The 72,089-nt window shown below is 37.5% G+C and overlaps 1 protein-coding gene across 1 annotated transcript; it reads left to right on the top strand.

Annotated features, from left to right (window-relative positions):
• Positions 1–15,787: 15,787 nt before the first annotated feature.
• ICOS (inducible T cell costimulator) lies at positions 15,788–36,748 on the top strand. The gene is made up of 5 exons (XM_028510810.2): positions 15,788–15,912; positions 30,379–30,708; positions 31,392–31,498; positions 32,551–32,635; positions 34,591–36,748. Exons 1-5 carry the CDS (start codon positions 15,855–15,857, stop codon positions 34,629–34,631), a joined length of 621 nt encoding a protein of 206 aa, XP_028366611.1. The 5' UTR covers positions 15,788–15,854; the 3' UTR covers positions 34,632–36,748.
• The last annotated feature ends 35,341 nt before the right edge of the window (positions 36,749–72,089 follow it).

Genomic DNA, 72,089 nt, shown 5'->3' with positions numbered 1-72,089 from the left:
TCAAGGCCTTCGAACAAAGAGTGTTAATTTTAGGCTCTCATTTTGTCCTTCTCTATTTTGAATGATGAAATGACTAAGAGTTTCTATTAATCACTCTCAGTGATTTAATCTAAATGTCTGGTTCTACATCCTACCACAATGAGTTCTCATGCTGTGCCTTGAACATTTATTTTGTCCCCAGTGTCAAGGTGAAGGAGACATTTTCCCATCTTTGCAGACTTCTGCTGCTTTTGTCTGCCCAATGTTCCTTTTCCTGTTTGCTTATATCAGCACCTTGATTTTCCTGTAGGGGCCACATTTTCCCAACTCTTAGTTCATGGTTTTGGGCTGAGGCTGCCGTTACCTGTGGGCTCCAGTCTCCGAGACTGCAATCATTGTAATGCAATCAAGGGCTTTGCATCTTCTTTGCTATGGGGATTATTAAAAAAGAAAGGGCATGTGCCCCATCAGTGTAGGGCATCAGACATAGGACTTCTGCTGGTGCTATATCCTCTTTCTATAAACTGTCACAGTTGAAAAGGTGGGAGGATGTAAAGCAGGAGTTCCTTGGAACAACCTGCTTCAGCCTGAGGCCAAAACAGAAAACAGCAGAAAGGAGATACCAATAATGGTTGATTCCTGGATCTAGCTATAGCTGAAGTTCTCTTGAACTTTTAGTGTCATGATTCATGATTTCTTTTCTTAAGCCAGTCTGGGTTCCTGTGACTTAGAAATCCCTGAACAATATACTCTCTGTATTTTAAAGTCAATATTACTTTACATTGATGTCTGCCTATCTTATTTACTATCAGATAGCTTGGGTTCGGTTTGTGCTTTAGTGTTGCCCTGCAGGGAAAGGGGCATTAGCACTGCTGAAAATACATTTGTTAACAAAAATAAAATTATGTACAGGCCATTGGCTGGCATGTTTTCTTGGGAATAGAAGCCACCTATCAATTGCAAAGAATATCACTTATTTGATGAGATAATTTAAAACACAGATATGGGCCACCTCAAGAATACATGGTATTAATGTTAGGGTTTTTAAAAAAATATAATAGCAACAAGTCTATTGGAGCAATTAAAACTATAGCACATTTAGAAGACGTGTATTTCTTATCACGTCTTTAAGTCACGTTTCATTAACTATACTCCAAGACCTCCTTCAGTCAGTCTGGGAAGGAAACAGAATAGTTCCTATTACAATTTCTGTTTGTCCTGCTATTATTCTCTTTCAGGTCATAGATACCTTTCTAAGGCTATTTCCAATGCAAATTTTCAAAGGTAGACTAGGTATACACTCTGCCACATTACTGTTCAGACCTTGTCCATCCAACACTAAACCATTAAAAGAATAAAATTCCTTCGATCATTTGGATGATTCCAAATAGATATAAAGCAGATTAAAAAATCAACAAAACCAACAAGTGAACAAAATATAACCAGAGACCCTGAAACAAAGAACAAACTGACAGTAACCAGAGAAGAAGGCGGAGAGGGATAATGGGAAAAAAGGGAAGGTCTATCAGGGAATATGTAAGAAGGACCCACGGACAAAGCCAAAGAGTGTAGGTTGAAAGATGGGAGGCAGGGATGTGTGGGGCAGGGGTGCATGATGGGGTGAAAATGGAGACAACTGTACCTGAACAACAATAAAAAAAATCTGTATGTTTGGAGTTTGCTTAGACATAATTTATGATGTAGATGCATTGCTTTGTATAGGTATGGGGTCCGTTGGAGCTTCGGTGGGGCCCTAACCTGTCTGAAATGTCTAATAAAGCAGTAGAGCAGGCCTCCTGGGAGGGTGCTGCTCGATCAGGAGACTGCATGATGTGCTGTAAGGCTGGCAATAATAATCAAATTCCCCTTCAGAAGGTTGTATCAGTGCTCACTCCCACTAGCCGTGGGTAAAAATGCCATTGCTTACTTCCTTACCAAAGCCAAACATTAGAGTTTACTTAATATCTTTTAGATGTCATTTAATATTTTTCAAATATGATTTAATATCTTTCAAATGTTACTTACATATCTTTGCCAACTTAGTAGAACAAAAATGTATCTCATGGTTTTATGTATCTCATTTCTCCTTGCTTACTAGTGAGCTTGACCTTTTTTTCTTAATGCGGATTTGGACTTCTGCCTTTCTTGTTTTTGTGAATTACCTACTTAGGTCTTTTATCTAACTTTTAAAGTTAGAGTATCCATCTTATTAAAAACTTTATTTATTTATTTACTTATTTTAAATTTATTGGGGTGACACTGATTAATAAAATTATGTAGATTTCAGGTGTACAATTCTATAATACATCATCTCTATATTCTATTATGTGTGCACCACCCCAAGTCAAGTCTTCTCCCCCCACCATTTGTCCCTCCTTTACCCCCTCCTATGTCCTGTACTCCATTCCCTCTGGCAATCACCATGCTGTTGTCTATGAGTTTTTTTCCTCTTGTTTTGCTTAATCTTTTCACTTTTTCATCCAGTCCTCTTATCCCCTCTCATCTGACAACTGTCAGTCTCTGTATCTAGGAGCCTGTTTCTATTTTGTTTGTTAGTTTATTTTGTTCATTAGATTCCACATGTAAGTGAGATCATGTGGTATTTGTCTTTCTCTGACTGGCTTCTTTCACTTAGCACAATGATCTCCAGGTCTATCCATACTGTGGGAAAGATAAGATTTTCTTTGTTTTTATGGCCAAGTAGTATTCCATTGTGTAAATATACCACCACTTTTTTTGTCCATTCATCTCCTGATGGGCACTTGGGCTGCTTCCAAATCTTGGCTATTGTAAATAATGCTGGAATGAACATAGAGGGTACATATATTCTTTCAAATTAGTGTGTCGAGCTTCCTTGAGTATATATCCAGAAGTGGAATTGCTGGGTCTAGATTGTCCATCTTATGAAGGACTTCTAAGAAGTTTTACATATTGATCACATTGGTCTTTTGCTGTAAATAAGTTGCAAATATTTTAATGCCTTCACCATTTGAATTTAATTTTAATTTTTTTGATGCATGGAAATTTGTGAGTTTTTATAAATTTAAATTTATCAAGGCTTTACATTTTTTTAAATTTTTCTTTGTTTTTGGCTTAGGATACTTTCTTTACACTGAACAGAGGCAAATAGTTATCTATATATTTGTCAAAAAATGACTTCATTATTTTTTTCTAACATGTAATTTTTGATTAAAAAAAAGATGATACAGATTAGGAAAATACCTGAGAAATAACTGCAGTTTATCCTTCCAAGCAGTTGGGGTGTACTTTTCTAATCTAAATTTTCTTCAAATTATTTTGTGATTTTATTTTTTTACATTTAATATTGAATCATGAATTTGTTTTGCTATATTGTATTATATCATATAGTACTCTAACTTAATATTTTTCAAATAATTGGCTAATTATTCCTAATTCCTTATTTACTGAAAAGCACAGATTTCCCCCACTGACTTCAAATTCTATGTCTTGATCATTTTACTAAATTTTTGTTATGTGGATTTGCTCTTGGACTTTGTATTTGTTTTAACTAATTCATACACCCATTCTTAAGGTTCAACAACTTTGTCACTTCACATGCCCGTCCATTAATTGTCTAGGTTATTCTCTACTTTATTCTTTCAAAAGAGCTCTTGGATTATTCAGATGGAATCTCAAACTTGAAAAATCCAATTGGTATTTTGGTTTGAAAGACATTACATTTATAATCAATTTAGAGGGGATTGATACTTTCATGATGCAGAGGCATTGTGTGCATTTCCATTGACTTAAATCTTTTGTATGTCCCTTAGCAAGTTTCATAGCTCTCTTGGTAAGATTATGTAGAGCCCTTGTTATTGTCCCCTTACAGGTTTTAACTACTCATATAACTACTCTGACATATAAAAAAAGATTGGTTTTTCTTTTTTTAATAGTTTATTTTTATTGTATGTTTCACATTACCATTTATCCCCCTTATCCCCTCTTTCACCTCCACCCACTCTCTCTCCCCACAATCACCACATTGTTGTCCATGTCCATGAGTTCTTTTTCTTCTTTGCTCCATCACTCTACCCTCAAAACCACTCTCATGTCCTCTTTGCAGAAGTATCTGTTCAGGCCCTTTGCTATTTTTTTTTAAAAATTGGATTGTTTGTTGTTGTTGTTTTGGTGTTGAGTTTTATAAGATCTTTATAAATTTTGGATATTAACTCCTCTCAGATGCATTGGAGAATATGTTCTCTCATTCAGTGATTTTTAAAAAAAATTTGTTGGTGGTTTCCTTTGTTGTGCAAAACTTTTTTAGTTTGATGTAGTTGTATTTGTTCATTTCTCTTTTATTTCCCTTGCTTCAGGAGATATATCTGAAAAAATATTGCTATGAGCAATGTCTGAAATTTTATTGCCTATGTTTTCTAGGATTTTTATGGTTTAGGTCTAACATTTAAGTCTTTGATCCATTTTGAATTTATTCTTGTGTGTGGCATAAGAAGGTGGTCTAGTTTCATTTGTCTGCGTGTATGTGTACAATTTTCCCAATATCATTTATTGAATAAGCTGTCTTTGCCCACTGTATGTGCTTGGTTCCTTTGTCAAATATTAATTCACTGTAGAGGTGTGGGTTTATTTCTGGGCTCTTTATTCTGTTCCATTGATCTATGTGTTTGTTTTTATGCCAGTACCATGCTGTTTTGATTACTATGGCCTTATAGTATAGTTTGATATCAGGTAGCATAATTCCTCCAACTTTGCTCTTCTTTCTAAAGATTGCTGTTGCTATTTGGAGTCTTTTGTAGTTCCATATAAATTTTTGAAATATTTGTTCTAGTTTTGTGAAATACATCATTGGTATCATTATAGGAATTGCCTTGAATCTATAGATGACTTTGAGTAGTATGGACATTTTAATGATGTTAATTCTTTGTATCCATGAACATGCAAAGTGGTATATACTTCTACTTATTTGTATTTTCTTCAGTTTCTTATAATTTTCCTTGTATAGGTCTTTTACATTCTTGGTTAAATTTATTCCTAGGTATTTTATTCTTTTTGAAGCAATCATGAATGGGATTGTTTTCTTAATTTCCTTTTCTGGGGCTTCGTTATTGGTATATAAAAATGCAATTTATTTCTGGATATTAATTTTGTATCTTGCTCCTTTACTGAATTCACTTATCAGTTCTAGTAGTTTCTTGGTACAATCTTTAGAGTTCTTCATGTATGTATCATGTCATCTGTAAAGAAAGACAGTTTTCCTTCTTCCTTTCCAATTTGGATGCCTTTTATTTCTTCTTCTTGTCTGATTTCTGTGCCTAGGACTTCCAGTACTATGTTGACTAAGACAGGTGGAAACAGACATCTCTGTCTTGTTTGCAATCTTAAGGGGAAAGCTTGTAGTTTTTGCCCATTGAGTATCATGCTGGCAGTGGGTTTGTCATACATAGCCTTTATGATGTTAGCATGTTTCCTCTATTTCCACTTTGCTGAGAGTTTTTAATCACAAGTGGGTGCTGGATTTTTATCAAATGCTTTTTCTTCATCTATTGATATGATCATGTAATTTTTATCCTTCATTTTTAATGGCGTGAATCACATTTATTGATTTGAAAATATTATACAAACATTGCATCCCTGGAATAAATCCCACCTGATCATCGTGTGTGATCTTTTTGATGTACTGCTGTATTTGGCTTGCTAATATTTTGTTGAATATTTTAGCATCTATGTTCATCAGGGATGTTGGTCTATGATTTCCTTTTCTTGTATTGTGTTTTTCTGCTTTTGGAATTAGAATAATGCTGCCTTCACAAAATGAGTTTGGGACTCTTGCCTCCTCTTGAATTTTTTGGAATAATTCGAGAAGAATAGGTGTCAGTTCTCAGAATATTTGATAAAATTTACCTATGAAGTCATCTGGTTCGTGGCTTTTGCTTGCTGGGAGTTTTCTGATTACTGTTTTAATGTCAATAGGAGTAATGTCAAGCTGTTTATTCAGATTCTCTGATTCTTCCTGATAGTTTTGGAAGATTGTATGTTCCTAGGAATTTATGCATTTTGTTCAGGTTGTCTAATTTTCGGGCATATAATTGTTCATTTTCTTTTGTTTCAAGGTGTCTTTTGATTTCTTACTTGATCTAATTGTTAACCTATTCATTGTTTTTTAGCTTCCATGTCTCCGTATTTTTCATTTTTCTTCTTGTGATTTATTTCTAGTTTCATAGCACTATGGTCAAGAAAATGCTTGATATGATTTCAGTCTTCTTAAATTTACTGAGACTTCTTTTGTGTCCTAACATGTGGTTTAACCCAGAAAACATTTCATGTGCACTTGCAAAGAGTGTATATTCTGCTTTGGGATGAAATGCTCTTAAGATATCAATTAAATCCACTCTATCTAGTGTTTCATTTGAGGCTGCTGTCTCCTTGTTGATTTTCTGTCTGGAAGATCTATCCATTGAAGTCAGTGGAGTGTTAAAATCTCCTGCTTGACTGTGTTTCTGTCAACCTTGCCCTTTATGTCTATCAGGATTTGCTTTACCAAGATATTTAGGTGCTCCTACATTGGGTACATAAATGTTTACAATTGTTATATCCTTCCGTGGGATTGTTCCCTTTATCATTATGTAGTGCCCTTTTTTGTCTCTTACTAAAGCCTTGGTTTTAAAGTCTATTTTGTGGATATAAGTATTTTTATCCCAGCTGTTTTTTCCTTTCAATTTGCACGAAATGTCTTTTTTGTACCTTTACTATTAGTCTCTGTGTATCTTTTGTTCTGAAGTGAGAATTTTTTGTAGACAGCATATATGTGGGTCTTGTTTACTTATCCATTCAGCTACCCTATGTCTTTTGATTGGAGCTTTTAAGCCATTTACATTTAAAGTGATTATTGATAGATACATATTTATTGTTATTTTTTTAACTATTTTCCTCTTTGTTCCTTTTTTTGTCCTTTTTTCTCTTCTTAAAGCAAACTAACATTTGTTGCAATAATGGTATGGTGGTAATGAACTTCTTTAACCTTTTCTTGCCTGGGAAGCTCTTTATTTCATTCTCGATTTTAAATGATAACCCTGCTGGATAATGTGACCTTGGTTGTAGTTCCTTGCTTTTCATCACCGTGAATATTTTTTTGCCAGTCCCTTCTGCTCTGAAATGTTTCTTTGAGAAATCAGATGTCAGTCTTATGGGAGCTCCCTTATTGGTAACTAACTGATTTTCTCTTGTGGCTTTTCAGAATCTCTCCTTCTTTTAAGCTTTGCCATGTTAACATGATGTGGCCTGGTGTGGGCCTCTTTGGGTCCATCTTGTTTAGGACTCTGTGCTTCCTGGACTTGTGTGTCTTTTCCCTTCACCAGGTTATGGAATTTTTAGTCATTATTTTTTCAAATAGGTTCTTAATCCCTTGCTCCCTCTCTTCTCCTTCCAGTATCCCCATGATGTGGATGTTGTTATGCTTCATGTTGTCCCAAATGTCCCTAAAACTATCCTCATTTTTTTTGTATTCTGTTTTCTTCTTGCTGCTTTGCTTGGGTAATCTTTTTCTACCTTGTCTTCCAGATCACTGATTTGATCCTCTGCTTCATCTAATCTACTGTTTATTCCTTCCAGTGTATCATTTGTTCAGATATTGCAGTTTTTATTTCTGACTGGTCTTTTTTATGGTTCCTATGTCTTTTTTATGCTGTTTAGTATCCTTGTAATCATTACTTTAATCTCTATATCTGATAAATTGCTTGCCTCCATTTCATTTAGTTCTTCTGGAGAATTCTCTGTTCTTTCATCTGGGGCCTCTTTCTTTGACTTCCATTTTTCTGCCTCTTTATGTTTGTTTCTATATATTAGGTAAATATGCAAAGACTCTGGTTCAGACCTACATCACATGCTACCTGTAAGTGACCCTGGGCAACCTGTTTGGAACTATCAGTAATCCACGGAATTTGGTTTCCTCTGCTGGGTCTGGTGTGTGCAGAAAAAAAGAAGCTGCACACCAAGGCCAGCTTTTACTTGCACCAGGCCCAGGGGATGGACAGCTAAAGTCTCAAAGCTCTGAGAGATCTGCCTCCACCTGTAGGCTGTCTGTTAGGCTAGTCACTGGAAGAGCATCTGGCTGTACTCCTCAGCAGCAGGGATTAAGCTACACAGGGTGGGGCAAGAGGGATTCCTGCAGGTGGGGCTATTGCTTCTCTCCAGGCTGATGTCACCTGGAGGGGAATGCTCTGCCTGAGAAAAATGGCTTCTGCAGTATGGGGAATGATATAGTACAGGGATCTTGGAGGCTGACCCTTCAGCTCTCTCCCTACAGCCATTAACCCCAGACCTCCCTCACATGGCTCTAGTTCACTCTGCCATCCTTCTACTAGAGTCCAGGGTAAGTGGCTGCAAACAAGACTTTTTGTGTTGGTTCTTTAAGAGGCAGACTGTGTCTCTAGCTGTCTCTCTCTAGTAGACAGCTAGAAACCCTGCTGCTTTTCACAGCTGGATGTTATTTGGGTTTCTTTCTTGGCTCTGGTGCTCTAGGCTGGGGAGCCTAGCTTGGGGTTTAGACTCCACACTTCTCAAGGGGAATGCACAGCTCTCGAAATATCCCCTTGGAACTTCAGCTGCTGCCTGTGGAAGCCCAGCCAGCCCTCTTGTGCCTCTGAACTTCCTATCAGAGTTGATGCACTGATGTGGTTTCCTCATTAAGTCTTTGGCTACAAACCTTCTCTCCAGCTAGTCTTCAGCTGTTTATTCAGAATGATTTTCTATAATTTAGTGGTAATTCCAGTTTGGTCTTGGGAGGAGGTTAGTGAAGCTTCTACCTACTCCACTGCCAGCTTGGATCTCCTCCTGCTGCTACCTCAGATCTCCTTTGGTTTTTCTAATACTTATTTTGTTCTGGTTGCCTTACTTGATTTTCTTAATTATCATAATACTTTTCTAGTTCATTCTCTTGGATTTTCTTGGTAATCAATCACATCAGAATCAATATTTGATCAATGTTTATCCTCTTTTTAAAAATATATACCACATTTCTTTTAAATATGTTTCTATTGAAAAATAGCAGGGGTCCTCCTGACTTCCTTAAAGTTTTAGGTGAGTTTCTCAGTTTCCCATAATTAAGTATGCTCAAGTTAATGATTTAAAAAAAAACAGAGCTTTTAATTAATTATAATTTGTTTCTGTTTCCTAATTCAGTCTTTTTAATCACTTGTGTCCTTTGTGCTTTAGGTATTCTGCTTCATCATGTATAAGGTAATTTCATAAAACTTTTAGGAAAGAAAAAATACATATAACACACATAAACATGTGTACATACTGTGTTTGTTTATTTGTGTGTTTTTTCTTTATTTTTTTATTGTTGTTCAAGTACAGTTGTCTTCATTTTCCTGTCACTACTTTGCTCCACCCTACCCTCAATCCTACCCTGCATTGGCTTTGTCCATGGGCCCTTTATACATGTTCCTTGATGTCTCCCCCTCTTCCTTCCCCTTGTTAAGCCCCTCCCCCTTCCCCTCTGGTTACTGTCAGTTTGTTCTCTATTTTAATGTCTCTGGTTTATTTTACTTGATTGTTTGTATGAGAACAATACATGGTGATAGGAGAAAAATTCAAAAGTGCACAAAACAAAAACAGTAATTTGTAATACTACAAATTAATATTCTGGTGCCTATCCTTTGAATTGTTTCTATATATAGTTTTTATGTATGGCATTATATATTTTTGTCTGTAAATTTTTATATAATGATTTAAACACTAAGCTCCTATGTATGTAATACATATAATTTGCCTTTTCTGCTTACTGTATCATGAACATTTTCCCATGATTTCATGAAATCCTTGATTTGTACCTCTGGCAATTATACTTTTGACAGAGTTGGACTCTGCTGGATGTAATTCTCTCTGTCTTTCTCTTTCTCTCTTTCATGGCTTAAAAGATGAACATTTATTTTTCTTCTTAAAAAGAAAGAAATTTTCAGTTTTTACCAGTAGGTGTCATCCATTCACAAAAGCTCACCCAAGAAACCCAATATAATTTGACTTAACCTCTATAATATTGACTGAATTTCAGTATTGTGTTCTAGCCAATATGAGATACTTGGGTGGAAGGCATTTAGATATGAAATAGTAATTGGAGAAGATACTATCTTTGCCCTTAAGATGCTTACAGAGAAAAATAAAAAGAGAGAGAGAGAGAGCAGTTTCGAAATGGAATTTATTTCATAGGCTTGGAGTGATCATTTTATTTCTTAAAAATACATTAATTACTCCAAGAGGTTAGTCAAATTCTACACTGAATAGCCACCCCAAAAATGTCAATGAAACTATTGTCATGTTTTTCTGTAAAAATTCAAGATGAATAAAAATGTATTAAGATATTTTAATATACTAAAAATATTATTAAAGTCACATAATTTTAAGTCAATAAAGTTTGATTATAATAACCAGAGTTTCTTTTGGCATCATGTAATAATTATCAAGAGCTTTCATATCCATTAACTTTTGGTCTGCACAAGCATCCTTTGAGGTTTCAAATGAGTAAACTTCTGTCCAGAAAATGCCCTGGTTTTGCTCAGGGCTACATAGCTGGTAAATGATGGAGGCAGATCTAGCACAAGGATCTTCTAACTGTATATGTATATGTGTATGTATATGTATACGTGTGTGTGTGTGTGTGTGTGTATTTAGCACCAAATGCCTGTTAACCTTTGAAGCAGAGGTAAAGAACTGATAGTCTATGGGCATGTTCTGTTTGTCTCCTATAGTGTTGGCTCACACTGTATTTTACATGTTTCAAATAAACTGCAAAATTTAAATAGTGGGATATTTCCCATGAAGACTAGCCTAATATTTACTTAAAAAAATCAGAAGATATGGCTATATTGGACTCACATTCCCTTGCAGCAATGTACACTGGATCTTATTGACTGCTTCTCCTAAATTGTGTGCTCTCTAATTTGCCCCAATTCCCACCACTCACCATTGCCTTACACCAGGTCTACTTTTTCAATTGTTTCTATCTTCCCGGCCCATGTATGTATAAGAGGTTGTGAGTCTTTTTTCAGTTTTAGTCTTTTGGAAGGATTATGTACTCATTTTAACATATTATTGTGGTTCAAAACAGTTTTGAAATAGCTTTCTGAATCAGCTTGAGGGTTACAGAAGAAAAATGGTGTTGGTATTTTATGTGCTTGGTCGCTGAGGAGGAGTAGATAGAATGAGGGAAGCCAAGGACTGAAGCTCACATTCTGGGGAATGTCAACATCCACATTTAGGAGAAGAGAGAAGTGATAACTGGCAGAAACACTCAAGCTGGAAGAGGCCAGAGAGATGGGAGCTATAAAGAAGATAGCAGTGATTCTGACCACATATGGGGACCACAGAAAGGCTCAGTGAAGTGTTGTTTGAAATTAAGAGAATAAATATTTTATTTGGAAACTTAGATTTTAAATTTAACACAGGATAAACCACAGTAGAGGCAGGCAAAGCAACCTAAAGTAAGCAGTATGGCCCTTAGTTCTGGTAACTCAGTCACAAATGGGTGGTACTATTTCAAGGTAAATTATAACACCAATATAAAGTAAGTATAAGCATCAAATGATTCACAGAGGTCAAGGAAGGAGAAGATGTAGAAAGCTGGTTGGAATTGGCAATGTGGAGTTCATGAGTAGGCTTTGGGAAAGAAAGTTCAGTGGGATGATAGAGACAGAAACCCATTTACAGTGGGTTGAGAGGCACCTAGGAAGCACTGAGGGGTAGAGACTGAGTGTGGACTTGTCTTTTCTAAGAAAGAAGAGAGAAATGTAGATGGCAGGAGGATGGGATCTGAGGAAATGTGTTTGTATGTGTCAGTGATTGGAGAAATTATATCATTTTTATAAACAAAGGGAAGGAGTCATAGGAAGGCAATCTAGGAACAAACAATAGGACTGAGGCATCCCGAAGTCTGGAGAGGCTGGAGGAACTGGGGTCCAGGGAGGTGCTTTATGATGTTTTAAGCGACAGCACTGTTGTCAGAATGAAAGCTTTGCTGCCACCAAGACTAAATTGGGATATTTATGTTAAAAATATTGATCATATTACTTTATAGTGATATTATGCACTGTGATTTATTCATCATTTATGGAAATGTGCAATTATTTTTCTGGGATTTATGGATTAATTAATAACTTTTAAATGAGTAAGTGGGACTTGGCTGTTAAAATAGAATGTCCTTTTATTTGAAGATTAGGATGGACAAATGATAAAAGATAAATGAAGATGATTAATGATTATTTTTATCGAATTAATTTCATTGTGATATACAGAAACATGTTAGTTTTCTGTCCTCACATCATGCATTATGATTCAAATAGCAAAGTGTTAGTTGGTCATCGTTCCTGAGGTAATATAGTTCCTTCAAAAGTCAAGGATTCTTCAAATAGTCATTCATTTGAGAAACAGTTATGGAGCACCAACTATGCCCTGGGCACTGTGTTGAGAATTGCAGATATAGCTGCAAAGAAGGTATCTTCAGTCCTTGTTCTGATGGTGCTCACAGTGCAGTAAGGCCTGTGGGAGAGCAAACAGGCCATTTCAGTACCATGATGGGGTTTAGAATGAGGAATACAGAAGAGCTTTAGGAGGATGCACAGAAGCTACCTAATGGACATTAGATATGGAAGTGGTTGGTAGTGAATGGATCAGAAAAGAAATTTTTAATGAACTGATAGGCATGTAAGCAAAGATCTGAAGAACGATAGGATTTCTGCAGAAGACAAGAGGCTGGGTGGTGAGCAAGGGGGTGGGGACAAGAAGGCTCCTGGCAGTCGGAGAAAGCGTGGGCTCGGGGGAATTTGGAGAACACTGCGTCATTCAATATGGCTGACATTTTCAGTGCAAGGGGAAAAGTAACACATGTGTCAAGAGATGAGGCTGAATAGGAGGCCTATGGTAAAAGGGCTTAAAAAGAGTTTGGGACTTATCTTAGACTGACAGGAAGCTTAGCAGTGGAGCACAGATTAATCAGATTTACATTTTAAAAAGATTTCTTACTCTGGTTGTGGTGTGGAGGCAGATTGAAATAGGACAAGAGTAGGGACAGGAAGGCCAGGAGGGAGATGCTGGAGGCCTGATCTAACCCCGAGACCCTGGCAAGAGAGAGAGAAGAATACATGGCAGAGTGCAAGAAGTCTAAGGAAGGGCTTGTTGGTGAATAGCGGAGAGCAGAGAAGGCTGACTCACAGATTCCTGCCTAAATGAGTGGATGGAGTTGCCACTCAACAATACCGGAAATGAACTGGGAGAAACAGTTTTGATCAGGAACAAGCCTTCTCTTTCAAACTGTTGAGCTGAGTTTAGGTGATACTTTGGGGGTGCTTTTCAACACTATTGTTTGGACTCAGTAGCCTTCGTGTGCGGAACTTCAGAAAAGCAAGCACACAAACATTGTGAACTTTCATGCCCACAAGACAAGTAAACACAAGTAATAATAAACATTTTGCTTTTAATGTAACAGACTTTCCATTCCCCACCTTTGCCCCAGACATCTGTACACACAAATCAAAACCTTCTTAAGTCATGGAATGAAAAAAAAATAACATAAAAGCAAACAAGAGTGCTTCCTGTGTGGTGAATGGAAATTTTTGCCCAGTTTATTGTACAAGCATAGGAAAAGTAATTCTGAATATTTAAAATCATAAGTAATTGTATTCATTGTCATGTAATTTTTCTCCTCTTGAGATAATAACATCACACTTAAATTTTATTAGGAAATCTTTTGTTGCATTCAAAAGTTTTGGAACTTTGTCTAGTACCTAAGGGTATCCTTGTTCCACCAAAATAGGAGGCCAAAAGTCATGTTTCTGGCTAGATAAATAAAGACTAACATGAGAATGTAGTGTGGTAATTAAGAGTGTGGAATTCAGAGTTTCCTTTTTTGGGTCTGACCTGGCTCAATCACTTATTGGCTGCGTGATCCTGGGCAAGTTGCTTAATGTCTTTAACTACCAGTTTCCTCATCTGTAAAGTGGGAATGATCATGAGCTCTACCTCAAAGAGTAGCTGTGAGAACTGAATGAGATAATTCATGTGAAGCACAGCGTCTGGCACACAGTATGTGCTCAATGGACATTTGTTATTTGGGGGCCACCCTATATTCCTCCACATGACTGCAGCTGAGCTTTAGAATTTGTGTCAGCTTTTATCAAATAAAGTAAAAGCTCTACATACTGTATTTAGTTCCAGTTCTAGGTCACAAAAAGTTTAGAAGAAGTCAGTTGTTCTCCACTGCCCATATTTTTGCTGGAAAAGGACTCTGATGCAATGGCAATGCATCCAGAAGAATTTCCTCTTGATACTGTCCAGGAGACATAGTGGAAGGGAAAGGAAGAAATCAGGGTAGCAAGTTCCTAGGTCTCCTGGTAGCCCAATCTTTACTGCTTGGGATAGCTCAACACCTCAAATATCTTCTTTCCTATCCACTAATGAGGCCCATGAAACCCCCAAAATTGTACCGGGGAAAACCTCAGCCCCTTAGGGAAATCACTGCTGAATCAGCCTCCTACCTTTCCTTTGGAACCCCTTGACTCTGGTCCAGTATCCCTAATTGTTGTCTGTAGCCTGAAACCTGTATTCTACTTTAGAGTCTGGACATTTTGGACTGAAACCTTCGTGGCCCTGCCCAACTGACTTCAATTATTCACCTGGATGTCACTTCCAAAGGCTGAGAGTCAGTCCTGCCCTGTCTGTCACTCCTCAGAAACTCAGCCTCCTGGAAGCTGGTTCAGACTTCTGGAGGGTATTCTCAGGACCTTTGGCACTAATGGTTCTACCTGCTTAGTTAAGAGGGAGGACTCTGGAGCTGGACTCTCCACATCCCATTCCTGCCACTTACATATCATATAACTTGGGCCAAGTACTTTATACTCTGTGCCTTAGTTTTTCTTATGGGTAAAATGGGTGATTAGTAGTTTCCATCTCATAGGATTGTTAAGAGGATTAAACAGATTAATGCATGTATAAAACATAACATAAATGTGTATGTATAGATATAACTATTCCACTGAAATACATGTGAAACAATATAAAAATATTGGCTATATTCACATTATATTTTATACATATTAAATATATTATACACTATTTTGCATTTAATTTTATAAATTTTATGTATTATTTCATATAAAACATTTGTGTACACATAAACATAATTATTTATACTATTATTACTCTTGTTATTATTTATTCTATTTCCCTACAGGGACAGAGAAATCATGAGTAGGCTTTTCAATTTTCCTGCTTTCATCTGAGGTTATAGAGGTAGAATTCCTGGTTTCTACAGACTCTTCTGTAATATGTACAGCAGAGCTTAAGTTACATTAAAACTGACTCCATCATTTGGAAAATGAACAACGAATGCCATGCAAATATTATTTCTCAGATTACTGCATTGCTCCTCTTTCAGATATCTTCATTTCAATTTCTATAATAATTTCACTTATTTCTTGTCCTATTTCAAAGGCTTGCTTCCTCTCAAGCAAATAGCATAAGCAGAAATGTGTCAGAATATGTTATTCATCATGTGGCTATTTTTATATCCTGTTATCCCCAATAACTATTGATTCAAAAAAGTAGGGTGGTTTTGAAGAGAATAGGTGTTGTCTCTTTCACTTGTTTTATTGGAACCAGACTGAGGGTAAAGTTCTCTGTCTTCAAAATCATCAACCATCCATGGATTACGCTCAGCCCCCTTTAGCAGTAATGCTTCTTGTATAACCGCTGTCATCAATTAAAAAACACTTCCTCGCACTCACATTACATCAACCCCCACAAAACCACTTCCTTTCCAGCAAATAGAAAACACTTGAGAGGACGAATTTGCTGTCATTTTTTTTTTTAAACACTGAAGGAGAACATTTTACCTGTCCTTGGCAAAGATGAAGTCCGACCTTTGGTATTTCTTTCTCTTCTGCTTCCAAGTTGAAGTTCTAACAGGTAAGTGGCCTATCGAATATTTCTTATTAAGTTTAATTCAAGTGAACAGCAAGAAAATCAAAGGCAGAAAATTTAGGCACCAAATAGGAAGAGTATCTTTTTGAAAGTCAGAACAATTGCAGAAGTGCCCACGTGCATGGATGGCTGAGGGCATTTGCCATCCATGTCACTGTCGATGGCATTGAGTTTGTATTGCTTCCTTTGATATCATGTTTTAAGATGAAAAAAAAATGTTTCCTCAGACAATTAAAATTTTAAATTACCTGCTTGGAGTTACCTTTTAATGGATAAAGTAGAAGAGTGGCTTACTGTTCTCTGAGAAAGATGAAAGGCAAAAAGGGCTTGTGTCAACAGAATGAAAACTACAAGTCCTGGCGTTGGGCTGGGAATTGTTTCTGGAGGAGAAATGAAATGGAAAGACTTTGAAAAAAAGGATTTTGATTTTAATCTTATCTGGGTGGTCTGTTGTCAGAAATGCCCAGGCTTCCAAAGAGTGTTTTTGGCTCAAAGCGTCCCTCTAAAAGGTCAAGGAGTAGTAGATGAAATAAAAACATTCCCCAGCCCTTGTTAGACATTTAAAAAATCATTTTGAAGCCCTCACTTCTTTCTCTTAGATGGTATATATCGGGTTCTATTTGAACAATTTAATTAATGCTACCTACAACTAAGTTAATATATGTTTCTACTACTTCTTACCCTATACATTTTATTTAGTATTACATTTATTTTATCCTAAACTCTGAGCCTTGTTCTTGAGGTTGGGAAAAGAAAAGTTCAATTATATTAAATTGGGGAGTTCTATTAACACTAAAAGTGAAGTCAGGACTTTTAGTAGGCATAATCTTATCTAGAAATTTTAGTGTTACAAAGAAATATGACTTCCCCCCCCCCCCAAAAAAAAAAACAAAAGCAGACTGGTCAAATGTTTGATCTTGTGGTGGCTCAAGGTGGCTCAGATGCTCTTAAGTAAAGAATGATGAGAAATATGGAATTAAGGTCTACTTATAAGTCCCAAGGTCAGTTTAGGACAACTTGCTTGCCTATATTTTTCCTATAACCCAATGGAATCCTTTCTTTAAAAAAGATTTTATTTATTTTTAGAGAAGGGGGAAGGAAAGGAGAAAGAGAAGGAGAAAGACATCAATGTGTGATTGCCTCTCGAGGGCCCCCTACTGGGAACCTGGCCCACAACCTAGGCATATGCTCTGACTGGGAGTCAAACCAGCAACCCTTTGGTTTGCAGGGCCATGCTCAATCCACTGAGCTACATCAGCCAGGGCCCAATGGAATCCTTTAGCAGCATAGACAACAAACGAATAGCTTCAGAATTAATATTTACTACTTCATTCACTCATTCATTCACTCATCCAGTTTTTCACATAGCACCAAGTACTTACCATGCAGAAAGTACTGTGCTAGCTGCTGTAAGTATGCTATGAGCTAAACAAGATTACTCCCTGCTCTCACCAGGCTAACTGAGTGGCTGGGAGAGAGACATTAGTAAAATAATTACAAGAATTAATGATAATTACAAATAGAACTCAGTTCTATCATAGATTGTAATAAAGAAGCCTATCTATACTGTGTGGGTGTGGCAGTGTAGGGAGGTTGGGAAGTGTAGTTCATTGAAGTCTCTCCTATGAAAGTGGCACTTGAACTGCTATTTGAAAGACAAGTAGGATTAAATGGGGAGAATGGTGTGAGGGTAGGGAATTATATTCCATACCATGAAAAGAGTAGATGCAAAGCATCTATGGTAGGAAGAAATAAAGTAAGGCCAGAACCCTGGAAGTAGACAGACGTGCCTAAGTGGAGAAGGGATACACTGAAGAAATGTGCAAAGTGAGGCTGAGAATGAAAGCGAAATCTCCCCATTGCTGTATATAGAGAGAACAAGCTTGCACATTTCAGGTCTATGAAATTTTATGAGTCCTTTCTTGCACTGGACAATGCAAATAAATAAAAGACAAAAACAAATTTAAAGTCACAGATACAGGCATGTGGTGAATTGTGTCAAACATATTTGTGTCCTTAGGCACAACTGTGAGAGTCTTGAAATGTCACAGTAGTAAATAACATTACTTTTTAAAAAAATTTTTTGATAAAATCTTTTTCTGTTGGAACACTGAATTTTTCTGTACATCTGTATACGTAAATACAAATCGGAGGCCTCTACCTACTGGAGTTGTACAACTTGGCTTGTTTACCTCCACATGATAGTGATGACTTTTTTTAAGTTCAGTGTGGAGACTTGAAACTTGAATGTCCCTTCTAACTTTTATATTGAAAAGGAGAGAGAGACAGACTGGAGAGCCTTGATTCAGTAAACCACTAGTTCTAATGGGATCTCGCTTATCTGAGCTGTTGATGTAACACACACACGGCACTTTCAATAAACAATTAAATACAGTATTTGTGCATTATATACACATTTTGCAGTGTATAATGCATACTTTTTTGCCTGAATTTTTGAGGGAAAAGTAAGGATACATATTATATATGGATATAATGACTACATACCATGGATATAATAATCCTGTGAATAATGTGCACAAAAACATGGGTGCACATTGTACGCAGCAAAATATGGTAAATGTAACTTCTTTGAATTTGTGAAATCAAACTTTTAGCAGATGACATTTATATTCTCCTATGGCTCAGCACTAAAAAAAATCGATTCATGAAAAACAACCACAGCACCTCCACTGAACTCACAATGAACATTCTTTTCATTTTGTATTATCTAGGTCTAAAGCAAAAATATCATAGTAGTATCTGTTTGTACCTATGTAATTATGATGAAAATTTTTTGTATATGTGAATCCATATTTTTATATTTCAATAGGCAGGTAAATCACAGAATAATCATTAAGGATTTAGACCCTTTCAGAGCAAAGACCCAGACTTTTTGCAGGTTCAATGTACTAAGCGCATGGACTTTCATATGTGATATTAATGTGACTACTTTAAATATTTGGGACTATTGTATACCCAACACATCTTGAAGGAAAAGAAATATCTTAAAATACCTTCCAAATCTATCCTAATGAACTTAGTGGCTCTTGAAGAGTGTGGACTCTAGCCTCAGATTGCCTAGGTCCAAACTTTGGCTTTACCACTTATTGGCTCTATAACCTTGGGCCAGTAATTCAAAGCCACAGTTTCTTCATCTGTAACACAGGGGAAAAAAATAAGAAATCAGACTGCAAGTGTTATAATGAACATCGAATGATATATTACATGAAATGCATTTAACACAGGACCCAATGCAGAGGAAGCACTCCATGCTTATAGGTTATTGTTGGTATTAGTTTTGGAAGCTTTTGAAAGCTTAGATATTTCTATTGTTTCCAGACCTATTGAGCTTCAGAGCATTGGCTAGGAATCAGTCAGTATGGGTCTTTGTTTTTGGACTGGGAAACAAGTATTCTTCAATATCTAGTGAATAAGGTCTTGCCCGCCATTCTGGCTCTTTTCTTCAGCCTGTTGCAGGACATGTAACAATGATGCTCAACCTCTGTATTCTTCTATGTATTTATTTATTTAATATTATTGAGTTTCTAATATGTTCCAGGTCCTGGGATTATTTAGAGGACCATGATGCAGTCCTTATTCTTGTGAAGCTCGTGGTTAAATGAGAAAGATAGAATGATTATGCTCCACACATATATGAATTATAAATATATTGGTGTAAGCAAAATACTATCGAGAGGATAAAGATAGGAATCTTTGTCTGGGGTTGGGGAGTTGATCTCAGGGACCTACTCGAAATAGTTCTTAAAGAATAGTGGGGGTTTCTAGGTAAATAAAGGGGTAATAAGATATTCTAATAGATGGAAACAAAAGTAACAATGTAAAAAGAATGGTCAAAAAATTCGATATGGCTTGAATATATGACCTATAAGATTGCCAAAGGATTTTGTGCCGTGACAAAAACAAGTTGATTTTTAACCTCATAAGCAAAAATGTAATGGAAGCTTTAAGTTGGAGAGTTTCTAGAAACACAATTTTGGGAGCAACCTGGAGGAGGGACTCAGATGGGAGAGATTGCTGTCGAAAAGGACAGTCAAGAAGAGGCTCTCACACATGAGGGAAGACATGAAAAGATCTGGATTGGCCATGGGGGTGGAGGAAGAAGATGGATTCAAGAGATACCCTTGAGCTAGTCAACTGGACTTGGTGACCAAGTGGATCGGGAGAGTCAGGGAGGAAGAAATGGGGAAGACTCTGAGGTTCTGAAAGTCAGACTAGTGACTCTCTTAAAGGATGAGGTTTGGGTTTGTGAGTGAATAATGAATTTAGTTTGTAACTGTTATTCTTGATGTATGAGATTTCCAAATAGAGATGTCAAAAGGAAATTGAAAATGTTCCCTGGAGTCAAGGGGTGGGGTGGGATTGAGAGAAAGCTGTGGGTCATTGGAGTAGAGATGAGAGCTGGAGCCTTGCATGTAAATGAGTTCAGGGAAGGGAGCACCTCATCTGTGTGCCCAAAGGGCTTTGCACAGCAGCTGAAGGCTGGGAAATAGTGTGGATATTCATGGGTACTCATAAAAGTCTCTCTCCCTCTCCCTGGAAGAGATTTTAGTCTATTTAACCTCATGTGATTTCCCTAGTAGGACAATTTCAAATCAATGGCAATGAAATAACTTGTTTGCAAATTAATTACTTTGTGAATATTTGCTATACAGTTTTATATCACTTCTGGGATTTTTCCATTTTCTTGAAGAAAATGGGTTTTTACTAGAAGAAAATTAATCTTTCATCTAACTTAGAGGACCAAGGGTTTGTTTTATTCCCCAGTACAGAGTTCCTTGCAGAGTATAAACAATTCACATATTGTGTGTGTGTGTGTGTGTGTGTGTGTGTGTGTGCATTTTTTGGCTTTTAACAATTTTTCCTCATTTTTTCACATTTTTGGCTTTATTTTCAGCAAATGTTAAGCATTTCTACTGGGCTTATTTTGTCGATTCTTCCTACTGATTTCAATCACTTCTTTAGATTATGGATACCATTGAATAATGATGTTAAGTATAGAAATGATGCAAATATAAAGTTTTTAGATAGTAGACTCATAAGAAATGACAATGCTTTTAGGAAAGCTGAAAAAAGTGGTAGAAAGCACATTTTTAGAATTTCTTAGTAAAAGGTCAAATGTAACAAAATAAACATTGCAATTTTTAGAACTTTGCCTCTTAAGTCTTATGTATGTGCTATGTTCAGCTAAGCTTATCATTGATTACAAAAAATGTGTTTAATAAGCATTACCAATAATTGCAAACTCAGGAGATCTTATCTTTCTATCACTCTGACACATTTTGGAGGTTTGTGGTTAGAGGGCTAAGCTGAGAAGAATAAAGTAAAATTGCTGATTTGTCTCACAGTCCCTGTATTGTGTGAATTTTCTGAATGTTTTTGTTAAAAATTTTCAACCACGAAAAATACAACTGCTTATAAACCATCCTGGTAGGATGGGTTCAATAAGACCATCTTATACAGAAGAAGTGAAGTAGTTTAGCTATTAAAAGAATCAACTTGAAAATAAACTTTTGAACCATACCACAGTGCTATTTGGTACGTGGTACAGGTGAATACATTTTTCTTCAGAGGTTTTCTTAACAGCTAACCCAAAAATGAAGATGCAAATACTCTTAAACCCTGAAATATTTGAAAACCTGAAGAAATCATCTACTATAAAGAGTCTTATTCTTGTCTTGAAAACATTAGACTATTGATATCAACAGTAATATTATAAAAATCATAGTTAGCAGCTGTTAACAGGCTTGAGCCTCTATCGGGAAGATTGTACCCTGTAGACATAGTAGTCAATGTGATTAAGAAGATACAGTACAGGTTCTCTAGAGCAGCAATTTTCAACTGGTGTGTCACGAGAATTTTTAAACCATGCAATACCTGACTATTTAATCAGGGCACTGACCTCTTTTCCCTTAGATTGTCAAATAAAAAAATGACACTGTCAACACAGCAATGGCTGTCTGGCATGAATGAATCAAAATTATACCTATTTTTTTGTCATATTGGCAAACAGATATTTTTTTTGGTGCGCTGCAGAATTTTAATAAGTATGTGTGCTGTGAGATGAAAAGGTTGAAAATCACTGCTCTAGAGTACTTACAATCTGGGAGTACCGACAAGAAGTAAACAGATACGGTATCAAAACAAAAACTAAGAATTAATATTCAGATTTCAACACTCATCAACAGGATTCAAGACAACATGCTCCTGCTTGTGTTTTTAGTAATGCATTAAATACTAAAATATATAGCAATGCTAAAAGATATACTAAAAGATATACCACAAATCTCTGACATGCTGTGGTTATGAAACACCTGGGTGTACTAGAGCAATCATTGGTCCCAGGACCCCTGTACATTGGGCAAACTTAATGACTGTGCACTCTGGAGATTCAAATAATCAACCAGATTTAAACCTGACTTTCCCTTGCTAGACATAAAAGAGCCAAGAGAATCATTATTAACCTAAACAAGTATTTATGAACCTGGGAGATATTTACAGGTGAAGAACCTGTTTCTTTAAAAGTCAGACAGATAATTTACATTAGAATCTGATATCCCAGTTAAGGAGGTATCCTGGGTAAGATGCTCACTTTTTTTTTTTACCTCAATTTAGCTTGATAAATATAAATGTAAATTGAAAGCCTTAAATGGGTAATTTCTAATAGCTCTTTGGTTCTTACATTCTATACTCAATGCTTCATCTCCCCAGATTTAAAAATATATACAGATTTATTTATTTGTCCATCCATCCATCCAAGAAATATTCATTTTGATCTACTACACATCAGGTACTATTATAGGTACTTGGGATGGATCTCTACTAAGATGAACAAGGTCACTGATTTTAAAGATTATATTATGGTGGGGTAGCCAGACAACAAATAAATAAATAAGCCTGATAATTTCAGACAATGATAAGTACTTTATTTCAGGTAATATGATAGAAAATGACTTAGGGTGTCCTCTGGATTGAGTGGTCAGTGGTTTCTACAGAAGTAAGAAGCATGTGAAGATCATACCTTTAACTGGAACCTAATCAACAAAACAAACAAGCAAGAAAAATATAATCAGAGACACTGAAATTAAGAACAAATAGACCGTAACCAGAGGGGAGATGGGAGGGGCTAATGAGGGGGGAAAGGGTGAGGGGTTTACAGGAACAACTATAAAGGACAGATAAAACCAAGGCTGGGTGGAATCAGGGGAGGGAGGTGGGGATGGCTGCGGGGTGGGGGGAGGGGGGAGAAGTGGAGAGAAAAGGCAGAAAACTGTACTTGAACAACAACATTTAAAAATATTTTTTAAAAAGAGAAATCTATAATAAAAATCATCTCTAGTTCCATAAAAGAATAATAAGAAGAAGCATGCGAAGATCAGAGAGAACATTCCAGATTTCAGACAACGAAACAATAATCCCCAAACCCTGGATCCTGCTTCTCGTGTTTGAGGAATAGAAAGAAGAACACTATGACTCAGTGTAGTGAATGACTGATATAAAATGGCTAGAGAAATAAGGTGGGTCATGCAGGTCATGGAAGCCAGGGTAAGGAATTAGATTTTATTCTAAGTGAACTGGAAAGGCCCTAGATGTTTTACAAGCAGGGCAATGGCACTATCCAACTTTACATGTTAGAAAATCGTTCTGGTTTCCTTGAGGAGAATGGATGGTAAGTGGGCAAGGGTGACAGCAGAGAGTTAGGAAGCTCTTGTAGTTCCAGAGAGGGACAATGCTAGTTTGGACAGTTGCACTTCAAATGGAGGAGAAGTGGATACATTTTACTGGGAATGAAACAGAGGGACAGGAAATCAAACTTGTTTCCTATAGACAGATTCTATCAGTGATCCTGTGAGACTCAGTTTTCATGTGGTGGCCTGCTTTTATTACACTTCCCTTGGTTGTTGCTAGTGGCATTCCAACCTTAGATTAAACCCACAATCTTTCACACACCCAAGAGTTTGTGACCTTAGCTTGTGATACAGCTGAGCTGTCTAAGCCACAGGTGGCAAACACAAGGCCTGTGGGCTGAAATCCAGCCCTCCACCTTATTTTATTCAGCCTGACACCTTGTTTCTACCCGGCGGCAGCAGCAGCGCCAAGCTCCTTGCACCTAGTTAAGCGGTAGTTACATTTATACAGTCCTAAAATGACATTTGGCCCTTTGAAGGCAACTGCGAGGCTGATGTGGCCTCCGGTGAAAATGAGTTTGACACCCCTGGCTAAGCTAGCAGTTGCTTGTAGATGAAAGAATCAGATTTGATGCATGATTTCTAAGTATACCGGGTCTGACTGCATATGTTGCTGAGCAAAGATTGAATTATGTTACAGGAAATGTGTATGAGAATGTGGGGGTGTTTACAGGATGTCTGAAACATGGACAGACAATGTATATGAGAATTTATGAGTATTGAAGATGGTATGTTAAGGAGAGGGGGGACATACACAAGATGGTGTGGGAGAGGATATATTGGAGGATGATATATTAAGAGGTGGTATGTGAAGAAAAAGGAAGAAAGAGCAAGAAAAAAGAATTTGGTTAAGGGGATGCTCACAATTTTTAAATACTGGTATGGCAGAAGAACTGACCAAACAGATTTGATACCCAAGCAGTTAAAACAGACATTGGCTATAAAAAGGGTGCTATCCTATCAGTACTCCTGATTGGACATCAGCCTTAGAGAGAAGAACATCCAGGGAGGGTAAAAAAAAAAATATTCTGGCTGCTTCTGTAGTTATATGAAAGTAATCTACAGGTTTTCCTGAAATTGTCTGCCTATCCATTAAATGATTTAGTCATGGTTATAGGTATAGCCTCCTTTCGATACTGTTTTTCAAATGTCACCAAAGACTAACAGAATTTGTGGTAAGGTATTTGAGCGTATCTGTTCTATAGATGCCAAAGTTATGATGAAGCAATTGATTAAATGCAATACCTGATCCCTTTAGTTTAAATCACAGGTGGCAAACACAAGGCCCGAGGGCCGAATCTGGCACTCCACCTTGTTTTATCTGGCCCAGCACCTTGTTTCTACCCAGTGGCAGCTGAGCTCTCGCTTAACTGTTAAGGGGTAGTTACATTTATGCAGTCCAAAAATGACATTCGGCCGTTTGAAGCCAACTGCGAAGCTGATGTGGCCCCTGGTGAAAATGAGTTTGACGCCCCTGGTTTAAAGCATTCAAATTGCAGACTTAGATTTATTTGCCCCCAGATGGTTTTCCAGACGGAGTGTTTAAGTATTCAATATGTGGAAAATTAAGTCAGGCTTCTTATCACTACATTCAATAATAAAAAGGTGACCTAGGTAATTTTTAGACTAATTATGATAAGATGAAAAAAAAATAAGCATGTCCAGGAGAAATAACACTTTGGAAGGAATCTCCGGTTACTCCTCCAATGTCAATGGCATGAACCCTTGACACTGTCACTCAAGAAAACTTTAGATAGTCTTCCTGGCCCTACCTACACACTTCTATGGGCAAGTAAGGTAGTCTCATTCATTCCCCCTTTTCCTGACTTCCTGGAACAGCCCAATAAGATGCTGGGACAGAGAGGGATGATGGGAACATGATTTCTTCCCTAGAGGATCCAACAGCACAGTAGTACCTCTTTCGGTTATTTGTAGTCTCATATGGTGGGTATGTTCTGATCCTCGATCCACATATGGTAAATGTTAGAAAGTACTTTAAGATGTTTTGGTCTCACTTCCTTATTTCACAGACGACGAGACTGAAGTCCAGAGGGGTACTCTAGTCACAGAGGCTTGCTAATCCCAGAGCCAGAATTTTCCTCTGGTTTCCTTGGGAGCCACTGCATTGGGCTTCTACCATCCTGTACTACTGACTATTACATTTCATCTTGTGTTGGGTTACAAGTCATTGGGTAGACACAAAAGGGAAAAAGTTGATACAAAATCATCTTTAGAAATAGAAGACAATGCATTGTATCTGTCTGTACACACAATGGCCACAGAAACTTTTGCCCCAAGATGTCTTTGTGGTTTACTTGCTGCCATTCTTAGTCCTTGGGAAGTTTACTCTGATCATTTCTAAAGGAACTGAGAGCAAACCCACTAATTGTATGTTCCACAGCAGATGGTAGAGATACAAGCATCAAAACCATAATAGCGCAACATAGTTCACTCAGACAAATAAGTCCTCAAACAAAACAACTTTCACTTTCATATAATGCAGACTTCATCTCTTCTCATATTATTGGGTCCCCCCCCCCATGCTTATATTATTCCCTGTATTTTAGAAATAAAATAAGCATTATTTTCTCTATACTTTAAAAATATTTATTTATTTATAAAATCTTCACCTGAGGATATGTTTATTGATTTGAGAGAGAGAGAGAGAAAGGAGGGGGGAGAAAGAGAAACATTGATCAGTTGTTTCCATTATCTTGTTTCCTTTGTGCCTATTTTTTAGGGTGTGCTTGTCATTGCATTAAAATGTTATTTGTAGATATGATTTGAGGCCTAGGATGTTAAGTCTTTTCTATCTGAAATAGTTTGCATTTTTACTTTTAAAAGCCTACGGGTAATAAGAATCCAAAATCACCTTCAACAAAATCTAAGAATTGAGGTTTTGTGAACCACTGAAGTGATTCAAAAGTACCATCTGTATGAGGGCTGGTTTACTTTTGGTTTACCCAAACTCCAAGAATGCAATTTTGGGGAATCCCAGCTTATCGAGGAAATGGTCTTCTACTAGATATCTCACTTTTTACACTCTGGGAGTTGAAACATGAAAACAAAAGTTTGAATATGGGAGAACAGCAAGTGCTCTCAGAGTAACAGCAGTTACTAAGCTCTGCTTATCTCTCTGGGTTCTGGTTCTCCAAATTTAACCTAGTAATTTCTTCTCTTTGTGTCAGCTCTATACTCCTCTTAATAATATTTTTAGACACTTTGTTCAGCATTTTAGTTTTTGTATATGGGAATTAGATAGAATAATCTGGATTGCCATAACAGAGAACTAGAATCCTTGTTTGTATATTCACAAGCAAACCCCAAGTTGAAAATCTATGTCTTAGTAATATGAGAGATGCAGATTGAAGTCAACAGACATTGAGAAAAGTGAGGGATTTCCGGACAAGATGGAGGCACAGACAGAAACCCTTCCCTTCCTTGCACAACCAAAAGGAGGAGAACAACCCATCTAAAATCAATAAACAGCCAGAAGTGCCAGAAAATCAAACTGCATGGAATTCTGACAACCAAAGAATTAAAGAAACAGTCAATTAGAACAACCAGACCAGTAAGAACCCACATGGGTGGGACTGGCTGAATGGGAAACTGAGACTCAGAGCTCACTGTGAACTGTGGAGGCTGCCAAGGTGGGAGAAACTCCCAGTCTCACATGAGAGTCCATTGGAAAGTGGGCTAGAGATGAACAGGTGAGCTGCATTGTTCCCAATCTGAACCTTCCTCCCCAGATAACACTGCGGCACAGCAAGGAGGGTTGCCCTGCCCTGGTGCATACTCAAGGCCCAGCCCCCTTACAACTTAACAGGTGTGCCGAGACAAAGAAATATGGCCAAATGAAAGAACAGGACAAAGCTTCAGAAAGAGAACTAAGCAATGAGGACATAGCCAACCTATCTGATGGAGAATTTAAAGCCCTGGTAATCAAAATGCTCATAGAATGGATTGAACTTGCTCAAAAAATGAAAGAACAAATGAAACACACCCAAAACGAAATAAAGTAAAATATTCAGGGAACCAACAGTGACAGGAAGGAAGTGACCAAAGGAAGAAATAAACATCCAACCGGAACATAATGAAGAAACAAGAATTCAAAAAGTGAAGAGAGGCTGAGGAATCTCTGGGACAACCCAAAATGTTCCAATATATGAATTATAGGGGTGCCAGAAGGAGAAGAACAAGAGTAAGAAATTGAAAACTTATTTGAACAAATAATGAAGGAAAACTTCCCCAATCTGGCAAAGGAAATAGACTTCTGAGAAGTCCAGGAAGCCCTGAGAGTCTGAAAGAAGTTGGACCCAGAGAGGAACACACCAAGGCACATCATCATTAAGTTACCCCAAGATTAAAGATAAGAGAGAATCCTAAAAGAAGCAAGATGAAAGGAGAGAGTTACCTACAAAGGAGTTCCCATAAGGTTATCAGCTGATTTCTCAAAAAAAACCTTGCAGGCAAGAAGGGCCTAGAAAGAAATATTTGAAATCATGAAAGGTAAGGACCTACATCCAAGATTACTCTATCATTTAGAATGGAAGGGCAGATAAGGTGCTTCCCAGATAAGGTCAAGTTAAAGGAGTTCATTTTCACCAAGCCATTATTATATGAACTGTTAAAGGGATTATCTAAGAAAAAGAAGATAAAAAATGTGAACAGTAAAATGACAACAAATTCACAGCTATCAACAAATGAACCTAAAAGAAAAGACAATGAAAACATAAACTAAGCAAACAGCTAGAAGAAGAACAGAATCAGGGAAATGAACATCACATGGAGAGATTTTAGTGGGGAGGGGGAAGGGAGGAATGGGGGGAGGAAGGTACAGGGAAGAACAAGCATAACTGGTAGGCATAAAATAGATAGAGAGAGAGATAAAAAATGGTATAGGAAACAGAACTGAAAGAACTTATATGTACAACCCATGGACAGGAACTAAATGGGGGGAATGCTGGAGGGTTGGGGGGTGCAGGGTGGAGAGGGGGTAAAGGGGGAGAAATTGGGAAAACTGTAATAGCATAATCAATAAAATATACTTAAAAAAGAAAAAAGAAAAGAAAAATGAGTAACTCTGATAAATCTTAAATAAAATTAAGGCAACTAGTGCAAGTAGAGTTGTGGTAAATGAATCCTCCTGCATAATACTAGTCATACTATAAATAGATTTTTCAGTAATATGGTAATACACAGTGTCATAATAACGTTTAAACAATTTGACCAAATATCATAACATTTATGTAAGAGCAAAATGTTAAAAACCCAATATTTAATATTAGAAATGCTTTAACAAATTATGATAAATTCATGTTATAGCCTTTTAAAGCAATCATTAAAAAGGATAATTATGATGACTGTCAAAATGGAATGTTTATGATATAACATTAAATGACAATACAGGAACACAAAATAATATGTTTGCTATATAAAACAAGTATATATCTGAAAGATAAAAAGCAAAAATACACAGATATTTCAGAATTAAAACAGAGATTTTTTTAATGTATTTTTTTATTCCTCACTTGAAGATATGTTTATTGATTTTTAGAGAGAGAAGGAGGGGAGAGAAAGAGAGGGGAAAAAATCAATGTGAGAGAGTAACAAAGATCAGTTGCCTCACATAGGCACTCTAACTGGGGATTGAATCTGCAACCTAGGTATGCGATCTGACTGGGGATTGAACCTGTAATCTTTCGGTGTGCAGGACAATGCTCCAACCAACTGAGCCACCAGACTAGAACAGAGATTTTAAAACAAGTAAAAAACCATTGTGGTAATATTTTTCCCAAACAATTTCAGCATAAAACTTTCTCACATTAAAAAAAAGATCCAAAATTTTTTTAAAAGGAAGGCAAAAAGCAGTTTGAATTTATAATCTATTAATTTAGAATCTGCATCTAGCTCAAAACCATTTCAGGTTTTTCCTTTTGTGATCCTAAGTAGCTCACAAAAACAACCTTGGCTTCCTATAAGCTTAAAATTTATCCGAAAGAATGAAACAGTAAGTGAAAATCTAGGGCCTTAGGTTTTTTATCAGAAATAAAACTGAAATGAAACCACTGATATAGTTTTCAATGGATGAGGTTCAGAGAAGACACACATTTCTATCATTTGAAAATGATTCATCTGTTCTTTAAGCTCTAGCAGGAGAGTATAATCTAAATATATATTTAAATACATTTTTAGTTTAAGCTATTTGTACTTTTAAAAGATTTTTCTTAACTACATCATTCCCCAAATCTCTCCCCCAACTCTCCTTGACTAAGTGCTAATCCTCCTTCAATTTCAATGATAAAAGTCATTTCCTCAAAGTGGCATTTTCTGATTCTCCACTAAAATTCAAACAAATCCCACCACCTTTATTTGATTAGTACTCCATTCCTTGCACAAATATGGTGAGTTACTACATATTTATTTGTTTATCATCTGTTTCCAGCATAGGAGCTGCCAAGTGGCAGGGACCATATCTGTTTGATTTGTACTTTGTAAATATATTACCTAATATATTGCATATTATATATTCATATATGACAAATGCATGTCTGGTTAGGTTTCTCCTAGGGCACAGTTTTAACTATTGCCATGTTCTTTGTTGTTGTTGTGAAGTTCTGTCATTTGGTGCAATAGGAGTGACTTTATGAATGAAGAGAGTATTACTTTTGTGTTCAAATATAATTACTAAGATTATCTCTGCACAAAATATCACTTTGACTTTGTTTTTTCCCCTTTAACCCAGGAGAAACCAAACATTCTGCCAAATCTGAAATGATTTCATATCACAACGGAGGCGTACAAATTTTATGCAAGTGCCCTGAGGATGTTCGGCAATTCAGGTTGCAGTTGCTAAAAGGGACTCAAGTATTCTGTAATCTTGCTAAAGCAAAGGGAAGCGGAAACACACCACCCACTGAGAACCTGAAATCCTGTCAGTTATCCAATGATAGTGTCTCTTTTTTTCTGAACAACTTGGACAGTTCTCATGCCAGCTATTACATCTGCAATCTATCAATTTTTGATCCCCCTCCTTTCCGAGAGATTGTTACCCGAGAGTATTTGCATGTTTATGGTAAGACGTTGTTTTCATCTTCGGAATGTAGTGTGCATTTGTACTTTGACAACTTTTCTCACTCACAAAAACAAACAAATAAGTATCTTTTGTGTTGAAGTTCATTTAGGTGCAATTGATGGCAATCATTTATGATGAAAATATGCAAAGATGATTTATTAATAATAATTAGTATTCATCGACATTATCCAATTTAATCGTGTAAACTGATCAGTTAGCAATAGGTTATGTTGTCTTTAAAACACATATGCCATTGAAAATCAGGAAAATGAAGACAAATACTGAAATCCATGACTTAATGACTATTACTTCTATTTACTTAACACTTATATTATTGATTTTATGCTTGGTTTGTGAGCTGCAATGAGATGACTGAAAAATAAGTTTTATGTCATCAATTTTCCTGCTTATTCTTTTACAAAAAATATAGACAGAGAAGTCCTTTTTATTAATCCTATTTGTAAACATGTATAGGCATAGAATCTCTTAGGTTTTAGGTTTTGGATTCTTGCTACAAAATTGAAATGATGTCATTTATTACTTACTGGATTTCATGGTTGGAGTGAAGACAAGCTCATTTGATTAAATAGCACTTTTAAATTTGGTAAAAGAACTTGTGATTCAGCACTGAAAGGGAAGATTTCTTAGAACTTTTTCTTAATGTACCTTCTTTTCTAACCCAGAATCACAGCTTTGTTGCCAACTGAAGTTCTGGTTACCCCTGGGATGTGTAGCTTTTGTTGTCGTCTACATTTTTGGATGCGTATTTTTATGTTGGCTTACAAAAAAGGTGAGCAATGTCTGTCTCTTCTTGCATCTGCTTTACTGAGAACTATCAGTGGTTATTTACTCATCATAGTATGTATTACTCTTGCCAGAGTAAACTGATCAACAAATAGACAATTTCTTTTTTCTCAAGATATAACCACTAATTAAACTACTAACTTGAAGCAGAAATTTATCTTATAGATGCTTTATTTAAAAAACTATTCAATGGCATTACTACATGACATGATATATGCTATATATTCAATAAAAATGAGGCCAATAAAAGACAAAAAGGAGAAAGGTAAAAACATAAAAATACTTGTTTCTGACTTTTAAAAATTATTTAACATGGATTGCACATTTGATTCTAAGCTTCCTACAAGTCAGGACAAAGATGAAAAGTTATGTTTCACTCAGTTGGTCAATTAAGAAATAATCAGTGAGAAAGTCTTATAAGGCACCAGTAGTAGCTGAGAAGTAAATGGCCAGCTTCTTTGCGTGGTAAATTATTAGAACTCCTTATTTTTTTAAAGAAAACCACTGAAAAGTTATGCAGAAAGATAACACAATAACAATAATGACAACAAAAATCTTTCTGTGCTAAGAGTTCTTTTGAGTCTTTCACAACACAGGTTCTCAAAGGACTTATGCCATCCTGCATATTACTCAAGTATGCTAATACTCAAGTGTACCCACATAGTGTCCATAGTGGACACTATGTCTGATCATTGGTCAGACACTATATGTGTCTATGCCAGGATGGAATATGAAAAGAGATAAAGAAGGAAGAGAGTGCGATAGGGCCCATGATCTAAATGGACTGGGGAAAGGACGATAAAGGCAAAAATGAGGAAGTTAGTTCAGCAAAAATATTCATATTTACTTGTCAATATTATTCTGCTACTTAGCCTGAAGCCAGGAGCCCAAGTCCCGTTACATTTGTCACGTAGCACTTCAACAAAGAATAGACAAAAATAAACAAATAATAAAGCAAAAATAAGTAAACAAACCAGAAAACAGGAATGGAGATAGGGGAGAGCAGATGACAAACCAAGTTTTCGCTTTTTCTTCCAGAAGTGTCCGTCCAGCGTGCACGACCCTAACAGTGAGTACATGATCATGGCAGCAGTGAACACGGCCAAGAAGCCTGGACTCACAGGTACAGCGACATCTAGGGGTTTGGGAGGGAAGAGCATGCTTCACAGTAAGCTTGGGATTTTAATTTATGGTTTTGAAGGGGAAAGGCCTCTAAGTTTGAACTGTAGTATTTTCTGTGAAAAGCTGAATTTTTATTTTAACTGAAGTTACAATTTCTGAAGTGCATTAAAAACAAACAGGTTTGTAAACTATCATTAAAAATAACCAAACAAGTTCATAAACCATTATTGTATCAAGGCAATTTTCCAATTGATATTTTAAAAATTTAGATGATTCTAAGACTTCCCTGTTGAAAAGTTCATTAAGTCATACAATGGAATTTACTGAATATAACTTAGGTGCAAAAATCTGAGTTATGTAAAAATCTGGGAGATACGTAATTCATGGAGACTTTTGACTGAGATTTGGAAGAGAGTTCTGGGTTGATGTTACCAAGGGGGAGAAAGAAGAATTGGTGAAGATATTGTTAAAATGTGCACATTTAAAGAACCTTGATGTCATACAAAGCCAGTTAGGTGGGACTTTGACCTTCTTTATTAACAGTGTTATCGACTTGAGTGTCATTAAGTTGAGGAGCATTCAGAAAGTTTGAAGCACCTATTGTGGAAAAAGTATAAGTTTCATGCTTCTGAGGTTGGAATGATATGAGGTATACAGTGAGAGGGAAGGCATTGCATTTTTGCCACAACTCAGTGGTGAAAAATTTATGTTAAAGAAACACACGAAACATCTGTCATCATAGAATTAAAATATGAAAAAGAACTTTTTAGTCCATCTCCTCATTTTTTAGATGCCCAGAATGTTCAGTGACTTCTTTGTTGCCCAGAGATTGAATACCATAGCTTTGCCCCTACCAAAGAATTTATGTTTCATGTAACTTTGCTATTGAAAAAAATCTCTCTCAACCTCTTTGCTTGTAATAATATGTCCGCCTTGATTTGGAACCCTGAAAGCAGACCCTGAGACAGATGCTTGGGTGCAAGTAGTTTAGATGGAAGGTGACCCCAAGAAGAAGGGGTTATGGAGGAGGGCAGGTGAGGCAGGTAAGGAGGAAAAGCAAATGAAGGTTGCATTACCAAGATCTCAGCTAGAGGTCACAGGACCTCTGAGAAGTATACAGATATACTCTCATAAGTGGGGCACTTATCCACTGGCTCCCATCACCACTGGTTTGAGGTTGCCTGCAGGGCATATTAACCTCCCTCATCCCTGAGCTGTGCCCTGTGCTTGAAATGAGCTGGCTCACAGGTGATCAGAGGAAGGCCTGCGGCAGAAAAGCAGAGAAGTGTGTGATGGGGCTGTTGTACTCAGAGTACTAGAACAGTCAAAATGCACAGAAATGTCCACCCCAGCTGTGGCTGAAATCAGAGGTGGGTGGTTCCACATCCCACCTACCAAGCCCAGCATATATCTTGTAATTAGATTTAAATAAATGTGAAAATGGTCAGAGTGTAAGCTTCTTGAGGGAAGGCAGGATCTTTCTTCTCTATATTCTGAAAGCATTACACATACACAGTTCCAAGCAAAGCCTGGCTCAGCACCTCTGTCAAATATTTATTGAATGATTATTATGTGAATAGTACTGTGCTATTGGATAGAGGAAGGGAAGGCCCAAGACAGTCCTCATTTTCAGTTTGTAATATCACTGGGAGAGGTGATACATTTCTATGGAGGGTGGAGTCACATGACAGTGTCAAAAGTACTCAATTAATGTGAGATGGAGAGTTCAGATAACATCTGCTATAGGAATTGAGAGTGGGCTGAGTAAAGCTTCATGGAAAATGTGGAACTGGTGCTGGGTCTTAAAGGATAGAGGAGAGTTTGGATGGGGTTTACCTGTGTGTGCACACATGTGTGTTTGTGTGTTTATTAGAGGCAGAGAAGAGGGGAAAGCTTGTTGAAGGGAATAGGCACATGGAGAGCTTTTAACGAATTTATGCTAAATTTCTGTTACAGATGTTACTCGTAACCTGGGACTCTCTAGTCCTCCAGCATGAACCTCATTGGCCATGTCCCCGCTACCTGAAGTGCAAGATTTCCTTATTTCCTAGACCATGGAGCATCTGACTTGATTCGACTACATACATCTTCTACCGGTGTTTGTTCAATCTGGACCAGTGACTGCATCAGTCAACAGAGATTTCAACAGACTGCCTCAGTGCTGTTGAGTGCTATCCAAACAAATGTCCTTTCAGAACTAGCTTTACAGAAAGCCTGGCTCATGCGTGCTCAACAAATGGACCTCGCTGGACTGGAATCACTGTCTTCACATCTGCTTCTAGCAGCACATCAGCCAGTAAACAAGCACATCTACAAATGTTTTTAAAATGTGTTTAGGGTACTAAATCTACAAAGTGAATGGGCAGCCAAGGGCCAGCATCTGTCCACATTTCATGAACAGACTACCTCTTCTCCTTATAGGATGAACATCCCTCTTTTAATCAGACAGTAGCAGGAGAGGCTACAAAATTGTAGCTATTTTATTTCTGAGGTGTCAACATGTAACTATAGTGTACTAATACATGAGTACACAGTACTCTTTTCCAACTTCTGAACCTCAGTCCACCACTCCACCAAGAGTGTAGATGCCTTCTACTCTCAATTTTCTGTTTGAACATGCTTCTTCATGACTGAGTAGGGAGCTATGTCTATATTTTTCCTCTACTGTTCAATAAAATACATATATATATAATATTCATTAATATATTATATATAGTCACAGCCTATATTCTCCCTACAAGTATATTTCTGCTCCCAGTAAACACCTTCCCCCAGAAATTCAGTTAAAATGGTATACTTTTTTGACTTGTTGGTATTAGTTGTAGGAAACACTGACCAGAATGAAAAGTGACTTCATTTTATGACTCTGTTTTCTACGATTATCTATGTTTTCAAGGTGCTATTAATTACAAGCTAGGCTATTTTTGTAGATCATATTACAATTGCAAAAAAATAAAACCTGTAACTGTCAAACATTGTCCTGGGATAGAGCCAACGACCTATTCAGCAAGAAAACTACAGTTTCTGGAGGTCACTGCCAAACTACAGTCATGCTGCCACTGGCATTGACAGGTTGAAATTAACTCTATTAACCTGGAGCAGGGTTGAGAGACTCCCCCGATCTAGAGACAACCAGGTATGCTTGCCCCCAGAGACTGAAGCCAGCCTGGGACCATAGTGGGTCAGCCTGCACGTGTACCACCAGGATCTATGAAGAAGCACAGACGTGTCAGAGAACTTCTGCATGATTGCTGCTCCTAGAAATCATTCAGCCTGGAAACTGACCTGGCCTTTTAAGATAGTCCTCCTTCAAATATAATTTGATTAGAAAGGTTCTTCAATACCTGGAATGTGAATATTCTTAGCCTAGATATTTTCTCTATTTTCTGTCTGCTTGCCAAAGACTTCTAAAACAGCCAATGCATATTCAATATTTTTAATAGTTTATTTTCATTGTATTTTTTTCCATTATTATTGATCACCCTAATACCCTGTCCCAACTCCACCCCCACCCCTGCAATCACTGCCTGTTGTCTGTGTCCATGAGTTCTTTTTCTTTTTTGCTCAGTCCCACCACCCCCAGCCTCCCTTTCCCCAAGACCAAAATAGAAATGGATTCATAGATAGAGAACAGGATGACAACTCAATGATATTTTCAACTTTAGGTGAAATGGGATTATTTAGTAGTTTTAGAATTTGTAATTGCCTGCTTATAGATTACTTTCTAAAAGACACCTGATTTGTCATTATGCATGCTTATATTATTTTAAGAATGTGTAATGCTGGATGTGTACAGTACAATACTGAATTTGTAATTTGAATCAAGTATGGTGTTCTCTTTTCAATGGACTTGAACAACCTAGCTGGCCTTGCAGAGGTGTTCCCTAAGTTATTTGCAGCTTTCTGTGTGGAGGATCAGGGTGGGGGGAGATCTGGTTGTCTAGGCTGTGCCCTGAAGCATCCTCATCCTCAGCATGGGACATTTCAAAGTGAATTATTGAAAGATACAATTTCTATGAAATAAAAACTGGTTTTAAGAGGAGCTACCTATGAACTGGATTTTAGTAGTAGTAGGACGCTAAAGAATAAACATTTGATATGCAGCCACTAAAAATACATCTCAGTGTTTTCTTGGGGGGAGGAAATGATTACTTTAGCAAATTTGTCATTGTTCTTGAAGATAGTTCTATTGCTTAGAACTATCACTCTTTTCATCACTCTTTTCATTTTCTTTCTTTCTCTCTCCCTTTCTTTCTCCCTCCTTCCCTCCCTCCCTTCCTTCCTATTTTTTTAAAGTTTGAAACAACAACATACTTATGAAAAAGTTGGAAGTATAGCAAAACAACTGTTCTTTTCCTGGGTCAGTTTTCTAACCTAATGCCCTATCACCTCTGAATAGTATGTATTTCTTATAAACAAGAACACTCTCCTCCATTATCATAATCCACCAACATCAGAAAGTTAACATTGATACATTGCTACTAATCTGACCCTCAAACTGCATTCAAATTTTCCCAGGTGTCCTCAAACTTTATAGCAGAAGATTCTATTCAGAATCTTCTCTTTCATTTAGTTTTCACATCTCAATTGTGTCCTTCACTGTGGACATTTTCTCAGTCCGTACTTCCATGGCTTTAGCTGTTTTGAAGATTACAAACTGTTTGTAGAATGTTCCTTGACTTGAGTCAGTCAGATGTTTCTTCATAAGCAAAATCAAGTTACTGATCTTTGGCCAAACAAAGAAAAAAGAAAAAACAAAGAAGTGATGCCACATTCTTTTAAGTGCATCCTATCAGGTGGCTCCCCATCTCAATTTGTTACATTACTTACAATGTTGATTTTGGTCACTTAACTAAGGTGTTGTCTGTCAAGTTCTCCACTCTAAAGTACTCTTTCCTCTTTATAGTTAATACTTAATGCAGAGGTACTCTGAAATTTTGTACCTCTTCTGTTCCTCATCCAAGTTTCAATTTATTCATTTGTTCATTTATATCTATGTGGTTTTCTAATTTGTCCAATGAGTAAACATGTGTCACTATCATTGTTTTATTTTTATCCTTAAATTGTCCCATTCTTGGCTCATGGGAGACTATTCAAACTAGCTCTTGTGTTTGTCTAACAAGTCCCCATCATTCTTTCAGCACTCCCTTGTTTTCTGGCAGAGCAAGGCATTCCAGAGTCAGCTCATACTTTCCCTATCTCAGTGCTGGAATCCGCAGTTTCTCCAAGGAGCCCTGGTATCTTTTGAGTGGGCAAAGATTTTTAGCAGCCAAGATCTAGGCATTAGTTATGCTTATTACTATTGGGATTTCCCAGATCCTAGGCCCCTCAGGGAACAGACCTGGGCTACACACACACACACACACACGCACACACACACACAAATATAGATATAAATGCGTGTGCAAATGTATGCTTATGGGTATGTATACATGTATATAATATGCATATTTAAATGTAGATGTAAATATGTATGTGTAAATATACTCATGCATGTGTATATTAATATATGTGTAAATATAAAATGCATGTAAGTATAGATGTAAATGTGTGTATATATAACACACATACACACATTACCATCTATATTTGTATCTGCACCTATCTATATAAGTTTATACTTTTGCCCTTAATTCCAGTACAACACTATAGGGTTCATCCTAGATTTATTCCTTTCTATTATTTATCCCTCTTATGACATTGAGAAACCTCACTCTCTTTATCCTTAATATGTTTGCATATTTGATCAGTCTGCCATTATTTCATCAACTTCTCATCTTGGTAGTGCCCCCTCCCCCATGTGGTAGCTCCCTCTCTCTGCCTGGGCTCCAACTCTTTGATAGGGGAACTCAAGAGTTAAATTTTAGTGTCAGTCATAGTCGATAGTCTTAAGTGGAAAGCTGTTATTCTAGGAACAGCAATTCAACCTGTGTGCCCCAAGGTTCTGCAAGCAAGGGAGATTGTATCTGAGCCATTGTGTTTCAGGGAGAGAAGTTCTTTGTCTGACTCAGACAAAAAACTGTTGATCAGCGATAAAGACATACTAGGAAAATTGCCACAGGACTGATTAACCTTTTTCCAAACTCCTTACCTACCTTTCTTTCTCCCTACAAAAAAAAAAAAAAAAAGGTCAGCTTGATAAGATGAGATACTAAGATGGTTTCTGAGGGTACATAAGCCATCATTTTCTCAGATGGCCAGCATCTGAATAAAGCACCCATAAATATTCAATCCTTGTCTCTACTTATTTGTTCTGGTAGTGGCAGGCAGCATGAATGCTGACTTTTCCAGTTTCATCTTCAATCTAGTACATACCACCCTGGAGTTGGCCAGCTTGAGCTCCAACTCTCCATGCTGGGCTCTCCCACCCCATAAGTGCCCTTCCCACTCTGAGCTCTAACACCTAAGGCAGGTGTTTTTTCCATCCCTAGCTCAGGCCACTGTGGCTCCCTTGGCCTGGGGTACCTAACCTTATGGTCCATGTTAAGATCCAATACTGGTTTGATACTCTTTATTGACAGCCATTCCTCCCCAGTGTCTCTCTTTCTTACTTCCTTACTGGTGTTTCTCTCACTTCCCACACAAACTGTTTCTCTTTCTTACTTCTCTGTTGGTGTTACTTTTGCTTACATTCATATTAGTGTTTCATTCACTTCTCACATAAACTGTTTGTCTCAGCCTCTGTTTTGGGGGAACTCCAACTTAGACACCCTATGCCCCTTCTATTTGCCATGTAGAGGAAACAGTGGTTTTCCACTGTTTTAGCCCCTGGTGCTTCGTCCTCTCTTGTTTGTTCCTTGATTCCATCTATACCATTGGAAAGAATTCCTGCATTCCCCTCTTTACTTAACCTTTAGGTTATTAGTTATTTCTGTAGAGGCTCTGACTGAATCACACTCAAATATGCTTCATTTCCCTTCTGCTTCAGAATCCTACTAGGATATGACCTCCTTCTTTAGGAGTATCAGCTTGAATTCCAATGAATAAAAATCTCTACCTTGTTATATCTTTTTCTTTGTTAAATTCACATTCTTCATAAGAAGGTGTAACAGGGTGCAGCCGAGAGGGGGTTCCCAAATAGGGATTTGGAATGGGGTCCAGAACTCAATGTGTCCAGAAAATATTAGGATGTCCTCACCCCTCCCCCCACAAGTATGAGTTGGGGGAAGGGACACATGGAGCAGGAACATAAAGGGCTGTTTTATACAGCCACAGCTTTACAGCTAATCCATGACATGGTCATTTAGCATATCTATAACCTTTAACTGGTTGCACAGATATGTTAAATAGCTGTGACCGTGCTCTGAGTCAGGGGGATGAAGGAACTTCCCTGCCCAGACGTAACTGGGGGGCAGGTCCCCCGAGTTACAGCACCTGCATGAGAGCTTTAAAGTGACTGGCTCCATGCCATGGGGGCACGCTTGCCCAGACCTGCTATGGCAGCCCAGTAAACTTGGAATAATACAGGAATGCTGGCAGGTATAACTGATTATAGGAGGAGTCAGAAATGGGGGCACAGAGGAAGATTAGCACAGGGATTTAAACCCAGACATGGCAGCCACTGAAGAGAGATCTACATGGCTTTGCCAGAGTGGGGAACTCTGCAGCTTTAGTAGGGAGAACCACCATGCAGCTTTAACAGAGAACCACCACTCAGCTTTAGTAGAGTGGCAACGCCCCTCCCCGCAGCTTTGCAGAAGGAATCATGCAGTTTTGGCCAGAGTGGGGACCCCTGCAGCTTTGGTAGAAGAGGACCATGCTACTTTGGGGTGCTCCCTTTGGCCACATGGCCTGGGCAGCAGGAGAGACTTTGCCTGGAAAATAGGTACAAAGAACTCTTGCCAATAGGCCATGAGAAGGTGCCACATGGCTTTGGAGTAATTAGAGATCCTGCCTGGACGGTGACACAGCTGATGGTGCCAGTGGCCTGAAACACAGACGTTTGCTTCTTTTCTGGAGTTACAGTACCTGAATTAGGGCAGGGAGAGAAGGAAGCGGTGTGGGCATCTAAGGGTATCCAGAAAGGACTTTGATATTTTAATGAAGACATTAGGTCACTACTTTAAGTCTGTATAGCATTAAATAAACATTTCCTTTCCTTTTCACAAATCTCTGGCATTGAGAGACGTCTTTCCTATTGGTGACAGACAATCGAACCTAGTGGGGGGGTCCTTTCAGTAATTGTATATTGTGCCCCCCGCCGCCCCACCCCCCGCCACCCCCTGTGTGTTACATGGCAAGAAATGACTTTCAATCAGAAATAAATTTTAACAAATATATCTTTTCCCAGTCTTTTGAGAACATGCCAAAATGGGGATGGGTTTCATTTGCAAAGCACAACTTCATTTTTTTTTTTAAAAAAAGCCTTTTTCCTCATTGTCAGTGCCTCTCACATTCCTGGAGGCAGCTCTTGAAGCATCTCTTTCCTCTTTTTCTCCCCCTAAAGCCTTCTCTAAGCAGCCTGCCCATCTCTTCTTCCTAATTCATATTGTCCCGGTATTGATTTTCTAAAGCTGCTGTAACAGATTATCACAAACTTGGTGGTTTAACACAATATGTATTCATTCTTTTGCAGTTCTGGAGGCCACAGGTTTGAAATCACTCTCACTGGGCTAACGTCAAGGTGGTGTTCAGGCTGGTTCTTCTGGAGGATCCAGGGGAGAATCCATTTTCTTGTGTTTCCAAAGCTTCTGGTGGCTGCTAACATTCTTTGGCTTGTCACCACTCCCATCTCTGCTTCTGTTGTCACACTGCCTTCTCCACTCCTGTTGTTGAATCTCCCTCTACCTTTCTCTGATAAGGGCACTTACAAGGACGTTTAGAACCCATGTTGATAATCTAGGATGATTCTACTTCCTTAAAATCCTTAACTAACCACACCTTCAAGCATCCACAATCATTTACACAGTCCCTTTGAGGTAATATAAGGTAATTTATAGCTTCCAGGGATTAGGACTTGGGTCTATTTCATGGATGATTATTTAGCCTATTTACAGTCCCCTAGCCATCATGGTTTGGGGGGAGGGTGAGAAACCCCTCTAAATCTTTCCTTCCACTCTCTACCTGGGTCTTTATATTTAGGATTACCTATCCCCTACTCTAATAATTTCTTTCTGAAACTCCATACATTTCCTTGACAAAATTCCAATGATTACCTCTTTTATATTCTTTCTGTGGCCAGCAGGCCATGTTCTAGGTCATAATTAAGTTTAGACTTCAGCCCACTGGATGAGTGACACTCATTACTCTTAGCAGAGCCCATGCTAAAGTGGAGGGAGAACAGGCCAGTATGAGCTTCAGTGTGTGTGTAGGGGTGGAGTCAACTTTGCCATTTCCAGTTTCCTTTTCTTTCTTTTTAAAAAAATTGATTAGAGAGAGAGAGAGAGAGAAACATTGATTTGTTATTACACTTATTCATTGGTTGATTTTTGTATGTGCCCTCACTAGAGATCAAACTCCAAACCTAGGATAATGCTCTAACCAACTGAGCTACCTGGCCAGGCCCTCCAAGTTCCTTTTCATTATGTCTATTGAAAGGAGCTACAGACACAGTTGGTTGTCTGCTAGTTGGCCCATTAGTACATTCCTGAAGAACAGTCTACTTGGGAATCAGTAGTTTAAACTCCCGTTAAGAAAAGACTCAATTGCCTCATTAAGCCAGGAGCCTGTCCTGTCCTATGTGCCACTGGGTCCTCATCACTGTGGAATAAATTCGTTTTCTTGCTTTATCTGGCAGGACTGCCAGAATCCTAAAACAAGTTGACATTAGCTTTTAATGGCTGTTCAATTTATTAATGTGGGAAGTGAGCTAGACTTAATTAAATTATTTTGGGTCAGAGTTTTCCCTTTAATGGAAATCAGGGTGGGGATCTCCTATTTTCCTCCATCCCATGGTATGTATTAAATGCTGTGGGGTCTGAATTTATATCCTAGCAACATCAAGAAATATGGCTATTTCTGGGAAGCATTCTTCTTTTAACATAAAGAAACCCAAGTGAATGAACATGAAAAATATGAGAACCATTGACTGCCTTCCAGTTGAAACTTGGATCCAGCCTAACATTTCCCAAACAGTGCTTTGAAAGTAAATCCTATTAGCATGTGAGGAGCAAAGGGGTGATTTAAAATAACCAAACTGCCTATGTACCCTTCTCTTTGTTGCCTAGCCCCCTACTGTTTCACCCTAAAGAAATGATTATGTTGAATTTCATATTTCAGAAATATATTACAGAACCTCAAATGTCCAGATTTTCAAATGTCTAGAATAATCCATTTTATGTGAGTGAAGGCAAGGTCTAAGTTATCAAATCTTATCACAAGGAAAAGTGTTTATATAGCTCAGCAGAACAACCACAGAATCTACACAGACTCTCCTCCAACCAGAGTCTTCAAATTTATAGATAGTCTGAAGAAGTAAAATGATTTCCCATGATTACAGTCTTAGCGAGTCTCAGAAGCAGACCAGAAACTATACCTCTTATTTTTGACACCATTGTTTTTCTGTTTTCCCCTTTGCTTTATCTTACCCAGCTCAGCATCACATATCCTATATCCTCCCCATAAACATTCAGTCTCCTCTCTTTCCATCCATCTTCCTCCTCCCCCTGAGGAAGACTGCAGAGGATAAAGAAAGAGAATGGGCTGGCAGCAAATAAAGGAGAACTCTCTGTGGAAGAAGGTTTGTCAATTCCAGTCTCCACTTAATTCTTCTTCCTCTTCACCAAGACTCATCCCTACCCCCAAACCTCCTGTTTGCCATCCATTGTTCTCCCAACACTCCTCTCTGCCCCTGGTCACTGAGACACTGATATAACACCTTTCAGCATACAAGTTTTAACCACACATGAGAAGCTGTAGCCAAAACTGTTTTTGAATGAAAGAATCAGTGGAAATGAGGCCTAGATTCCTGAGTTCTGGAACTCAGATCCTATTCTTTTACTTCCCACTATATCCTTTTAGTTTATGTGCAACTCTACTAATCATCATTTTACTAAAATCTAAGAGTTAGGTAATTACCTCATTATTACCTTAGCAAGAAAATAACCTGAGATCACTAAACTTAATCTTTGAGATTTCTTTTGGTATGATTGCTATGGCCAAGATGGAGGCATAGGTAGATATGCCTCACTTCCTCACACACCAGTGAAGGATAACAGCCAATTTTAAAACAAAAACCAACCAGAACTACCAGAAAAATTGAACTGTATGGAAGTCTGACAACCAAGGAGCTAAAGAAGAAATATTCATCCAGACTGGTAGAACAGGTAGAGATGGGTAGCCAGGGTGGAGAGGACATAGCAAGGCAGAGGTTGGAGGACAAGGTAGGTGAGGTGGTGGTTGGCGGTCCCACATTTGGGGGCAGATAAACTGGGAGGAACAACTGGGGAGTGAGATAGACCGTGCAACCCAGGGCTACAGTGTGAGAAAAGAAAGCCTCAAAACTTCTGGCTGTAAAAATCTGTGGGGGTTGCAGTGGTGGGAGAAACTCCCAGCCTCACAGAAGAGTCTGTTGGAGAGACCCATAGGGTCCTAGAATGTACACAAACCCACCCACTTGGGAATCAGCACCAGAAGAACCCAATTTTCTTGTGGGTAGCAGGGGAGGTCACTTAAAGAGGTCTGAGAGCTGAGCAAACACCATTTTTCACTCTCTGACCCCTCCCCGACACACAGCTCCACAATGCAGCAAAGTAGGTTGCCCAGGTCTGGAAAATACCCAAGGCTCTGCCCCTTACAATGTAACAGGTGCACTGAGATAAAGAAATGTGGCCTAATTGAAAGAATGGATCAAAACACCAGAAAAAGAACAAAGTAATGAGGATATAGCCAACTTATAAATGCAGAGTTCAAAACACTGGCAATCTGGGTGCTTACAGAAATGATTGAGTATGACATAAAATAGAGGAAGAAGTGAAGGCTATACAAAGAGAGATAAAGAAAAATACACAGGGAACCAATAGTGAAGGGAAGGAAACCAGGACTCCAATCAATGATTTGGAACAAAGGGAAGAAATAAACATTCAACCAGAAAAGAATGAAGAAAGAAGAATTCAAAATAATGAAGAGAGGCTTAGGAATCTCTGGGGCAACTTGAAACATTCCAACATGCAAATCATAAGGGTGCCAGAAGGAGAAGAACAAGAGCAAAAAATTGAAAACTTGTAGGAAAAATTAATGAAAGACAACTTCCCCAATATGGTGAAGGAAATAGACATTCAAGCCTAGGAAGCTCAGAGAATCCCAAAGAAGTTGGACTGAAAGAGGAATACACCAAGATATGCCATAATTAAATTACCCAAGATTAAAGATAAGGAGAGAATCTTAAAGGCAGCAAGAGAAAAAGAGAGAGTTACCTATAAAGGAGTTTCCATAAGATTATCAGCTGATTTCTCAAAGAAACCTTATGGGTAAGAAGGGGCTGGAAAGAAATAGTCTAAGTCATGAAAAGTAAGGACCTTCATCTAAGATTACTCTATTCAGCAAAGTTATCATTTAGAATGGAATGGCAGATAAAATGCTTCCTAGATAAGGTAAAGTTAAAGGAGTTCATCATCAACAAGCCCTTATTATACGAAATGTTAAAGGGACTTATCTAAGAAAAAGAAGATCAAAACTATGAACAGTAAAATGACAACAAACTCACTATCAACAGCTGAACCTAAGAAAAACAAAAACAAAAACAAACTAAGCAAACAACTAAAACAGGAACAGAATCACAGAAATGGAGATCACATGGAAGGTTATCAGCGGGGAGGAGGAGGGAGGGAGAATGGGAGATAAATACAGGGAATAAGAAGCATAATTTATAGGTAGAAAATAGACAGGGGGAGGTTAAGAATAGTATGGAGAAACCAAAGAACTTATGTGTATGACCCATGGACATTGATAAGGCGGGCAGTAGAATGCTGGAGAGAAGGGGGGTACAGGGAAGAGGGGGATAGACCACAGAAAGAAATGGAACAACTGTAATAGCATAATCAATAAAATATACTTAAAAATGAAAAAAAAGATTTCTTTTGGAAAACACTCTGAAGAAGAGATGTACTTACTGCCAGTCACTAAGGGTTTAGAACCCTATGTCAAACTTATCAGAATCTGTGTTTTACTGTGTCACCACAACTCCAGCTGATATCATCCACTTACCTAACCTACCTGTCAGGATATGGTCCATTTTCACATTCTAGGCCTGCCACTGATTGGTATATATGGAATATATATAATAAACACAATGAAAAATGTGTTCAGCATCACTATTTATCAAGAAAATACAAATTAAAACCACAATAAGATGGCACTACCCACTCACTGGTATGGCTAAAATTAAAGTGTGTCCAGATATGGAGCAAATGGAGCTTTCATTCATTGGTAGTGGGAATGCAAACTAGTAATGCCACTTTAGAAAATACTTTGGCAATTTATTGTACACTTAGCATATGCTTACCGTATTACCTAGCAATTTCACTAGTGGGAATCTTCCCTAAGTAAATGAAAATACAAATGTTCATAACAGCATAATTCATGAAAACTAAAAACTGAGACCAACCAAATGTTTCTTAACTGATGATACTGAAGTCCAAAAATCATTGTATTCCTACTTGAAGAGAAAATGAACTTCTAGAGACAGATTCTATGCTTGAAAAAAAAAAATGAAGCAGAATGAAATTCTACTCAAAGCCTAAAATATCCAAAATCTGAGGGCACACAGTAGTGCTTTGAGGATACAGGCAGGGCAGAAAAGCAGCTTTCACTAGATTAGGAGGGAAATATTCTGAAACATGTAGAAGCTTCAGTTTAGAGAACTACTGAGAGTCTCTGGTAGAAAAAAATGTAATAAGTAAAATAATGTCTTTTCTAGAAAGTGTGTTTTACAGACCTGAGAAATTCTACTTCAAGAGGTAGGAATAGCAGTATTTTGTCATAGGACTGAAAATGCTGCTTGGAAATAGGTGTGATAACGATGGTTTAAATAGATATCACACTAGGTATGGCACCTGGGCAGCAGAAGTACAAGACTTGAAGGGGAAATGGAAATATCTTGTGACTGGTGTTGTAACCACTGAAAATGTCTACACTTTCTAAGAAGGCTATGATGTCACTAACACCTCTCCCTGAGGAACAAGGTAGCATGTTCTTGTATTTTCACTCACATGTGACATTAACCCCTTAGGAGAAATTAATCTCTTATGAGAAATTGCTCCCAGTTGGGTTTAACTTTATAGTCATGAACTTTAGATGTCTGACATCAGCTGACTGACATCTTGGCAAGACCAAAATTGAGATCTTCTCCTCTCTGACTACTCTTCTCTCAGTGCCAAGATTCACTCTTATGGTCTTTGGCCACATTAATGTGGCCTAGACTGAGTACTATTGTGTTCAAGGAACAATTTCACCTGAGATGAGCTTTCTGGGGACTGGATTTTTGTCTTGTTTTAAATTTCATGAGCACTACCTTCTTTGATAATCCAGGTGTGTCTTTGAATTTTTTAAATGTTGGGGAATACAAAAAATTACACTTATTTTAGTGATAAAAATCCCAGGCAGCAGTGGTTGAAATAATTTAGACTCTACCAGATTTCTGAGATTAAGTCCTTCAGCTGAGCCTAAGGAGAATAAGGACTAGGAGAGAAAGAATTAAGGATGTTAATTCTTTTGCACATTAAATTATTAGGACCTGAACTTGCAAGAGAATTTAATCTTTGGACTTTGCTTTCTTCTGGGAATTTCACAATGGAAGAAAATTTATATGCAAATTTTTTATACATTTATGTTTTTGGAAATTTATTAGTATACTATATTAGTGGAAAATATTGTCAATTCCATTTTCCTTTTCATTCTTCTTTCTCTTCAGCAAGGCTCAACCCTACTTCCAAATCTCCTGTTTGCCATTTAATTATAATGCCTAACCTCTGGTGAGCTATATTGGGCAGTGTAGTTGGGCATAATTTGAGGTGGAAAATAGAAGAGGGAGCAAAATCTCCACCTTGGATGCAGTGTAGATTTGGAATTAATCTAATGAATGTGCTGTCTAGGAGCGTTTTTATGCTTCCACAGGAAGATACCAAAGGAGCAGTAGGTGGTATTTAGGAAGGTGGAAAAGAAATGGCCTTGATGAACTGCTGATCTTCTCCATTTTGGAGAATAGTTACTCCCTTGGTTGATATAATTCATGGTGAATTCCAAAGGATAAGATAAAAATACATGAGAAATATTGGGGGGAACCCACACCCTTCCCCAGTCTTTAAAAAAAATGTAAGTGTTCTAAACTAACACTCTTGTCTTTACCCACCTTTTTTCTTACTCCACCCCTTTTGATGGTAGGAGACATCCAATCACCCACATTGATCCATTTGAGGGAGCTGATTTATTACAAAGTTCCAAGCACTGGGGTGCTATTCTATTATTTTCTCTCTATCCTGGATTAGTGTGAGACAGAAATTCTGAATAGTATTTTATTTTGCAGTCCAAGTTTTCCCTCAATGGACCTTCCTAAGGGTTATGAATGAGATGTAGTATAGTAGAGAGAATCAGTAGACCCTTGGTTATCGCATAAATTAAATTAACCATATTCTCCCCTCTAGTTTCCTAGTAATATTTCTAGCATTTTTATCTCCATATTCCTGACTCCAATCGAGAGTCTATTTCTCAACTGGTTTTTAACTTTGGGTTGGAGAGGTATAAATGTTGTTTTTATGGATTCTCTTAAACCAGAAGCATCAGTGCAAAATCACAAAGATAGTAAAGGGTAGGGTTTTTTGGAGACAAGTCAGTGATCTGAGTGTATATGAAAGTGGTGGGAAATAATCCAGAAAGTGTAGTTTGGGGCAAAATATGTAATGCCTTTAGATTTAATCATTTTAGCAAATGAGGAAAACAATGGAGGTATTTGAACAGGGCAGAAATATTTCCAGAGGTGAGTTTTCCAAAGAATAATGTAGTAGCAATATGTGAGTAGACTGAAACAGAAGAAAGGAGATGATCAAGAGGAGAGGTAATGGCTGAGGAAACAGAGACAAGAAGGTGTGATAATAACAGAGAGGTGTAACTTGAAAGTTGATTCCCTGTTGAGGGTAAAGGAAGTGCAGTTATCAAAATAATAGGGTTGTTCAGCTTTGGAAGCTTAGAGCAGGGGATAGCAAACTTTTTTTGTAGAAGACCAGATGCACATTTTGGGCTTTGTGGTCATCCAGTCTCCATGGCAACTATTCAGCTCTGCCATTTTAGCATGAAGGCATTCATAGACAATATGTAAGTGAACAAACAAGGTTGTATTCCAATAAAACTCTGTTTACTAAAACCCCACAGGGCCATGGTTTGCAAATCCCTGATTTAAAGGGTTATGATGCCTATGACAGTGTTGGCATTAAACTATCACCACTGAGAGCTAAGCCCACCCTATTTTTTTCTTTTTAAAGTGAAGAAATTTGATGGTGAAAGAAGGATCAGTGATTATGTAGAATTTTTTTTTTTTTTACTGAGGAAAACTTGAGGAATTTTTAGGTAGAGAAATTATCAGTGGTGAAAGGTAATGGAATATGCATAGGATAAGGGAATAACACATGATATACTTAAGTGGAAAAAGGTGGATGAAGGTGGATGGGATATAGAACCCAAATGTGTATAAAGGAAGGGAATCTCTTTATATGAGATTCAGATAAATTTCATGTGGGGAGGAGAAAAGCTGAACTTGTTTTGAAAAATGAAACTGTTCTAATTCCTTATCCCTGTGTTAAACAATAATGGAACCAGACATATTTTCCTATTCCTATGCTAAACAGTGCTGAGACCAAACAATAATGCTGGTTACTTGTTCAGGGAATACAAGCTTGTGGATGATAATACTGTGGAACATCCTGTCAAGGAAAGACTTCTGCCCTAGATTCTGGGGAATGGTGTCAGCAGAAAGCCTTTATCTGTCATTGCTTTCAGAGATTGCCCCAGCTGCAGAGAGCTGCCCTTCCCATGACTTCCTTCCAGGAGTAGCCCATGTCCAATAACATGGCCCAATGTGACATTTCAGATGAGCCATTTAAAATATGTAGAGCTCTCTATGGGAATTGACTGAGACTGTGACCATTACAGTTTGACTTCTCTACCTGATCAATTCATCTTCTTCTTCCTCAGTTGCTGGTGTTTATCTCAAGGATACTCCCTAATAACCATCCTAAATGGTAAACTCTGCCTCAAAGTCTGTTTCACAGAGAACCCAACCTGTGACAGCAGCAAAACTGCTACTTATAAAAGCTTGCTCATCAAGATCCACATTAGCAGCCCTGTATCCACCATATCACCTTATCTTGTCATAAACAGAGCCCCATCCCAACAAGTTTCCTGCCTTGGAAGCCCTGACTTAAAATTATCCAGCCTAGGACCTAAAAGACTCTCAATAACCTGTCTCAATTTTCTATTTTTACACTGTCAAGGTAACATCCTCTCTTTGTTCAGTAAGTTTAATAAACTTAGTTTTGCTTGATTTATGGGTTTTTTTCTGGTGGTCTTCTAGAGAATTTATAGTTGAGATTTTTTATCAGATGTCATTCTTCCCAAGTTTTAGAGCACCTGGTAGCTTCTGAGAAAGAAGGAAAGGTTGAAAAGTACATTTTGGCCAATGTAATAAGGAATAAAATCTAGAAAACATGTTTTCTATCTTGACTTAAGATTTCGCAAGGAAGGGTGATTTTCCTAGGGTTGTAGGAGTTCCACACACAGGCTCAGATGATGTGGTATAGGACAATCAGAGTTGGTAGCTACTATCTTCACCTTCTAATTTGTGTTGCCAGGAGCCTTAGTCCTCTGATGGGGCAGCTAGGGCTATGGCAGAAGATGAATCCCTGATGGCTGCTTGACTCAGAGGTCATGTGTTTCCTTGGGTTTGAGAGGACTTTCTTTGATTCTGAGCACACTCATGTATTCTTTCCTCCATTCTCCTAGGGTTCTCCTCCCACCTCCTCACCCTCTGCTGCTCATAGTTTTATGGAGGAAACTTATAGCCACAGAAAGCTTTTCTCACTTCCTTGTGTGAGATATATTAGTAGGAATTTGGGAACACACAAAAAATACAATAGTTTTTCTTCCAAATAATCCTCAAAATTATCACAAAAGCAATAGATTTATTGCTTAAAAGCATAAGAATTATCACAAAAACAATATATGGATGAACTTTGATGTGCCCAAACATGATATGATCTTGAAAAGAAGGATCATCTATTCTCCTGCTTTCTACATCATTCTTAAAGTATTCAGAGATAGACATCTTCTATATAGTTACTTTTCAGTAACTCTCACTAGAATGTTATTCTTATTTGTTGAAATGTCACCAACACTCATGATGTTATATCCTTGAAGATTATTAACAAACCTCTTCTCCACCTTTTCTTCTTTAAGCCAAATGGACCTATTTTTTCCTTTATCTGATTTCCAAAAAACAGTTTCGATTTTATTTTTTTAATGCATTATTTGTAGCAGGAGTGGAACATTAAGTAAAGTTTAGCCCACAAAAAAAGATTCTTAACTCAAATTACCAGCCTCTAGCTTTGAAACTTTTGATGTTTAGGCTTACTTGAAGTCTTTTGGGTTTTCCCCTCTTTTTATTATCTTCATTATCAACAGCAAACCTTGGTACCTGAAGGCACCAAATATTATAATTTCAAGCACCCCACCTAACTCAAACTCTGTCTGCTGAGCTCTTGAAAAGCTCCTTTGAGCCACAGCTGGGCACGGGGGCCATCTGAGCTATTTTTGCTTAGAAGCACAGCAAAGGCAGAACATAGTGCTCAGAGAGATAATGAGACTGAGTTCTGGTGCCTATAATCTAGAATCTCTGCCACCCCCACAAAACAAATCAGAAGTTCTTGCTAAGCATTTTTTCATGGTATAATTTGATTTTCTAAAGAAGTGGTACTTACTGTTGCTGTAGATTCAATTAACATGAATCTTAAAAAAAAGACAGACCTGAATTTAAAAAAAATACACTTTCTTTAAAAAAATAGGGTAGGACATTTTTTATAATTACATGCTTGAAAAAAGTTTATAATGCGTTATACACTTTTTACTAATGATCTGTCTAAAATTAGTCAATCTCCTGTTCTCATAATCATCATGAGCTTTTTTGCTTTCATACCTCACACCTCTTCATTTTCCCATACTTATCACTAGCTTTGAATTCCCCAGTTTTTTTATATTATCACTTTCACTCTTGCCAGTGCCTTTGTACTCAGAGAAAGGGGGCTAGGAGTGTTCCACAGGTGAGCCTGGGTTGAAGCTTATGGCCCTTGCAGGTGAGGCCGCTGTGTAATTGCATCACAATTATACCCAGTTCCATTTGGCTTTAACCCATTTGTCTCTGCACTTATCTTCACACACTCAGTCATTTCACTGACAATCAGATACACCTTAGGTCTCATTTTCTTCATTGACAAAATAGCTCCTGATGTCTCTTCTTCCTTTACAATTTTACTACTCTAACATTTAAAAATATTTAGCTCCATCCACAGCACTTTAATAATAGCATGTCTTAAAATCTTTCCTGGTAATAATTTGAAGTGTAACCAGAGTCTGTGTTGTTTAGGTTCACTGCTGAGAACTTGTACATCAGTCCTTTATTTTCATCAGTTTGTTAAGAGAACATCCCTTGTATGTAAATGTACCATTAATTACATTCACAAGATGAATTTATATTTAAAACTTTTTTGGTAAAGTGTTATAATTAAAGCTGCACAGTCAGAGATTTTACTTCTTTAATTTCTGGGCAACGTCTAAAGCTCCCAAAGGCACTGTGATAATCGCCCTACTCACAAGATACTTTCTGCCTCCATCTTTTACCCTTTGACAACTTGCTTAGGAAAGTAGTCTGTTTAGATTTTACTTCAGTTTGGGAGTCTCCTTTTTGCTATTTTTATTACTTTTACACTGTGCCTTTTATTTTATTTTTTTTCTCTTGAAATTTTGATTGAAAGAAGGGGATTGCCCCATGAAAATGGGTAGAAAGGAAAAACTTTGCAAACTAAAAGAAGCAGTTTTATTTGTGGCAATCCAACATGGGGTATATGTTTGAATTAGCAACCATCTAATTCTTAGTTTATGGAATAAGAACATATGTGGTACAAGCTTCTTTTATGCAATTTCAAAGGAGGCAAAATCTTTTTAAAATGTTATAAATGAAAGCGAAATGCTTCCTGGACTTAAATAGCAGTTACAAGTGAGTGATTTCAAAATCAGAAACATTTGGGTGTAATTTCTCACAAAACATTGTAGAGATTTTATAAAGAGTACTTAAAATTAATTATTATCTTTTGTCACCAGCTGTCAGTCTTTTAAGAATTTATAGTGATTTTAAATTATACTGCATTGAAAAAAAATCCCAAAGCAACATATCCTTCCCTTTGAGTAAATTCAAACACTTTGTCCAAGAAATAAAGAGCATTTTAATCAATGTGGCTCTCACATCTAAGAGGTCAGGGCTAAGAATGGGGAAGAAGTTGAGGGTTGTTGAACTGTGTAACTGCACAGGTTGGCATATGCACAGTTACAGAGTAGGGTGAGACTGTCTAGGATTGGACAGGTGGACCCATAGGTTGCATCCTAGGGCATGGAGATCAGGAATGCCAGGCAGATGCAGAAATCAAATGGGATCTGGAAAAAATGCCTATTCCTCAAAGAGTTAACAACCAGGATGGGTAAATGTAGATAAAGGGTTTGCTTCTGAAAGCTGTAGAGTCTAGAGGCACAGGTAGTGAGAAATGTGTTAAAGCTGATATAAACATAAACATAGTAAATAATATGAAGATATGTTCACATGAAGATCCAAACTAAATCTGAGGACAAGGAAGTCACTCACCCTGCCATGCTCCTGACTTTGGGCTTTAAGGTTTTGCTGCCCAACTTCTGACTTAACAATGTTTATTTAGCACCTACTATATGAAGGGTACAGGAGATGCAAAATACTAAAATCAAAGTTTGTATATCTTGAGCATTCACAGTGATTGACTCATCACTCTTCCTATTTTCCATACTTCCTTACCACTCTTCTTTGTAATGTTCTCTTTCACTGGCTTCTTTTTTCATTTCTTTTCTTGTAAGTTTTTTTCTTGATATTCAACATATTTCCAAAAAATAATCAATTTTCCCTAAAAAGGATGACCATATTTCCATGTATTTGCATATTACTCTCTGAACTTCTCTCTATCATATTATATATAAAAATTACTCAGCACTGGGAGAGGGTATAAAATGAGTATGATATCTCATTCATTTACTTGTAAATGACAACATTCATAAGTAACATTCATAAGTAACATTCATTTACTTATTTATCCAATAATCATTTATTGAGTGCTTAACAAGTGCTAGACATTATTTGAGACACTTGAGGTACAGAAGTTATTAAGACGATATTTTTTTTGTCCTCAAGGACTCACAGTCTAGGGGAAGAGTAAGACATCTAAACACATAAGGGTCTCAGAGACTTAAGTGAATGACTGTGAAGAGCTACCAAATTCATGGAATTTTTTTTAGAAACACTTCATGTTCTAACAGCACTCCTGTTTTCATCTTATTTTCCTATCATTTGCCAAATTTTAGAATAAATTTTACTTTGTTATATAGTGTGTATATCTGCATATGACATTATTTCTTCTTTTTAAAAATCGTAGTATATGTTATAAATAAATACAGTGAATAGAAGTGTATACTCAGGGAAGGTGAATTTTGAGTTGGTCATTGAAAGATGGAGCTGAGGTAGTGAGAAGGAGAAAAAGAAGCAGAATGTACATTGTGTGCAAAAACATAAGGAGATTAAAATCTTGGGGTGTTCAGATAATGGTAGGTAGGTGGGAACATGGAGTACCTGAAAAGAAACTGCTGGAAGGAAAATAAGTTTTGGTCATGCTAAGGAGATTGGGCCTTATCCTATAGTCAATGAAGAAACATTAACGATTTTTAAGGAGAGGAACAACATATATTGTTCTACCATAGATGAATGAAAAATGTGAATTGGAATAAGGGAAGCAAAAATTTTTGAAGATAACTGTAGTGAGGGCTTGAATTAAGGTAATACTGGAAGCAGTATAAATGAGATGACCAATTTGAACAATTTTGAAGAATCAGAGTGACATGACTTTATAATGTTTGGATATAGCCAGTGATGGAGCAAGAAAGTCAGGCTTTTACCTGCATCATAGATGATGTCCTTATTCTCATACTGAATATAGAGCAGTTGGAATTAATTTAGAATATTTTGGGGGCAAAACCTCATCAGCACATGAAAAGAGAGTTAGCAATAGTTTATCATGCCTCACAGATTGCCACAGACTTTCATTCTCCTGTTTGATACCCTGTGAATGATGTCACAAGGCAATGCATGATTAAGTGTCAAACATGTGATCCCAACACAGTGAAGGCTATGTGTGGAGTGATGGTGGCATGGTATGACATGAGGAATTCTAGGCTATCCAACAAGAGGATATAATATTTGTAAATGTTTACATAAACAACATAGGAACACCTAACTATGTAAGGCAAATGTTAACAGACCTAGAGGAAAAAATAGACAACAATACGATAACAGTAGGAAATTTCAGTATTCCACTTTCATCAGTGGATAGATCATCCAGACAAAAAAATCAATAAAGAAACATTGGACTTAAACAATACATTACACCAGATGGACTTCAAAGATATATACAGACCATTGTATCCAGAAGCAGCAGAATAAACATTCTTCTCAAGTGTTCACGGGACACTCTCTAGGACAGATAATATGATAGGCCTTAAAACAAGTTCAAATAAATTTTTAAAACTAGAATCATATTAGATGTCTTTTCCAGCTACAATAATGGAATTAGACATCATTTATTAAAAGAAAATGAGAAAATTTACAAATATGTGGAGATTAAACAACATGCTACTAAACAACTGATGGGTCAACAAAGAAATCTTTCAAAAGAGAAATTCATGAATGACTTGAGACAAATGAAAATGGTAACTCAACACACCAAAACTTGGAACACAGCAAAAGTAGCTATAAGAGGGAAGTGGATAGCAATAAATGCATAAAAAAGAAACCAAAAAAGACCTGAGATTAAACAACCTAATATCTCACCTCAAAAAAAAACTAGAAAAAGATGAACCAATGTTAGGAGAAGGAGGGAATAACAAAGATCAGAATGGAAATAAGTAAAATATAAACAAAAAAGAAAAGAAAACATCAAAGAAACTCAAAATTTTCTTTTGAAAGATAAAATAGACAAACCTTTAGTAGATGCAACAAGACAAAAAGAGTGGATTTAAATAAAATCAGAAATGAAAGAGAAATTATAACTGGTACCACAAAAATACAAAGAATCATAAGAAATTACTATGAGCAATTATATGCTAAAATTTTTGACAAATTAGAAGAAATGAATAAATTTCTTGAAACATACAACCTTGCAAGACTGATTTTATGAAGAAAATCTGAACAGACTAATTGCTAGTAAGGAGACTGAATCAGTAATCAAAATCCTGCCAACAAACAAAAGTCCAGGACCAGATGGCTTCACTGGTGATTCTACTAAACAATAAAAGAAGAATTAATACTAATCCTTCTCAAACTTTAAAAAAAGAAGAGGAGGGAACATTTCCAAACTTATTTTACAAGACCAGCATTACTCTGATTCCAAAACCAGACTCTGATTCTAAAACCAGACAAGAAAAAAAGTTATAGACCAGTACCCCTGATGAACATAGATGTAATTTCTTTGACAAAATATTAGCAAATTCAATTTAACAATACATTTAAAGGATTATACACCATGATCAAGTGGGTGTTATTCTAGGGATTCTAGAATAGCTCAATATCCACAAATGAATTAATGTGATACACTACATTAACACAATAAAGAATAAAAATTATCTTGATGAAGAAAAAGCATTTGACAAATTCAACATTCATTTATGATAAAAATGAGTATAAAAGAAACATACCTCAACATAATAAATCATGTTACATAATAAAATCATGATACATAATAAAATATGTATCACAAGTCCACAGCTAACATTATGCTCTATTGTGAAAAACTGAAACATTTCCTTGTAAGATCAGAAATAAGACAATGATGTCCACACCTGCCACTTTTATCAAGCACAGTACTAGAAATTCTAGCAAGGTCAATTAGGGAAGAAAAATAAACAAAAGGCATCCAAATTAGAAAGGAAGAAGTAAAACAGTCCCTAATTGCAGGTGACATAATATTATATATAGAAAACCCTAAAAACCCCAACAAAAAACTGTTAGAACAAATCAATAAATTCAGTAAAGTTGCAGTGGACAAAATCAATACACAAAATTCAGTTGCATTTCTATACACTAAAATTAACTATAAAGAATAGAAATAAAAAAGAACAGAAATTAAGGAAACAATATCACAAAGAATAAAATACTTAGAGATACATTTAACCAAGAATGTAAAATACCTGTACACTGAAAAATATAAGACACTGATGAAAAAAATTGAAGAGGACACAAATAAATGGAAAGATATTCTGTGCTCATGGTTTGGAAAAGTTAATATTGTTAAAAGTTCCATGCTACCCAAAGCTCTACAAATTCAATGCAATCTTTATCAAGAATCCAATTACATTTTTCACAGATTTAAATCAAACTATATTAAAATCTATATGCAACTACAAAAGACCCTGAATAGCCAAAGCAATCTTGAGAAAGAAAGCCAGACCTGAAGGCATCATGCTTCCTGATATAAAACTATATTACCAAGTTGTAGCAATCAAAACAGCACAGTATTGGCACAAAATAGATATATAGATCAATGGAATAGAATAGAGAGCCCAGGAATAAACCCATGCTTATATAATCAAGTAATTTATACAATGTAACAAGACTATAGAATAGAGAAACAATAGTTTCTTTAATACATGGTGTTGGAAAACTGGACAGCCACAAAAAAGTGAAACAGAACCACTATCTTACACCATACACAAAAATCAACTCAAAATACATGAAAAACTTGAACATAAGATCTAAAACCATAACTCTTAAAAGAAAACAGCAGGTGTGTTCCTTGACATTGGTCTTTGCAATGACTTTTTTGGGCTTGACACCAAAAGCAAAGATGACAGAACCAAAAATAAACAAATGGGAAAGTATTAAACTAAAAAGTTCCTGAACATGAAAAAATATCATCAACAAAATAAAAACTAAACCTATGGAATGGGAGAAAAATACTGGCAAATTATATATTTGATAAGAGGTTAATATCTAAAATATATGAAGAACTTACACAACTCAATGGAAAAAAATCTAATTAAAAAATGGACAGAGGATCTTTATAGACATTTTTCCAAGGAAAACCTACAAATGGCCAACAGGTACATGAAAAGATGCTCAGCATCACTAATTATCAGGGAAATGAAAGTGGAACCACAGTGAGATATCACTTCACACCTGCTAGAATGACTACTGTCAAAAACACAAGAATTAGCAAGTGTTGGTTGGAATGTGGAGAAAACCCTTGTATACCATTGGTAGGATTGTAAGTTGATACACTCTATGGAAAACAGTATAGAGGTTCCTCAAAAAATTAAAAATAAAACTACCATATAATGCAGCAATTCTCTTTCTAAGTATTTACCTGAAAAAAAATGAAACTACTGTCTTCAAAATATATATGCAGACTTCTGGCCAAGATGGAGGCATAGGTAGATACACTGTGCCTCATTGCACAACCAAAAGAAGGAAAACAACAACAGATTTAAAAACAAAAAACAATCAGAAATCCCAGAAAATTGAACTGTATGGAAGTCCAACAACCAAGGAGTTAAAGAAGAAACACTCACCCAGACCTGTAGGAGGGACAGAGATGGGCAGCTGAGGCAATGAAGATGCAAGGCAAGGCAGCAGCTGGCAAAGCAGGTGAGGTGGCAGCTGGTGGAGTGGGCGGTCCCACATTCGTGTGGGGATAAATCAGGAGGAACAACTGGGGAGCGAGATGGACCACACAACCCAGCATTCCAGCTCAGGGAAATAAAGCTTCAAAACCTCTGACTGAAAACACCTGTGGGGGTTGATGTGGCAGGAGACACCCCCAGCCTCACAGGAAAGTTCATTGGAGAGACCCATGGGGCTCTAGAATGTACACAAACCCACCCACCCAGGAATCAGAACCAGAAGGGCCCAATTTGCTTGTGGGAAGTGGCGGAAGCGACTGAAGGCCAGCCGAAATCTGGCTAGCAGTATTATTCCCTCTCGGACCCCTCTCCTCCATATAGCACCACAACCGACATGGGTTGCCCTGCCCTGGTGAATACCTAAGGCTCCACCTCTTACTACGTAACAGGTACACTGAGACAAAAAAAATGTCCCAAATGAAAGAACAGATCAAAGATCCAGAAAAAATATAACTAAGGGATGAAGAGATAGCCAATCTATCATATGCACAGTTCAAAACACTGGTAATCAGGATGTTCACAGAATTGGCTGAGTATGGTTGCAAAATAGAGGAAGAAGTGAAGGCTATGAAAAGTGAAATAAAGGAAAATATCCAGGAAACCAACAGTGAAGGGAAGTAAACTGGGGCTCAAATCAATGGGTTGGACCAGGAGGAAGAAATAAGTATTCAAGAAAGTATTCAAACAGAATCAAGAAATGAGAATTCAAAAAAAAATGAGGAGAGGCTTAGGAACCTCCAGGATAACTTTAAATGTTCCAACGTCTGAATTTATAGGTAGAAAATAGACAGGGGGAGGTTAAGAATAGTATAGGAAATGGAGAAGCCAAAGAACTTGTATGTATGACCCATGGCCATGAACCATGGTGGGGAGAGATACTGGTGGGATGGGGAACATAGGGTGGAGGGGGAGAAAGGGGAGAAAATGGGACAACTGTAATAGTTTAATCAATAATATATATTAAAAATAAATAAAATAGGAGAGGATGAATAAGCAACAACAAAAAAGAAAATATATATGCATTCCCATGGTAATTGCAGCATATTTACAATAGGAAAAGGTATGAAAACAACCTGTGTTCACTGAGTCATGAATAAAGATTTTATATATATATATATATTCATCCATAAAAGAGAAGGAACTCCTGCCTCTCCCCTATTTCTGCAGGATTTAGCCCAGGGCACTAACTATAAGGGTCAAATCAAAGGCTTGAAGCCTTTCCTCTGTTTCCAAGAACTGCTGGGGAAATTACTAGAAAGGACTGACATCTGAGATGCCATTTTACAGAAAGGGAGCTGAGGTCCAGCTGATGAACCAGCTAATGAGTAGTAGGGCCAAGGCCAAAGTTCATATCTTCTGCCTTCACATTTTGTTTATTGTTGACGCTATTACAGATGTCCTACATTTTCTCTCCTTTACCTGCTCACAGGGATCTGCACTCTCCCTGGGTGGGAAGGTCTTACTCTGGGCTTAGGGCTAATTCAGGGGACTTAGTCCTGGTTCATCTATCATTCTTTTGTGTTTAGCCACCTATTAGCATGCATTCTTTATTGGGCAAATTCTTCTTTGCAATATCTGGTGCATCTAAACTTCTCAGATGGCCAGTGGCCCTCCCTTCAATCCCTCTTCTAGTTGCCTCAGCTGCCCAGGGTCAGAACTCTAGAAGAAATTCTTGGGGAAGCCTCATGCCACTTCTTTAAATACCTGCCTTCTCTAGAGCCTAACTTGTTCAAAGGAAGGTTTTGGGAGAGTGAAGCTGGAAAAGAAGATCTTATGTAACCCCCACCTTTCCACTGCCGATATATCCCTGTGACCCTTCCACAGGCCAGGTTCAAGTCCAAATAGAGGTACATCTCTACTTTGGACTCACATAAGCATGAAGGTCACCAGCTGGATTAGCACCCCACCATCCCACTTCCTCTCACCAACCACTTCCCCTTAAAAGAAAAAGAAAATAAAAGACATTCTGGGTCTGCTCTGACGGTAAGTAGAGGTGTGAATTTTACTGGCTTTGGACTTTAGTTTTCTTACCTTTAGTTTGTTTCAGGTAGGGCAGAGTGAGGAGTACTCTAGGTGACATTTAAATGTCTTCAGATCTATCAACTTATGAGTAAACATTAATCTCTTTTTCCCAAGCTAGTTTCCCCTTCTGACTAGACTGCTATTTCCTGGAAGGCAGGGACTGCTGTATTCATCTCTGGATCCCCATGAGCTGGCACAGGGTCTGACACAGGGAGCAAAATTAATATTATTGAACAAATGGCTAAATGGATGACCTTCATATTTCATTACTGATACTATACCCCATTCTCTCTGCCTTCTGGGATTAAAACCTCAGAGTGCTCTGTGTCTCTTTTTTTTTTTTTGCATAATATCCCCACTCCACTTGGCTCTTGCCTATTAAATCAGGACATCATTCTTTCCTCTAAGTGTCTTTCGGAGGTGGCTTCCCTTTCCACCTCCAGACAGTCACCTGAATCTCTGCAGTTTACCTTAAGATCATTTTAACACTGTATTCACTTCCTGTTGTAGTTTCTCCCTCCCAAATCCACCCTATATGCTGTCACCTCAGGAGGCTCCCACGACTGTGCATTATACAGCCTCAAATACCTACAGTGTACATTTACACTCAGCACTTGTCTTAATCTGGCTCCAGCCTACACTGGCATGAATTCTCCACTTAACCTGTCACTCATGGTCATCTAAACATTTGCACATTTCTATTTCCATTATGTTGTTCATTACTTTTTTCTGTTACCTGCAATACTCTTGTCCTCTCACTACCTTCATTTATCCAAGCCTAGCTTATTATTTCTTCATCAACCTAAAATCTTTCCAGGTTATATTTTAGCCCAAAGTCTTCTGACCCTCATTCATCTGACAGACAATAACATAGCATACTTTCTTAGGATATCTCTAATGCTGTTGTCTTGTCACATGGTTGTGTCTTATTATACCAAGTATCTTATAAGCTCCTTAAGGGTGGGGAATTTGTCTTAAGTATTTTTGTGATCCTTATTGTCTAATGACAGTAACAATAATAGCCAACATTAGTTGATTTCCTATGTGTGCTAGATACTACGCCAAGCCCCTTATATTCATTATCTCTCCTATTACTCAAAACCACCTAACATAAAGGGTACCATTACTGTCTCCATTACAGATGGGGAAACTGAAACTTAATGATGTTAACTAGTTTTCACTTGGTCATCTATAAAGTGACAGAATATTGTTCAGTTATTATATAGCCTCCCTCAAAAGTCAAATAATTAATTGTCAAAAGACATGTCTTGATTTTTTTTTCTCTACGTGGTTGGAATAAAGGGGTTGAGGAGGTGAATCATTCTGGGGGTGGGCTCTGGGACAATGTGGAGGAGATTTAAGGCCTGCCAGTGAAGGGTAAAGGATTGTAAGATGAGGAAAATATGTTCCAGAACTATCTAGGAAGTTGCAAATGTACAAATAACAAAATGTAAAAACACCCTGGGCCAATAACCTATGAAAAAGGAGGAAGTTTGGAACAAGCATTTCTGGAGGACAGCTTATATGTTTCTTTAGCCAGGATATTTGGGTTGCATGGAAAGTTTTTGGTTAGATTTTGAGGAGCAAGCATGCTAGTTAAAATGAAGACAATATTTTGCAGTGAGGAGACTGCAAAGCAATAATACATAATATGATTTGATTACAACTAGTGGGTTGTATTTGATAGTGTAATGTGTTTAGGGCCTAAGAGGAAGTTTACATTCTGGGTTCATCTGAACCCTTGGGAACACAAAGTGGGAACAATAAACTTTTCATTTCTATTCAAACTACTTTCTTTTTTTAAAAAAAGATTTTAGTTATATATTTATTTTTAAAGAGAGGGGAAGGGAGGGAGAAAGACAGGGAGTGAAACATCAATGTGTGGTCTCCTCCTATGTGCCCCCTACCAGGGGACCAAGCCCACAACCCAGGCATGTGCTCCAATCGGGAATTGAACTGGCCATACTTTGATTTGCAAGCTTACGCTCAATCCACTGAGCCCCTCCAGCCAGGGCTGTTCAAACTACTTTCTAGGAGTCTACCAGAGATTCTTCAGTTGGGATGACCACAACAGGTACTGAAATAACTACTGGCTTCAGGATGGAAATTAGGCATCTTTGGGATGGAAGGAAGCACTGTGCCCATCAAAGACACTGTCCCTTACTCTGTTTTAGAATTGTGACAACTGGTATTCAGGTTGCAGCTCACCAAAGGGCACTAACCTAGGGAGCCAGGTGTCTGACCTGTCTTTTTGTTTTGGAAATGGAGGAGGCTGTGAAAAATCATGGGATTTTGTCACTTACTTGGGAGGGACTTTTCAAAGTTCAAAAACAAAAGAGCCAATTTAATAGCAATTGACACGATCAAGCACTTAGACTATGCACAAGTGCAATGCTTGTTTCTTTACATAGGTTATCTCATTTAATGTTCACACCTTCTTGAGGAAATGGCTTAAGGAGGCTAAGTAACTTATGCTAGGGTTTCACAGCTGAGAAGTGGTAGTGAAGTTTCACAGCCAGATTTTTTAATTCTGGTATAAATTTGTGTTTTGTTTTGTTTTTGTTCACCAAGAAAAATATCCTGTTCTCTGGGTTCTAACCTCATCTGTGCTATAACTGGCTGTGTGATCAGGGCAGGCCTCTTAAAAGAAGATGCTGACCAAGGTTTCTCCCAGTACTGTGAATCTCTCTCTCACTATATTATCTAATAAACAAGTGGGAAATATTCCAAATTCTAGGTAGAAATGGAGTGCCTGATCCCAATGGTCGTTCTATTCACTCTACCTAAATTTTTATACCATTAAGATCAGATAATGCGCATATAAGAATCAAAAGAAAGAACTCATGGGAAGCCCAAGTCCTAGAGCAGTAAAACAGATAATAAACATAGTGATAAATGCACAAGGGCTGGCAGACTTTAAACAAACCAATTTTTCCTAATCTGGTCTGTCTTCTCACATGAGCTGACATGGGCCTGCAATCTTTAGGTCTTTTGCCCTTGCTTTATATATAAATGGGTGCTATATTCCCAAGCCATCTGGCCTAAGAGCTCAGAATGAAGGTAATGGAGGATTCACAATGCTATATGTCTCCTAAAAAATTATAATATGGATTGTCTTCATATGGAGGCTACAGAGATTGTGGGGAAATCATTATTTACAGAGGAGCTAATAAGACTACCATAGGAGAGGGTATTTAATAGTCCCAGCAGTTACCTTTCATAGGTTTGAAATAGCTTTACCTTTAAATAACAAAAGGGAGTGAAGTACTGATCTATGCTACAACCTGGACAAATCTCAAAAACACTAAAAATGAGGTGATCTGTGTAAGACACTTAGCACTTGCTGGCTGGCACATAGGTAGTTTTCAGTTAATGGTGATTCTGGCAATAGAATTCTATCATTATTGTTACTATTTCTAAAAGTAAGACTGTATATGAAAAAACTCCCTCACAGTGTCTTGCCTGTGGCAGACTCTGTAAAATGTCAGTACCCTCTCCCTCAGTGAGAAATGTGTTCTTTTCTTTTTTATTAGAAGACTATAACAAGTATAAGCCATTTATATTGACTTGCAAAACAAGCAATTCAAAACTCACTCCCCTCATGACTATTCACCTGACTAAAATGGAGACACCATTAAAATAAATTTGAGGGTTCATTTTTGATAATTTTTCTTTTCGCAAGAAGTCACACAATGCAATATAGAGATGATATATTATAGAATTATACACTATATAATTTTATTAACAGATGTCACCCCAATAAACTTATAAAAATGAAAAAGAAACAGTTTCTACCCTCCAAAAAAATGTAATTGAAACACATTTTACCCTTTATCCAGCAGTGGCCTTGGTTCAGGGACTTTATCTAGAATGAAGGCAAATGGAGCCCTCGCCCTGGTTATGAAGTTACAGAAATCATTTGTTTGTTTCTTTTGGAAATATATGTTGTTTTTCTTTAGAAGGTGTTCTGTTATTGATCACATCGTTTCTGACTTAGTCAAGTTCTTGTGTCTTAATCATTCAGAAACTCTCAATTCAATCAGACAATGTTAATAATGCGTGGAGCCGCCTCCTTTTTCCTCAGTAAAATTATGAAGAAGCCACTACCTTTTGTTGATGTGGTTGTAGATTACTCATCCTGATGCTTGATAGAACAAATTTACAAAAGACTCCATCCGGGAACCGTGATAGTTAAGACTTTGCTTCTCTAGCTTAGGTTTCAGAATTTTCTTGCATTTGTATTTCTACTCCAGAAACCATGTATTAACTACATAACAGTTCAGACAAGTTAGATAAAAACATGTGACATATTTAAATACTCAAGGATAGAATAAAATAAACAGACATGCCTACATCTCGTGGTTACCGACCACCTTATCAATGCTTATTTTTTGTTGCTGCCAGAATTGTGATTTCAGTAACCATGGAGGTAGCTTAAGAAAAAGAAATCAAAGACTGAGGTAACTTGGAAAAACTTGGAGATATTATTGATTTTTGGATATTTGTCCAGACTGCATGAGTACAAGGGTCATGGATGGACAGCTCTATCCTAGTTGTAAGTAGACAAAATGAACAGAGACAAATCCTTTTCTCCATCTTACTACACAAGGCTTCACCCTTAACTTGGATGTTGATTCTGTGAAGTCTTTTTTACCTATGACTTTTTGGAATCTGCTGTCTTACAGTCTGTTCCCTTCCCTACCTGCCCTATGTCTAGCCTTTAAAGATTAAAGACATCAGATAAGGAAACATGCATTTTTATTCTTCCCCATCCATATCATTCCCCTTTCTACTTCCTGCTTACAGGTCATGATAGCAGCACTCGAATATGTTTCCAGAATTCAGCAGCCAAAGGAAAACAAACTATAGAGAAGTTGTTACATAAATTCACAATTTTCAACTGGTGTGCCACAAGAATTTTTAAAACATGCAATACATGATTATTTAGTCAGGGGCACTGACCTCTTTTCCCTTAGATTGGCAAATAAAAAAAAATGATAGCAGCCAACATAACAATAGTTATCTGATCGGCAAAAAATATATTTTTTGGTGTGCCGCAGAATTTAGTAATTAGTTTAGATGTGCCATAAGGTGAAAAAGATGGAAAATTGATGACGTAAATAGAGCTAGAGTCATTTCATTTTCAAGAACATATCCTGCACAAAGAAGCCTCAGAGAGGAAAAAGTTCTGAAAATACCCCATTTTTAAAGCTGGTTTTAGTTCACCCTCATTGAGACACCTTTAATTTCTTCAACACGATCACTTCTTCTTTGTGACTTGGAACTTTTCTTTCTTCTGATTCTCAGTGACAATAACCTTGTTCAGAATCTTTGGGCTATGCACAGGTAGATAATAAAGGAGGCACACAGGAATGACTGAATCTTTAAGAGAGGGGGGACATTGGTCAGAAAAAGATTTATAGAGGACACAATTTTTTAACTGGCTCTTGGAATATAAAACAATATTAGTCTGAGGTTTTGGGGAAGAATGATCTAGCTGGAGAGGATGTGAGAACCTACAGGGAATGGTAAGAGATGAAGCTGTTGGAATGGGCAGTGACCGCATATCTCCCTTACATGTTAAACTTAGAAGTTTGGATTTTTTCTTTGGAGCAATGGGAAACCACTAATGGACCAATCTAGTAAAACCCACATTTCTGGCTTGGGCACCTATGTGAATGATATTGTGTTTCACAGACAGAAAAACATGAATGGGGAGCACATTTGGGGGAAGGATAGCTCTATTTGGTGGCTGTTGAGTTTGAAGGGTCTATGGGACTCCAGAAAGTGTTCAGTTAGGTAATCAAAGCTCAAGAGAAAGAGTTGGGCCAGGGATTTAAATCTGAGAATAAATAGTCTACAGGTAGTTGAGAAAGCTGCAGGATGACTGTGATTTCCTATGAACTGAACAACAGAATGAGAAAAGAAGACAACAACAAACAGAAAGTCAACAAGGGGACTAGGAAGGAATGGTCAGAGTAGTGAGGGTGAACCAGAAGAAGCCACTGTGATAGAAGCCAGTGGAGAAGAGCTCTTCAACCATTCCAGATGCTACCAAGGAATGGTGAAGTCATATTGGTATTGGGCTCTGTTATTAGTGACCTTGGCAAAAACCATTTCAGGGGATGGGATTTCAGAAGGATGGAGAGGGAGAGCACATCAGAAGACTAGCAAGACAAGACACTGAGAGGCTGGTGCTCCTCTGAGCCTTCCATAGTGAAAGTGACTGGAAAATATGAGGCATTGGATATGAAAGCACTGAGTTCTGGCAAAAAAAAAAAAAAGGAGTAAACCAGAGCAAAATCTTTGTTTTGGGAGTCAGTGAAGGGAGCACTATGTACCATTGCTTATGCCACATTTGACCTCCTTTTGCAGGCAAGAAGTAGCCAGTTGGGCTGGACACCCAGCTGTGGGCCAGTGTCTTAGCCGGAGCTGGACTGAAGGGATATGTGGAAAGCTGGCCCTTGTTCTTTGCGCACGCACCTAAGAAAGATCCAAGAAACTGTTTGCAAAAATAGAGTTGCACTGGGTTTTCTCTCAGGCCTCTTTCAGCTCTAAAATGTTATGTATGATTCTGTGATTAATTTGCTAAATAAATTAATAGTGCAAACAGTATTTCAAGAGGGATGTTTAAATTACTTATGAGAACAAACTTTTTAAGTACCCTCAAGCATCATCAAAAACATCCCATAGAAATCATTGATACACCAATTATAATCTTTCTTAGCTAGTCATTCTAGCAGATTTCCTAAGAGCTATCCTTAGCCACATTCTGTTTACCTAGTTCAAGTTCTTGTTTGTATTTCAAAATCACAAATGGCATTTCTTTAAACAACATGTTTCAGCCTGGCCAGGTCCCCAGTGGGTCTGAATTATTAAAGTTTTATATTATGTGAAAGATGGGCTCTTGATGAATTAGTTCATCTCTGGAGAAATGCCCATCTTCTTCTTAATTTAGGGCACAGCTGTTGGAACTGCAGACTTCATAAAAATGGCCACATATAACTCAGAAAACTCACAGACACATTTCCTCTCAATTGGCATGGTCTTTGAGGACAAACCACAGTCTAAAATGTTTGTGTAACAGGAAAATGTGGTGTCGAGATGATCAAAACAAGATAGAAAATAATATATCTTTACAAAATTTGCATGTATTATTTTAAAAAAACCCACATAATATACCTACAAAATAAGGACACAGCATTTAAGAGAGACAGTCTGATAAAAATGCAGTCAGATTAAATGTGCATGTGACAAACAGACCAAGCATTAACAACAATGAAGTTGATTCTTTTTCTTCAAGTTTGGGAGGACATCAGTAATACTTTCTGTCACTGCAAAGCAGGTGAAACCTCTGCTATTTGTTTTCTTTTCTTTCTTTTTTTTGGAGGGGGAATGAAATGTGTGAGCTACTTTCAGCCTTAGTACCCTTACCTGTGAGACACTATAGGGCAAGACCCTGACAGAAAACAGATGGCACACATGAACTGGGTAATTTAAGGGACATTTAATTGAAAGCTATTTACAGAAGTATGAGCAGAATTCAGGAAAGGCAGCAAACAGTAATGCCGTTTCTAGAGGTAGCAGGGGCAAAGGCCCTACAAGCAAGCTCTGTATAGAAGCTATCTGACATGATCTGTGATCTTAGGAGAGGAATACAGTCAACCCACTATAACCTGGGAGGGAGAGAGCTGTAGACTTCACTGCCAACTCACTCTTCAGATCTCTTACTGTTGTCTCCAACTGGCCAAACCCAAACAGAAGCCAAGGAAGCTTTTTGAGGCACTTTATACAGACCCACCTTCCAGGTCAGAGATTGACTTGAGTGTCATAGATGATAGCTACCATGATGGATAGTAGAGGAACCAACCTTATACAGCTGTTGTGAAAATTAGGGAAGAATGGAGAATTAGTGTTTAGCACAGAATCTGATTCATGTTAATTAAGGACTTGGCTTAATAAACATTAGCAGCTACTATCATTTTTATTAACAAAGGCATTCAATTGTATAACTTTCAAAGAGGTAGTATATTAGTTCCCCACAAAGTGAGAGCCCAAGACAAGGGTTTTTGTGCAGGTAGTTTATTTTGGAAGTGGTCCCTGAGAGCATGAGTGATGGATGGAGGAAGAAGGGAAGGAGGGAAAGCCAATTCAAGGATGCATTACCGACTTGACCATCACTGCAGGCAGCTGGGGCTTGAACCAGCCAGGACTTTCTGTGGAAGGCTTAGGATATATTCCAGGCTAGTCCACTCAAAACAGTAGGGCTGGTGGGAGAACATTGCCTTCATCAACCATTATTAAGAGTTTCTGAGGGTGTTAAATCTCTTATACTTGTAAGCTGCACATGTGTGACTCCAGGCAGTTTTCCCCAGGTGTCCCATGATACATCAGTCCCAGGGCTGAAAGCTAAAGATACATGGATAGCAAAGGTAAGGTTATACCGCTGCTCGCTGCCACAATAGCCTCCGTAAAGAGTACTTCTAAAGAACACAAGGTGAGGCATGAAGGATGGCTAATAAAATCACTACAATAATATTAAAGGCAGATGACTCTGTATTGGGACAGATAAATGTGGCTTATTATGTAATGTTACAGTGAGATGCCTAGATTATTTGATTATTTTGCCCAAGTCCACCATTTTCTTAGAGAAAACATTAGGTGCATGACATGTGGTTGAAAATAAAAGATAAAAAGTTTTTGAAATAGCCCCAAATGCAAGATTCTTTTTGAACACCCACTCATGGTTTGCTGTATAATCTGGTAGAGAGAGCCAACATTAACATTAAACAAGATATAATACATAAATAATTAAATATTCTTGAGTGTTCTGATCCTATATACCTAGTCTGGGAGTCCAGGAAGGTTTTCTTGAGAAATTACAATTCAGCTGGGACTTGAATAAGTGGGAGTGAGGCAAATAAATAAATGGAACAGCATTCCAGATAGAGGGAAGAGCATGTGAGACAGACCAGAGCATAGTCTACTCAAAACTAGGAGAATCCAGTGTGGCTGGAGTGAGGGGAAGGAGTGACACAAGATGAAACCAAAAACCTGGGAAGTGGTGAGGCAGAGAGAGATTATGCAAACTCTTGCAGACAGTCAAACTTTTGAACTTCCTCTTGGAAAGTCATTGAATTTTTTGCATGTGTCTGTGTAAACAGGAGATAAACAAGATTAAATTGAATGTTTAAAAAGGTTCTTGGTGGAGGATAGGGCACAGGAATGGGTGCAGGGAGATGAGTGAGTCCTAGTGAGAGATAATAATTGATATACCGAGGACACAAGTCACTGTGGTAGGAGGTGAGTCCATCATTATTGGATTCTAAGATACACCATGGCGGAAGTGACCCAGATTCATGAAAGATTTTTGTGACTTCTGCAAAAGCTGAAGAATCTCACTTCAGATTATGGACAACAGGTGAATTTGCAAAGATGACCACAAAGGAGGAGGAAAAGGAGGATGAGGAGAAGGGGAAAAAAGAAAAGGAAGGAAAGAAGAAAGAAAAATAGAAGAAAGAAAGACAAAGGAGAGACTTTATGGCATGGCCTGGAACAAACAGAATTAAAGGGAGTTAGTGGATTAACATTACTCCAGACCAGGGTTTCTTCACCTTATTAACACATTTTGGTTTGGGTAACTTTGTTGTGGGAGCTGCCTCATATGTGGTAGGATATTTAACAGCATCCCTGGCCTCTCCACAATAGATACCAGTATCGACCTCCCCTTTCTGGCTGTGACAATCAAAAATGTCTCCAGATATTGCCAAATGTCCCCTGTGGGGGTGGGGAGACCGCTAACAGTTTAGAACTACTGTTCTAGACCTTGTAAGAGTTTTTAGTACGATTAGAAGGAACACGGATAATTCATAGAGCCTAAATAACTGTTTTTAACCATATTTTATGGGTAACTGAACCAACAGTTGGACTACCATATTTTTTACCTTTGAAAATACTTAATTTACTTCCTGATAATTTTGATTAATTGTATTTTAGGTCAGACATTGAGATGTTTCATTACAGCCTGTCTGCTCTGAGTCAAAATGTTTCATATGTGGAAAATAAGTCAAGTTGAAAAACAAGTCAAGTCAGTAGGTCACCAGAAGTGGGTGTGACTAAACTTTTATGCAAATTCATCTGCATTTTGCTGTGGAAAGAGAAACACTGAGAAGATAAAAGGTTGGCACTAATAAAATACAAATATTCATTTTTTCTTCACTTCCCATAGACCAGAAAGAGTTTAAATGACTTTTCCATGATGCAGAAAAGCAATTTCACTTGCAAATCATCAAACTACTCATTCTCCCTCTCTCAAAAGAATGATCTAGCCACTACTGGAAATTTCTCTCATTGAAATGTAAGTCCCTCAACTCTATTTTCAACACCTCAGCTGAAGGGATATATATGTTTTTAAAAGACAAATTCAATCATGCTTTAAAGCTGATTATTGGCTTGCCATTGTTTTAGGTCTAAAGACCATAATTCTTACCAAGGTTTCCCAGTCAGGTCTTAACCCATGAGTTCTATGTGCTTCGGCCACATGAGTTTTATTTCAATTCAGTGGATATATCCTCCCATCAGAGGGCTTTGCACGTTAGGTCCTTTGTCTGGGAAACCCTTCTAAAACTTCAATCTTGTTAACTTATTCTTATCCTGCAGATCTCAGCCCAAGCAACATTTCCTTAGAGAAAGTTCTCTAACCATCTATCCAAACATAGAAGTAAACAAACAAATGCCTCTTTGTCAAATAGTGTAATAGCATCATATATCTTTTTAATAGCTTTAATTATAATTATAACTTTATACATGTATTTATTATATCAATGCCCATCTCTTCCACTTAGCTGTTATTTCTATGGATCAAAAACCATATCTCTTTGTCTTCCCATTGTGTGCCCAGCACCCAGCACAATAGGTTCTCAATGACTTTTTGTCAAATTAATAAACTCATTGATTCATTAGTCAATATTGTATCACAAACAACCATGTATATCAGAGGTCAACAAACTATGGCCCACTGACCTGTTGCCTGTTTCCGTAACTAATGTTTTAATCAAGCACAGCCATACCCATTTGTTTTCTATTCCCCAGGACTGATCTTATTTTACAACGGCAGTGTTGAATGAGTGTAAGATAGCATGTGGTCTGCAAAGCTTAAAGGGCTACCTGGCCCTTTACAGGAAAAGTTTGTTGACCTCCCATCTAAGTCATTTACTTCTTGCTTGGCTTATTAGCTAGTTGCCATACAACAATCCCAGGAAAATATAAAATTAAAGTACTGCGAATATATATTTTCAGTATCAAAATATTTAATAATAGTGATCCCTCAGTGAGTACCTGCCATGGGTTAGCCATTGGGCTAAGCACATTACTTACATTATCTCAAGAAACCAGAACAGGCCCCATTTTATTTGAAAAAAGAAAATATTCTACTTAACTCTGTTTCCCAGAAGCATGACGCTGATGCAGAGAAAATGATATCGTCATCTGCT

This window comes from Phyllostomus discolor, chromosome 4, assembly GCF_004126475.2.
Source record: "Phyllostomus discolor isolate MPI-MPIP mPhyDis1 chromosome 4, mPhyDis1.pri.v3, whole genome shotgun sequence".
Lineage (NCBI taxonomy): Eukaryota > Metazoa > Chordata > Mammalia > Chiroptera > Phyllostomidae > Phyllostomus > Phyllostomus discolor.
This window is presented reverse-complemented; position numbering and strand designations above follow the sequence as displayed.

Coding starts and splice junctions, on each gene's coding strand:
- ICOS (XM_028510810.2), top strand. CDS start 15,855: ATGAAGTCCGACCTTTGGTATTTCTTTCTCTTCTGCTTCCAAGTTGAA. Junction 31,499..32,550: donor TATGTTGGCTTACAAAAAAG/GTGAGCAATGTC, acceptor TTTTTCTTCCAG/AAGTGTCCGTCCAGCGTGCA. Junction 32,636..34,590: donor CAAGAAGCCTGGACTCACAG/GTACAGCGACAT, acceptor TTTCTGTTACAG/ATGTTACTCGTAACCTGGGA.